The sequence below is a fragment of the Lontra canadensis genome, unplaced genomic scaffold (genome assembly GCF_010015895.1).
Source record: "Lontra canadensis isolate GAN:19392208 unplaced genomic scaffold, GSC_riverotter_1.0 scaffold48, whole genome shotgun sequence".
In the NCBI taxonomy this organism is placed as follows: Eukaryota; Metazoa; Chordata; class Mammalia; order Carnivora; family Mustelidae; genus Lontra; species Lontra canadensis.
In genome coordinates, this window is record NW_022631042.1 from 5,590,945 (window position 1) to 5,663,033 (window position 72,089).

Sequence of the window (72,089 nt, forward strand, 5' to 3'; positions counted from 1 at the left end):
TTTCCCTTCCTGTGAAAGCTTTTTAGGAGAACTAGTGCTCTGCATTAAGTGAACCCTTGATAAAGAAAGAAAATTTACCTAATAGTAGGTCTCCTAATAGGAAGGAAAAGTCCTTAAGCTCTAGATTGAAGTCCTACTGCTGTCAAGGATGAAATCAAGTATCTCTTTTGCTTTTCCTCATATGGGCTTAAAAACAGCCTAGGACAAAATGGTCATGGTTGAACTCAGAAAGCATAGTGCCAGAAGGAAATGGAGATTCAGACAGAATACTTCTTACAGAAAACTAGGGTAAATGTCTTGTGACAGAAGAACCATGCAAAGTACAGGAAGGAAGAACGAATTTTAATGGTTGAGACCATTCTGAGGTGACTATGAAAGCAAGAACTATTACAACAAATAACTGTTAATGCACATTCTATGCTTGGTAGTCTTCCATACAGTAATTCCTTTATTACCATTTACATCTCTTAACACCTAGCACAGTATTCTGAAGGTGCCAAGCGTAAATTGTATGTAACTGAGTTGAAAGAGCACATATTCATATTGCCAGAAGAGCTGCAGAGCGTGGAAGATGGCAAAGTCCTTAAACATGAAGAGCCAAAATGTGCTAAAAACAATGTCCATTTGCATAATCAGTGTCAAAATATAAGCCCATATTGTTATACAGTAAGAGAATGGTTACAATGCCAGCAGTTGCTGTACAGAGGATTCCATAGAGAGAGAATCTTGAGTAATATATAACTTTACTTTCCATTCTTAAATGTCTTTCAAAATAGTCGGTGCTCACGAACTGTGATGTACTGATAGTCCTGGGGTCAGTCTATTGCAAATGAACAGGGACACTGATGTTTTTCCCTTGATAATGAAGACAGGAGTTTGGGTCCAAGATTTGTTGAGAATGTCCACTGTGTTGAATTTGCCACCAGGGAACCAGTTAGTGAATCAGTACCAAATAAAAACAGTTGGTTCATTCTTGAGCCATGTCTATAAAAACTGAAATCAATTCGATTGTGCACATGATGAATTCTAAAAGGTTCCAGTTTTGTGTGCAAAGTGGATTTTACCAACATATTAAAATCCTTTAGAAATGTGCTGCTGCTTAGTGGAAAAAAAAATGCCACCATTTCTTTAACTAGAGGATAAGGTGTGTTTTGAAAAAATAAAGCATCTTAAGTCTTTGTTTTGTAGGCCAACAGTAACAAAGGTCCTGACGTAGCTGGTACAGAAAGGTGAAAATACTGCCTGAAAAATAGAAGAAATGTTACTTCTTCAAAGCAGTGGAAAAATAAAACAGGTAATATTTATGTTCCATATATGCAAGATATCATTCTTTCTATTATTTAGCCTAATTTTTCAAATGACAAAGAAAAGTTCTCAGATGGACATTATGGATAAGGCACTACATATTCCCAATCATGGAAGGCTACTTTCTGACTCTCAAGAATTAGCCAGATAAAGAGTGGTAGCTAATTAAACCACTTTTTGCCATCCCTTCAGGCCACCTTTCATTTAGAAGTGTATACACTATTGCTTTTGAAAGAACTATTGGCTTAATCTGTGATCCATTGAGTAAAACCATATGTTAACTCCACCATCTTTATTCCCTCTTGTATGTCCATCTTAGTTTTTCAACTGTTTACAAATCTATCCAAAGACATAACTTTTATAATATTCAAAACTGATGCTCATTAAAGGAAATTTCTATCTTCCATGATTTTTCTAGAACTAGTAATCTGCAAAGAAAATTTTTCTTCTCTTACGAAGAAATAGTTTTATAAAAAGCAGTAACTTTTTCTTGTAACAACATCATGTCAAAGCAAAACTAACATACTTGCTGATGAAGACACTCTGAAAGCTTTCACTTATTCACCTTAACTTAGGCATGTATGGACTGAAGAAATTTGACATTCAGGGCTCCTTAAACACTGATGAAATTTATCATGTAATTGTGCTAGAGAATACAGAAAACAAATTATAACTACCACCTTTTGAAAAGTATGCTTTCCCACTAGAACAAGTTTTTTGCAGTAATTTATTAGATAAATTGTCATATGAATATCTTTGTCTAATCATAACTTATTTTTTACAGTGTTAATGATAGGTCTTAAGGTGATGCAATATGTCCTCTATTCTAATGTGAATGTATGTAGGCAAAGTTATCGATTCTACTTCCTAGTGAATAAATAACGGCTAAAATGATCAGAACAAGATTCAGCTGCTTTCCTAGACACCGGCTGTGAATCTCACACAAAAATATTGGACAGAAAATTCCACTGTACTTTTTTTTTTTAGCAATCAATTTGACTGATTCACATATTAAAAATGAACAATTCTGCACTGTTATAATGTTCTGGAATGTCTCCAGAAGATAGAATAAATGCTAAATAGTCCCTGACTATTGGGAACTCATGAAATTTTATTAGGGATTAACTGTGATAATACATGAAAACTGCTTAGCAAGAATTAGCAAGAAATTTTTTCCAATATTATTCTTGGTACCAAGTAAAAAGCTCCAGAGTTATGGGTAGCAACTCCAGAATTTCTATATAAGACATATTGGGGTCAACAGTCTGATTTGAAGTTGTGGCTTTCCAAGTAAGCATATTGCTTTTACTGAGGTTGTATTTTGTTGTTCTGAAGAGCTTGGGAAGAGAGGCTGGTGGAAACATTTGGGGAAGTAGAAGAAACATTGGGGGAAATGGAAAATTCTCCCTTAGAGACCATACCAATGCCACCCATGATGATTAAAGGCTTCCATTAGGGGAGATAGGATCAGGCTTTCATTCCTGTTTATGAACAAGGGGGCATGGGCACTAATACCTAAAACACCGAGGTCTGAACTACTTCTACAATTTTTCTAAAACTCAAATCTTGCCCACATTTAAGAGATTTTTCCTTTGAACAGAATAATTTAGTTTTGTTGTGTTGAACACGGTTTTTTCATATTCTCTTGTACTGTTATATTCAAAGTCAAATCATACAATTTAATCATACATTGGGGCTTCCACAGTAAACATTTGGGGTATACACCCTAATTTTAGACCAACATGTCTATACGCAGCAATTTTGTTTTTATATTAACAAGTTTTGTTCATTTTACTTCAGTGTTCTTTTAACAGCCCATTTTTCTTCTAGCTCTATTGTTTTCTAATGAGTTTTTAGTTCTTTTACTAATTTCTAGCTGAAGTTTTTTTTCCCCCTTTCCCCTTGCATAACCTTCTCTAGGCAATGATATATTAATTACTTTTGATTTCTCTATACTTAGTGAGAATCAAGAAATGAAAAGTCAGAATAAAGCTATATTCATACTAACTTTTCAAAGGCGGTAATTTCATCTTTTATTTCATTCCTCCCAGAACTTAAGATGTAATGTAGTGATCTGCTTGCTATTCACAGGCCACATTTACTTGTCCAGTCTTCGTTTTTGTTCTAATTTAGACATCCCAAAACTTGGAGGGTATATTAAAAATGATAGTAGGCTAGACAAGTCTAGAAATGGTCGCAGCCTAATTTATAACTCCTCTTTAGTAAAATGAAAACAATATGAAAACTAATATTACTGAAGCACTATATAAATTTCTTGGTATACTTACTTATTTTACTCTCTTTGATCTGCATGCACAGTATGAAATCATAAAAGCAACAAACATCACCATACCAACACTGAGTAAGATAATTTCTACCAGGCCAAGGAGGTTTATTTTTCCAGTCACTTGTTTTCTGAACATTTCTGCCTTCTCATCACCAATGGTACCAGTCTGTAATCAGATTAATAATTAGCATTATAGGAGTAGATCAGTAGGTAGGAGCAAAATACTTGAAACCTTCCACTTACTTATTACTCTTTTCTCCAAACACTTGCATAGGTGTTAGTCATCTGTATCTTTAAGACAAGCCAATAGAATTCACCTTGCACGTCAAGGGCAGCAATAAATACCAAGGTAGAATACTTACAGAGTGAAATATAATCCCCTTCCCTTTGAATATGTTATATAGTGCTATTGAACATACTAAGCTTCATTGATCTTCAAAATGGCCTTACTAACATATTCCACAATTTTCCAATAGATGTTTCCTATTGACAGATAAAGTGGCAAAGGTCAACAGCTCTGATCCGTCTCAAGTTTTATGTTCTGCATTTCCTAATTTTAGGGCTAATTAATTCCATGGTTTACACTACACTACACTACAAATATCTCATCAGGCAATAGGATAGACGGCCTGTACCTACTCTAACCGGGTCTTTACAAGCTTGGTTGATTTTATTAACACTGTAATATTCACCGAGTCTTGAGTTGTTTGGAGTTACATGTACATATGACTTCTCCTAAAACAAGCATTATGACAAGAAAAAGTGCTTAAAAGATAAATTTTGAAAATGAGCAAAATGATAGAAAATGCTTTGACTTTCTAAAAGAAAAACACTGAAAACTAACACAAACTTGGTATTTCTGTGTGGTTGGGTTTTCTCAAACAGGTAGAATATATGTACTCATCTATATGGGTAAGAAAACATACACAATTTCAAATACTATACATACATTTTCAGTTTTGAGACACCAAAAACTTTTTTATATACATGGAAGTTTACTGCTTTTAATGACAGATTAAAAAAATACTAACCTCATTAAGCCAAAGAAGAGGCACAATGTAGTTTTGCTTAAGATTCTTTAATGCTCTGTAATACATATATAAAAAGTAATTATGAAAACACATATATGACAGAAATTTCAATAAGTACTAGTGTAAATATATGTTCAGAAATTAGCTGCTTTTGCAACTTGGTTAAGTTCCTTGATTTTTTTCCCCTGTAATAAATCATTTAAATGTTAATGTGACTGTTTCTCAGACAGCTTTCACTCTTAAAAAACTTTCTAATATCTATTTCTAATTAGACTGACTTTTTCTAAGCACAGATTTTCCCTTTCCTCAATGGGAAAGTGAAATAGGAATTCCAAAAACTGGTCATAGAAATATTTGGACAGCTCACAAAATGAGAGATGCCACCAAACACTCAAAACATTCCAAAATATGTATAGTTATCATTTCAATAAACACTGGATATAATTCTAAATTACAAATGAAAATCATCATATGCATTTAATAATGATTATTTAATGACCTTAAGCCAAAGAGAAGTTGAAAATTTGTATTCTTTCCACTTACTTTAATAGACTAACTCACATTCTTACAAGAAAATACTAAAAATCAGGTAACCATAAACTTGTTCAAGAGACTCACTCAATTTTTCTTGCTGGCTTGACCAATATGTTGACTTGCAGCCGTTTTGCAAATCGTAAAGTGAATCCAGTTATCTAAAAAGAGAACAAACTAGTTATTAACTTAAAAAATCCCAAATTTTTATTGTTATATGGAAATTAAGATGAAATTCTACTACTTGAAACTTGTGAAATTAATTTTGACATATTAAGTATATTACATATTACATTGCATATTATGAGAATCACAGGTGTACATGCAGGTAAGCATGGGTATGCCTGTGCAAGCACACACAATTTCCTCGCCCAAACAGTTGTCAAGGTTTTAGTTAGATGTGTGGTATCTACCAAAAATGGTTTTGGGTAATTAACAAAATACTGCAGTGCTGAGCTGATCATATAGATTCCTGAACTCTGCATCATCAAATGTATATTTACTCAGAATCAATGTATCATCAGTTTAATTTTAACACTACCTTTCTCATTATTTAAACTGACACATGACCACTAAAATTTTGATATTTAACTTTTTATTGATTTTTCTTCACATTAACTATAATAGATCTTGCCCCCAATTCACATATATCCATAAAAATCTCTTTTAATTCCTCATAATACACAGTATTTCCTCAGGCAAGCAATATTTACAGTTACAAATTATTTTTTTAAAGATTTATTTTAGAGAAAAAGAGAGAAGAGGGTATGAGTAGAGAGGGACAGGGGCAGAGAATCTTCAAGCAGACTCTCCACTGAGCATGGAGGCAGGTTTGATCTCAGGACCCATGAGATTATAACCTGAGCCAAAAGCAAGTCGGGGGGCGCCTGGGTGGCTCAGTGGGTTAAAGCCTCTGCCTTCAACTCAAGTCATGATCTTAGGGTCCTGGGATCGAGCCCTGCATCAGGCTCTCTGCTCGGCAGGGAGCCTGCTTCCTTCTTCTCTCTCTGCCTACTTGTGATCTCTGTCAAATAAAAAAAAAAAAAAAACAAGTCAGAGGCTTAACTGACTGAGCCACCGGGGTGTCCCATAAACTGCTGTCTTATGCTTATCTAATATTTACTGTTTTAAGCTAATTAGAAACTTTCTCATCGATATTCCTGACTTATGAACCACTGAATAGGCCTATAAAGTTCCATATGCTGAAAAACTACAGTTTAATGACTTTGACATTTTATAAGCAACAATAGAAAGAAATTAATGTAATTTTCACTGAAATGAAAATAGTAATTTATCAAGATTGTGATTCAATAAATGTGATTAAGAAGAAGGAGAGAATTTATTTTTTCTTTCAGTTTAATCAATAATATATTTGCTTACAGGTTCAACATCTAAGTATGTGCTATGTTCATCTTCATTTGGACTTAAGCCTTCAATAGGTTCTCCAATATCAGGACTCGCATGTAGAAAATGAGGAAGTGAAATGTATACAGGCTTTCCTGAAAACAAATTTTAAGAAATAATTGGGGATAAATCATTTCCCTCATTTCACATACCACTCAGAAAATATTTCCTTAAAAAGAAAACTTTTTAAATAAAAGAAGGCACAGCTGGGCTTAAACACTGACTGGGGAATAAAGGTGGGAGGAAATGATATGACCTGATCACTACTGTACAAAAACAAAATACAAATCTCTTCATCATCCTAGGCAGTTAATGTCTAATGTCTACCGTTCTTCCTTAGGGGTTAATTTTCAGTATGTTAAGTTTAGCTGCTGAGCACAAAATTTCAAGCATTATGTTCATGTTTCAGGCAGTGATATATCTGTGAACTGAGAATTAATTTAAGAGGTTTTCTTTCTTCATTCTCATTAATCCCAATATGAAGGAGGTAAGCTAAATAAGACAGACTCCAAATTGCACTTAAGTCGATTCTTGCTTCAAAGACATACTGAAAACATATTTTTATTAACCAATTTCTGGGGAAGAAAAAGCTAGAAAAATGGAAGATGGATAAGTTGGGATGCTCAGAGTAGTCTAGGAATTATTTTTATCTTATTACCTATCTGAAAAGACACAGGAATGGTTACAAACCAATATCCAATGAGTACTTAATATCAAAAATAGACAATGAATTTATCGGAAAAAAAAAAAAACCCACAAAAAAACACCATGTAACCCATTTTAAAAAATGGGCTAAGGACCAAAATAGGTATTTTCCAAAGCAGCAGAGAAAATAATAATACCACCTAATAATAACAAAGTGGGACCTGAAAAACAAAACTGGGACCTGAAAAAACAAAATCAAAACAACACTTTTCTACCACCACACTTACTTCCTGGCCTTATTGCTTTCTTGCGCTGATTTTAAATTTTTGGTGGAAAGGGATCTTGAGTAAAGGTTGCATTTTAAAGAATACTGCAAATTGTATCATGGACTGTGCTACTGAGAACATTTACTCACCTTCTTTGCATTTGCCAATGTCTAGCACACCATATGATGTACAATTTTTTGAGATAACTTTTTCTGTGCAGAAACAATGGTTATCTGGATTTTGAAGCGGAGATGCAAAGGCCATGGATGGAAGAACAAATCTATAGACAGGGATTCCTTTCAGATTAACGTCAGCTCCAAACACAGCATAGATTGACCTAAACACAGATAAGAAAGAGCTTTATTCGAGGAAACTGAACTACATTCTGGAGATTTTTTTTTCTTTTATTTTTAGATTTCTATTCTTGCTTTAATTTAGAGAAACTGCATTGGATACTCTTGTCAGAATTTTAAATTCTCACTTATTTCACAGGAAAAAAATTCTTGGGAAACTGCAAGGCATACCAAGACATACTACCTGAGTATGAACTATTTTTACCTTTATGCTCAAAAGTTTCCAAGAGCAATTTTTGCTGTGACCTACCATGGGAATTTATATGGAAGACTTTCCTCACAGTTAATTTCCTCTATAGATTAAATATTCATATGACTTCCTCAAATCTTTTATTTGTGCCCAGGTTAAATGAAATACAATGAAAATTTCTTTCTTTTACAACTCAGTCCTGGAGAGGAAGACCAAGTACACACTGCGGCGTGTGCATGTGAGTTCTTGATATACATTATCTCATTATTTACTAAGTGACCGCTTCAGGTACTGAGTACTCACCAACACCAAGGCAATGTGCTGGGACTCAATACATATTCGAATCCCCACATAACCCTACGTAAAGAAACACTGCTCTCTTCAGTGTCACAGGTAAGGAAAAATATTGAGATATTTCAAATGTTTGCCCATCATCTAGTCTTTAGGAACAGAGCTAGGACTCAACTGGCCTAGACTCCAGTGCTTTGGTGATATCTGCTGGGAGCCACCAATTTTAAGAGGCTGGAGTAGCAGAGCACATGACCATTATTCTGTGTTAATGGCATCCCCTTCTCTGGACATCATTAGAAAGATGGGCATGACCTTCTAGATGGGACTGTTATTGAATATAGTCTAGTGTAGTCAATAGATAAATAAGGAAAAATAGGGCTTAAACATTGAGAAAAAATAATTCGTATAATGTATATGGTCCATCTGCAACCGTCAATTTTTATAAAAGTTATTAAGCATATTATGAATATTTGTTTATTCTGAATAAAGCAGGAAAAAATTTCCCTATGTGTACTTTTTTCCCTCAGATAATATCATTATTAAGTGTGAGCTTGAGGTCTGTGTTTTGTCACTTGGGGAAAAACGTTCTGACTCCCAGAACTGCATCGTTGTCTTTGTCTTACCTGCAAATGTCAGAGGAAAAGAAACGCAATACTCGTGTCTTCTCAACAAAAGGTGGAAATGAGGCTGCATCTGTTTAAAAATTAAGCCAGTGAAAAGGGATTAGATGTAACGTGTATTCTAGAAAAATCCTGTGATCTCTATGCCAGTATGATCAATAGAAATATAAGGCAACCTGTATATGTAATTTTTAAATTCTTCAGTAGCCACATTTTTTTTTAGCAAGTAAAAAGAAACAGGTATATTTGATCTAACCCAGCATATCTCAAATGCCATCATTTCAGCATGTAATTGATACAAAAATTAACAAAATGCAATATGTATATTTACAGCACATTTCAATTCATAATTCCATTAAGCCCATTTCTTAATTTCTTTCCTTAATATCAACATGTGCCTAGCAGTTACCCTATTCAATATGTCTATATACTATATATATTCTTTGGTATTTAATTTCATGTTAAATCTTCCTACTCCTTAAAAATGAAAGTTTACAAAAATAATGGCAAAATCACATGTTAAAATTGTGATTGTGTTTGTTTTTGAAATCCCTCACCCTATCAGTAGGTGGTACTTTTATCACTTTGAAGTTCGCTTAGAACTTCTGTTAGATTTATGTTGTTTTTACTTTAGGGAGCGATACACTAGTCCTAATGGCTGATTAATATTTTCTAAAAATCATTTATTAAAATTCACTAACCAAAATTTCTTCCACATGCTTGGAAAACATACCTATCACACACATGATATATGAAGAAATAACTAGATAACTCCTGCATTTGCTTCTCTAGTTAGTTTCACTAAAATGAGCCATACCACTGAATGTGTTTGTTGAAAACAGGAAGACCCCTCCTTCAATTATGCATTCTGGGTTCTTTTTCTGGTTAAATGCCTCAGTCTTGTGATCTTGTTACATTTCACTTATACTCTTGTAATAAGTAAAATATAATAGAAGATCTCAGTGAACTTGATTCTGGCATTGAGAGAACTGGATCTTCAAGGATGGCTTGAACTCTCCAGATAGGTCACTCAACAGACATTGTCTACAACTGCCTTCTCAACACTGTGACCATTAAAGGAAAAGGAAAAAGCTCCAGGAAACAGAGGGTTTCAGATTGGGGGTGGACGGATGGGTTATCCTGGTGATGGATATTAAGGAGGGCACGTATAGCAAGGAGCACTGGGTATTATATGCAAACAATGAATCATGGAACACTATATCAAAAACTAATGATGTACTGTATGGTGACTAACAACAAAAAATAATTTAAAAAGCTCCAAGACTCATCATCTGAAATATCATTGGAGATTATGCCACAATTATTCTCAATTACCAGGGAAATAACTTACAAGATTGCTGACTTTTTTTTAAAGTTCAGATGTATATCAATATTTTCATTTTATGTCTCTTCTTACTGGAGAAGATAGAGGAGGCACTTTTAAATCATAACCTTTTCTGTTTTGTCAGTTTCTTTTCCCCAGTGCTATAAACCAAGAATCTCTCACAGAGATCACATCAGAGTTCCCTGCCCTGTCCAATCTACCTCTGATCCTAGTTTGTTTTCCTTCTATTTTCTTCTTAGATACCTTTAACTTTATGCTTGATGCTCATATATTTTTTTTTTTGTGATTAATGGATCCTTCACCTCTCCCATTAAAACTTACCATTGGACAGAATTTAATAGTGTTTTTTTTTTTTTTTCCCCCTTAAGCCCATAAAGAATCCTTTAGTATTTAGGAGCAGTACAATGTATTTCTCTGTATCTAAGGTCTGAAGTATTATGCTTCTGTAATTACGGAAGTGAGTAGCATTAGAACGCTTGACAATTTATTTGCAGAAATGCTTTACTTAGGGCTTTCTTGAAATTTGGTACAAAGCAAACTCAACTAGGTTTTTGCTGTTCTTTTTCTATAAGACAGTGGCAACAAAATTAAACAGATGTGCGAAACCCATCAGTACATTTGGAAAAGTAAATATTCCCTGTGTTTCCTTTTTATTCTGTACCCTTTACGTAACTTTGTATTTAACTATCTTCATCTTTATTATATTTTTTTCTACAGGGTACGGCCTCACCAACTTTGGAAAACCTCATGCTTCTGTCTTGGCATCTGCATTGCTGAGAGCTCTCCTCATCTCAGGTTTTAATTACCTCATGGTATTCGATTCCCATTTGCTTTTTAAAACCTTAATTCTTTAACTAATAGGTCTATCTGCACTTTGCCTTTGCTTTTCTTCACGGAGAGTAAGCAGCCAGATCTAACCCTGCTATAAAATCTAAGTTCATACTACTTTTCCCCACTTCTAATTTAGAATGTTCATTTTGCACATGTTTTTCATGGAGAGTAGACCTCTAACCTTAAGTTTTTGTTCTCCCCCCGCCCCCACTCTGACCACTTTATTCAAAAGAGATGGCTGTCTTGAGACTTCACGGATTCTACCTCAGCTTGAAATCCCATTTTGAAATATGTTTTACCTTTTGTAATTATCTTTATTTTAAAAATTCTGTCAATTTTAAATTATCTGTACACTACTTATAAAATATGTGAATAGTAACTCTTCTCTAAGTTTTGTGGTTTTTTTTTTTTTAACCCTTTACTTCTTTGCCAGGAAGGTGGTTCATGAAATTGAGCTTTTATATAACAAATGTTTCCCTAGTCATGCAGGAAAGGCTAGTCCTCAGAGATAATCCTCCAAAATCCCATCACATTAGACAGACATTTACTAAGCCTATGTAACAATAGAGACTGAATGTTGTTGCATGGCTCTAAAGATAGGTAAATGCATATCCTTAACTTTCAGAACACTGTAGGTACAGGGGTGGAATTTGTGCGATAGAGGGAGGCAGGTTCATTGTGAGTATTACCACGAAACAAATGCCCTTACCTGTACCATTAATCATGTCACAATAACTTGGCCAATAGGAGAGATTCCTGAGGAATAAAAAGAAAGGAAATCAACAAACATTCTCTCTTTAGAGCTCCTTTCTCACATTACTTTATCTATTATGATTCGGTACTTCTGCTAAAATAAAGATCTGTGACAAAAGCCAAGTTGAAGAATTGTTCTAAATCACTGAGCCCATGTTTTGTCTGAAGGATCCATTAAGTGGCCAGATTATAAATTAAAACGTTCATTCAAAAAAACTTAGAGAACATTTCTGAAGAAAGAAAATGGAGAAACACATCTGAAATTTAGACCTCTACCTAGGGGAGAATTTTTTTTTTTTTTCCCAATTGGGAGAAATGGACGAATTGGTAGTATTTTAAGTGTTCAAAATAAATAGGAGAAAAATAATAAGTGGTTAACTGATGTAAGCTCAGTCTGAGGGAGAAGAGGGGTGTGGGGAGAAGGAAAGAAAAGCAGATGTTGAAGAAAGAGAAGAGACTGGAAACCTGCAGATCATCGATTTATACTTTTCTCCCTTTTAATGCTTACAGAAGCTGGCATTCAAGTAGGACGGAGCTAATTCCTACCCTGGTGTCTATGCAAGATATATATATATATATATATATATATATATATATATATGCGCCATATATATATATATTATATATATATATATAAATATATATATATTTTTGGAAGCAATACAAACAACAGTAGTAATAGTTTCTCTGTATCTTCAGCCACTTTTTGGTGATGGAAAACCTTTTTCCCACTGTTAACGTATCATCCAGTGACATGTCAAGGCAAGCTGTTGCTTTTTTTTTTTAAAAACAGAATAAGTGGACAATCATGCTCAGTCTTTTCAGGATCAGTAAAATTGATCTTGTCATAATCTCAAAATGTTGTGGAATTCTCACTCCAATTAGAAGCACTTAGCAACTCTCCTCAAAATGTCTCTGTAATATTGAAATGGCAGAAATGCTCATTCCCCAATATACAGTGATGCTATTTCCCCCAAAATAAGCATTTAGAAGTGTTTTTCTTCCACTAGACTTTTCTAGAGAAAGATATACTACCTTAGTGAATATTTAATGGCTGGATGCAATTTTTAGATAGGCACTCAGTGTGAGGCAGTGGTTACTTATATTAATAAAAACATTTCATCTCTTTCAATTCTGACTACTGTATTCTTTACCAGGAAATAACTAAGCTAAAGCACATTTATTAACCTTGATTAGAAAAGGACTCTCTTCCCTGACACTTACTGAGAATCTTCCTATTTTTTACACATAGGATAAATTATGTATACTCCAGATGAATAGTCAGGAGCTAGGGGGAAAAAAGCAAATCATGACTATATGAATTTATCTCATTCTATTACTCCTTCAAAGGAGGCACGGTCTTTATTTTCAAGTTTAATATGCCCATTTTAGAACTGCATTTGAAATACTAATTCCATTTTTGCACTGATAAAGGCTTAAAAATGCTGATTTGCCAATACAGAAAATTATTTTAAGAAATTTTTGAAGGGAAAAGTCATGAAAACATTTGCATGGATTCATTAAGTTTTCATCTTTGTAGACCCATGCAGTCATGCCGTGACATGAACATTTTTTATTTGATAGGCTTCATAAAAGTGCAACACACCCGGCACGCTGTTTCTAGCTGCTAGTTGTTGGCTTATGTATTGATTTTCATCCCTTCCGTTGCGGTCACATAACTGTAGGCCCATCCTGCGGCAAAGATGGAAATAGTCCCTTTGGATTTCTTTACATAAGAGAACCTGTGCATGAAGGTAAACCAAATTCTCAACTGGGGCTGATTTTCAGCAGCTACACGTGGGTGTGACCAGCTATCATAACTAAAGGTTTAATACCAGGCAGAACAAACTTTCCAGGGCTGAGATACAGGCAGGTCTGGACCACAGTTTATGCCTGTGCCTTGTTGAACGAGTACCACACCTGCCTCCCAGTACACACACTTTACCTGGATACTTACTTACCTTTTACCTTTGTAAGTGTCAATTATGGCAACTTGGCTTATGTGGTCTTTCCCAGTGAAAACCGTATACACGCCATCTGCAGTGTTGTTGTACTGAAAAGATAGGCAAGAAGAAATCACTTCTAGGACAAGCCATATTTTCCAAGTTATAAAATATGTAACTCGCTTTTGTGTTTTTCCAGATTCTGGTGGTTTGTGATTACATGGCTGGAAATACATATGCAATGAAGGTTTAACATTATTGGTCTCGAACATTTAAAAAAGATAGCATATAAAAGGCACCTAGAAATAAGTGCTCGAGGTTGAGACAAAGGAAGGAAAACCTGTAGCAGAAGCTGACATGATCCAAACTGTAGTGCTCTTTGTCCTAGCTAAGCCGGTAAAGTAATTTTACCACTACTATTATACTGAGGTGAGGGGATATTAAAAAATACCTATGAGAACAAGGACAGACTTCTAGAGGTATTCCAAATATCATGGTCTTTTCTTTCTTTCTAAGTGCTATGATCTTTAATAAGCGGATACTAAAAATTAGGCCTACAAAATTAAAAACAGAATTAGCCAAGGAAAGAGTTATGAGTTTTTGAGTTTAAAAAAAAAAAAAGATACTAGCTGAATTTCTGATCCTTTTAAGGCTTTCTACATTCATATTTATTGACCTATAGCCTTGCAATCCTGAACACTAAAACTAAATAACAACAAATTGGAGAATATAACTAATACTACATATAGTGCCAAATAAGCTACAGTCAAAATTCCAATTTGATAGTTAGCTTGTCCTGTTTATAATTTAAAACCTTAAGCTATAAGTAAGTGCATTGCCGGGTTCGCTCTTTCTGTAATCTGCTGTTATTTCATGACAAACACATTAAAATAGGACATTGCTGATTCATCCATCTCATTGCGTGCAAACTTAAATTTATATTAACACAAATCTGTAAGAGGTCTGAAGGAGGAGGAATGATAAGATGAATCCATTTAACACAAATAAAAATATGATTATTAAACTTGATTTTTTGAGAAGGGAAATCAAAACCGAAAATAGAATTCAAAGCCTTATTGTGGATTTTACGACCTACTTTAGACAAATTGCGTATTTCTCCAAGAGTGGAAACCTAATTAAATCTCAGCTTCTTCATTTTAAATTTAATTGTTAAATTTAGATGAATTAAGTTTTCCAACCAGGAAAGCTGAAGCCATCTGAGACAGAGATGTTAAAAAATTAGGATATTTATTCCCAGATCAGAAATCATGTAAACACACTAAATTATAAAATTATAAATTACCAATGCCATCATATTTATCCAATTAATGTACAAAAACATCAACATTCATATTTGAGCACTCACGGGATAAAACACACCAACTGTCGTAGAAATAGGATATGGAACCAAACTCAAGAACGGATCCGTATAGCCCCACAAGAACTCTTTCACAGTTCTTCTTTGAAACATAGAAGATTTTGACTTTTTGATAAGTGAATTGAGTACCACTTGAACAAATGCATTTGGATAGAGATGGGGTGCAGCCTACAAAAAAAAAAAAAATCACTGCTTAAGACATCAATTTTAGTACCTATTTAATACCTAACAAATAGATGGATCCAATACTACAGTTAAGTTCAATGGGGAAAAAAAATCTGACTGTATCTTTAAAATTATTACCCAATCTTGCCAGGACAAAAAAATGTAATTTGTCTAATCCCTAGATAATCACATTTCTCTGCTTCGGTGCCAGTCACAAGGAGACATTTAAAGTTAGACCCTATTTTATTTTTTTTAATGATATACTACTTTAAGTGGTCTTCTAATTCAGTTGTTCTGATTTTGTCTTCTTTCCAAATGACCTACACTCCATTCAAAATAATGACATAGGAATATATTTTTATAAAAATGACAAGAATATTATCTGATGATAGTTCTAATCATGAGGCTAATAGTTCTAGTCATGAGGCTAATGATAGTTGGTTCTAGAGTATTTCAAAACAAACAATTTGGTTATTTGTCTAGTCTACTCACAGCTACAGCCAGATTGAGAACGGTGAAAGTGTCATTCTCTGTTCCAACGGAAAGCGAAGGTTCGAAGATGGCACCATTGGGCTGGACAAAAGAGACTGTGTGGCTCTCGGAGTCGTGGGTTATATTTTCTTTGGCTAGATAACGGACTCTGAAAAACACATCAACAAAATTCAGAATAAATGTCTCAAGTGAACAGGTCTCCACTGCCATCCATTCAGGTAACAAATAATTTTTGAGTATATAGAATATGTCAAAAATTATGCTAACCAATTTGTTTAAAATGATAAATAAGCTAATGCTGATACATGGGAAAGGTAATAGGTGTTTTATAAGGGTTTTCACAGAATCCATGGGAAACAGATACAAATCCAGGTTTATGATGGTTATGGTGGGAGTAAGGGTTAAGACACGATTTGGTAGCAATTCCATGTAAGTGGTCTGACTGACAAACAGAAGTTAAATGAGGAAGAACAGGGTAAAAGCCACGTCGTGTATTGTTAGAGATGCAAATTGTTGAATTTGGTTGGATTGCAGAGTGAGTAAGAATGGTGGGAAATAAAGCCATCAAAGTAAGTAAGATCTCAAGCATAAAAGGGTTGCATCCTATCCTCTATTATTCAGCCTTTATCCTGAGGGTATGTAGGAGACCACAGAAAGGTTCCCTTAGGGGAATAGTAAGTCCCTTTTCTTACATTAGAAAGAATGCTCAATGTATATAGCCTGTCCAGCACTGGTATCTCTATATTTTCCAGTACTTTAATAAGAATGAAAGATAACTAATGAAATAAATTTCCATTTTGCAGGCCAGTTCCCCTCCCCACTCCTGCCATATATTAAATACTCTTTAGTTCTAAGTTCCTGGCTGTAAAGAGTACCAACCACTTTTTAGGAACATGGGGAAGGCTGATTATTATGAGAAAAAAAAAAAAAAAAACCTTTTGCAACTACAGGATATTTACTGAGACAAAATAAGTTACACATCATTCACTGCATTACCATATATGTGAATGTCTATAAAGGAGATGAATAGATAGCTGAGGTAAAGACTGAAAACACATGGGACTAAAAACATGTAAAACTAAAAGCCACAACATTTCACTCAAGTATAATAAAAATGTAAATTGCTGGGTGGTACTTGGGTGGCTCAGTAAGTTGGGCACTGGACTCTTGATTTTGGCTGGGGTCATGGTCTCAGGGTAGTGTGATCTAGTCCCAGGTTGGGCTCCATGCTCAGCACAGAGTCCCCTCAAGATTCTTTCTCTTCCTCTCACCCTCTCCCTGTCCTTGCTCATGCACATGCATGTGCACTCTCTTAACTCTCTAAATAAATAAATAAATAGAATCTTTAAAAAAAAAAAAAAAAAAGTAAATTTCTGTAGGGTAGAAATTAGGAGTGTTTTATATCCCCAAGCACAGTGACTGGCACCTAGTGAGTTATGGATAAATAATTTTTGGATGAATACATTAAGGGATCACATTTCTTCAAAAGAGTTCACAGTGAGATGGAGAGATAATTTATTTTTAACATAATTTTGTCAAAGTTCTATTAATTATTCTTCTTGGAGTACTGTAGACATACCAGGAATATACAAATCTGAAATGGCAAACTGGACAGTCTATTACTAGTCAACTACTATCTTAAAATTAGACAACCTGCTATTAACATTCAAAACTGAAGCACTTTAATTTTCAGGAAGACTTATGTATGTGTAATAACTGAAACAATAGCAACATTATGTGACCCAGATTCTAGCTTACTTAAGTTGTACTAACAATATTACACCAGTAGATGGCACTAAGAGAAAAAGCCTTTACACTGATGCCTGTGTTTAGAATGTACATTTAGAAAGAACATAACTGCTCACTTCCTTTGTTTAAAAAATAGAACATACATAGGTTTTGCAAAGTGTTAGTTAGTAAGGTCAAAGGGAGAAATGTGCCTTAGATTTTGCTGCATATTGCTTTCCTTGTACTCCTGCCAGAGCAAAGTAACTTAAAAACAACAAAAAAAGCAGTAATGTTGGATCAGAGATTCTCAAGGAATTACTGAATCTTCAGAGACGATGGAATTGCAGTATACATAATAAAGATCTCAATCCAGGCAATTCTGCTTTGACCCATGTCAATCAAAGTTTCACTGAACTCACTTTAGCAGACATGAGTCAAATGAGCCTGTGGTTCTGAGGGAGGGAAATCCTACTTCTCTGCCAGTTTCAACTGCATTCAGTGTATAATTTATGTGGAGGCAAGTTCACTTCAACCTATTAGCTATTAGGAAGACTCTGAAATTATTAACTTTTTCTGAAAGGTAACTGTTTTCCTATTATTAAGGCATCTAAACAGACACTAATGGCTTCATTTTGGTGACATCATAAGACAGGATGATCCCTAGTTAATTAGAAATCCCTTTAACGTTGTTATACAAATGGGAATTTATTGTTTATAAACTTTAGCTGCACCCAACTTCTCTAATTCAACCTTCCCCTCACTGCCTCTCCAAGTAAATCAAGTGTATCTAACCCTTCTGTTCCTTGGAGAGGTAGGCTAAAGTCTCTAAAAAGGAAATATCAGAGCATGACTTGGGCTGGATTCTGTATTATGTTTATATTTCTCCATATCTCAAGCAATATCCTTAAAAATAGGAAACGTGACCCTCCCCAAAACAAAAATAAAACAGAAAAGGAGTTCTCAAATTCTAACAACTATCTGCTTTCCTCACATGTATTCAGTTCACTCGGGTTGTAATTTTCTTAATAATTTTTCTTAGATTCTCATTAGTTCACATTGAATTCTAGATTTTCATAGGTATACATCATTGCTAAACATTTTTTTTGGGGGGGGGACAAAATACTCATATTAGGCTTTTGATAATGACATGAGAACTCTAAGACCATGAAAAAAATGAAAACATTTTGCAAGGGATTTTTTTTTTGCAACAATGAAAACCAAGTGTTCTTCAAGAGCACTGTGAATAGTCACAGAGGTGTGCACAGAAACAAGAGGCTTGGGGACAATCGCTAGGACAGAAGGGTCACCAAGGCCTCAACAGCGTATGTATCATACACTAGGGCAACAGGCACTACCTTCAAAATGGCTGTTATATTACATTTTGAGTGGAAGTTGTCAATCTAAAAACATATAAATGTATAAAGAAATAAATTATGTAATTATAGACTATCTAAAACATATTAAAACTATCAATTATAAGAAATCATTGTAAATATGAAATTTTGTAATAATAATGGATCGTGCTATATAACAAGTTATAATTATCTTTGAGGGGAAAAAAAAATCACACATTGGTATAACGAATAATACAGTAGGACTTACCTAACTTCCCACATGGATATCATAAATGTATTCCCTATCCTTGGTGATGGTTAGTGCCTTTAGCACCTCAGTCCTCCCACCCCTTTCCTTCCTTATAGTTGGAAAAACTACATAGTCTGTAATTTCAATAAGAAAAAAAAAATACAAAAATCTAGGAGTCACCAGTTCCTAGGTCTGTGAGAACACGGACACATCACTTCACTTCCTCTGGTGTCAGTTTTTTTTTAGTTTACAAAATGAAAACTTCTGGCTAATCATTCCCCTCTAGTACCAATACCTGAATATTCTATTCAAAAGTGTGTTAAACTCTTAGGGAATATAAGATATAGGCGTAGCATCTTCAGTCTCAGTCCTGGAGAAAACAGAAGGATGAAACCACTGAATCAAAACAAACACCTGTCTGACTTGGAAATTAGTTTCGATAGAAATCCTTAGCAGATCCTGCAGTTACATAAAATCAGTTTAATGCTGTGATTTGCAAAAAGTGGAACTGAAATCACCCGGAGAATCTGCAAAACTCACTCCTGGGCTCCAACCCAAGAGTCTGCCTCATTTGACCAGGGGTGCGATCTGAGAGTTTGCATTTCTAGCAAGTTCCCAGGGGAGACTGATGCCGCCAGGGTGCGAAACACACTTCGAGAACCACTGGTATAATGTATACAGTCAATTTTCGGATTTTAAAATACTCTGGTTTTAAGAATTCTCATAGATTTTTTGCTATTAAGCATGCATATTTCAGAGTTGCCAAGAGGATGTGTCACAAGTGTGAAACGCCTGTAACTTCTTAAAAGTAAGGCAGTTATTTGATGCCGCCAAATTTTTTTTTAAAGATTTTATTTATTTATTTGACAGAGATTACAAGTAGGCAGAGAGAGACAGGAGGAAGCAGACTCCCTGCTGAGCAGTGAGCCCGATGTGGGGCTCGAACTCAGGACTCCGGGATCATGACCTGAGCCGAAGGCAGAGGCTTTAACCCACTGAGCCACCCAGGCGCCCCGATGCCGCCAAATTTCTAATAAAATTTGTATTTCCTATAATCATTAAATCTCTTAGATTAGGATTCTCTATAGGCAGGAATAAAATACTTCAATATATATTACTGGAAAAAATAGTAAGTGCATCTGAAAACGTCATTTTGCAAGCGAAAATCTCTTCAGAAATACAAATGGTCAAGGAAAGAATGCCACTTACTTGTGGGGACTCACCTGTATGTGTAAGGACCCCTTTGTTTGACCTTGATTTTGCTGCTGTTTGCAACCACTTCTTGTGGGTTTTGCACGTCAAAGATCCAAAACTGTCTGTAAACTTCTGTGCCTGTTTTAACCCAATTTTGAAAGGCAATTGTACCTTCTTCCAGTACAACTTGCTACAAAAAGGAAAACAAGTTTGTGTTATTTCTTTGTAATAAATATGGGCGCTTCTGGGAATTTAGAACTTTTGGTAAGCCACTGCAAGGACCAAGCTCAAGGACCTTATTCAAGAGAACTCTTGCAAACCTGTCATACGATTGCAACAGAAATGTTTTCAATAAATTATTATAGCAAACTCTTTTAGTCAACCTTTTATAAAGGCAATCAGTATGTGATACTGCAGACATGGCTGGTGAATTAAGGCCAACAGTTGGCAAGGTTTACAGTGACCCTCTGGTAATATTGCAACAGTTAAACACAATTTATTAAGCAAACTTTATTAAACCTCTTCCAAAAAGTTCCTATCAGCTTGAGCATTAACTTCTCTTCTGCCCTCAGACTGAGGAGACAAAACAGAAGAACGGAGAAAAATCTGGCAGTATTGAAAGCTTTGATTTTTCCTCAAAAGTTGTATACTTCAGAGGATGATCACTTAACATTAATTAAATTAAGGGGAAAAAAAAGGCTTCTCGATGAAAAACACAAATCTGACTTCTCTTCAAAATCTTCAATCCTGGGGCAACTGGGTGGCTTAGTCAATTAAGCATCCAACTCTGGTTCAGGTCATGATTTCAGAGTAGTCAGATGGAGCCCTGAGCAGGGGTCTATGCCGGGTGTGGAGCCTGCTTAAGATTCTCTCCCTCCCCACCCCCCCCATGCCTGCTCCCACATTTTCTCTCTCTCAAAATCCTTCTCAATCCCTAACTCAATATGTTTGTGGTAACTGTAAAGGACATGTTTCCAAAAGCTGCAATAGTCTAACATTATTAAATTACCACTTTTAGAATAAAAGGATGAAATAAGGAAGTTGTCTTATTATTCTTTTGTGGAATTCATTACAAATCATCAATGCCCCATGTAGTGAGGCTAAACAAGTAGAAAAAGTACCAATGATGGAACCACAAAACGCTGTATTAGAAACCTGTTCCCTTGTTTTAAATGTCGTGGGACTGAGTAGAAAGTCACCAGACCCCTCAGGGTCAATTTCATTACCTATTAATTGAGGGAGTAATGGATGCTCTCCCAGTTTCTGTCCGTGGCTTCCACTCTCTGAGTAAGTCTATAAAGCTATGGTAACCAGTGCAAACAAATGTGATTTGATATTTTCAGTTAAGTACCTTGGGAAAAATGCCCAGAATGGAGCTCCATCTTTGTGCTTGAGGAAGAGGAAGAAAAGAATTTCACAGAAAATGTGCCCAAACAAACCCATGGATACAGAACAATGTGACCTGTTCATTTCCCTCACCAGGAAGCATCAATTCATAGAATGATGAATTGGGAAAGGACACCAAACATTATCACATTTTTTAGGCGAGGTCTCTGAGGCTCTGAGGAACTATGTGGCTGGCCCACGGGCACTCTAAGAGCAGCAGAACCATCATGAAAATCCTGGTCTCTGACTCTTAGACTAGTCCTCTTTTACACCATGCTATTACTATCTCCCCCCAAACCCCCTCTTACCTCTGCACTTAGTTGGAAGAAGTCAAACTAAGTTTCATATCTTCAGGACAGATTACTTATTGCTTAATGCAGAAAATAAGGAAATTCCTTAGAGAAGAACAGGGCACCAAGCTAAAATGCTATTACAAAACCCCACGCTGTTGCAATGCGTTTTCACTGGGCTCACTGGAGCTGCTAAAATGATGTGAGACCATTATTTTTGCAACCACTGGTCCTTGAAAAACTTTTTATTAGCTCCCCAAAAGTCTTCTTTCCAATACAAACAAGCTCAATATTAAGACAGAGTTATAAGCAGAGGAAGTCTTACGGCTATTCTAAATGTAAAGGTATTTGATGATGGTTTTGAAACTGACCCTAGGATAATGTACCAATTTCACAAGCCTGTATGAGGGAAAGAACACGTGAACATGGGCACTACTACCCTTGAACTCTAAGAATCTCCAGGACTAATGCAATAGCAATTATTTATCATATAACTCTTAAGGCACACATTTTACTTTAGTTCTTAATGAAAGAAACTCAGTAAATGTTATTTTAGGAACTGTGATGGAAAGTACTTGGGAGGACAGAAAACCTCCCTAACCCTAAGGTGTGTGCATTTAAAATCAAAAGACTGTCAGTGTTATCATGCTTTTCTTCTAAAGGCCAGGAATCATTCTGCCTTATTTGTTGATCGGGAGGTATTTTTCTTAAATGGGCAAGTTGAAACACAGAAATTGAAATGAACATATTGAATTATCAGCTGTTAGAAGTGGGGTCATCTAACCCCATCTCTGGTTTTTTTCAGTGGTAGAAATGAGTTCTGGAGAGATGAGTTCTGGAGAAAGTCTCATTTCTAGATTTCCCCATCTAGAAATGAGTTCTGAGTCAATGTTATGTGACAGTTTAGTAGCAGATAATAGAGAAATCAGTTCTTACTCCAAACTTGTGTAGTTTCCATAATGCATGGTTTGATCAGAGACAATGAGAAAAAATATTGAAACTGTCAAAATAGGAATGCATTTCTTCCAGTCCTAAGACTACTGTAAGTATTAGAAAATAGTACAGCCACTCCTTGAGTACCAAGACCAAATAGGCCATAAGTTCCTCTAATTTTAAAAGGAACAAAGAATTTTATGCCTGACTTTTAAGTTGGATTTGGGCTATCTAGCCAATTTTGCAAATCTTTCACTATATTCAAAGTATGGAGTCAATAATGATGCACATGAAAAAATAATATAATTTAAGGTCCTCTCACTTGGCTGATGTGTCCATCAGTATCTGTTCCTGACCTTAAGCACACAGTCTACCATCCCCAGTCCTGACTGGACTCCAACCTGATGTCTCTCCTATGGCAAGGACTCCAGCTGGGTTGAAAGCTATTGACATTGTAACTTCTATTTTGCTACATTAATTTGAAAGCAGATGTTTGGAACAGCGGTGTTTTCCACCTAGTTACATACCCATCGGATCACTGCTATTGCAGGAAAACTGCTCATTACCACCGAGGGCAACTTTGGTGTCATTATTAAAATGCCCTTGATATCCTCCTATGCGTGGAGTAGGTAGGGTACCAGTGTACCCAATGTTGTCCCATTTCTCAAGGATCTCATAAAGTGCTAAGAGAATTATGTGTAGCAGAATTTAGTCTATGACTTAGATTCCCTTTTCCTCACCCTGAACAAGCATAGTGGCTTCTTCCAACAAAACAGAGTGAAATATTTAAGAATGACACTAGATCCTATGGGGTTCGTCCCCAGTTTGGTCCTGTGCAAACCACTCAAACTGAGGCAGGTTATTTAAAGTCTTTATACTGTCAAGTTTATCATGTCAGTTTATCTGTAAAATAGGGATAAAAAATAGTATTAGGTTGAACCACATGAAATTAGTATTTTTGAAACTCAACGTAAGTTGAGTATGGTTTAATTGAATATTTAGCCTCCTAGTTGTAGAGATAATGAATGTGAGCACTTCGAATAGTGTTTGCACAAAGCTAGCAACATTCAGTAAATCTTAGCTATTATTCTCATACAAATCCTATCCACCCTTTGGGGGGAGAATTCTAACATCATTTAGTCTCTAGACTGCTTGAATTGTTTCATTCATAGCATTTTCTGTCTCAACCAGTCATGTGGCGATAACTCACATAGTATTCTCTGGCACTTTTTTTCCTGCTATTTAGTCATTTTAAAATTTATTCTCACCGCAGTGACATTAAAACTTCCTTAAAATGCAGAAACATACTGAAAATAGTCTTCACCATCCCCATTCACTGCCACAATTTGTTCCATTTAGAACTAGTTACAAGCCATTTCCTCACATGCAAAAAAATTTGGGCATTATGCACGCAAGTGAGTGTACACATGTGCATGTGTGCACGTGCACACCAACCACACTGAATTATGGTATTAGTGGCAGTTGTGCTGACAGTCAAAGAAGAGCTTCAGCCTCAAGTCTTCATTTAAAACCCAGCATAACATTTGTTGAAACCCAGGAAATTAGCCTCCAAAAACTGATGTGAGAACTTATATGGGAGGCTGTGCATTCAGCGTGAGTACCAAATTATGCTGATACATTGATACAACTTGGAGGGGAGGATGAAACTCATATATACATACCTGCTGTTTCTTCAAACACTGGTGTTAAGTAATTTTATTATTGCAGTTCAAATGAAAATATATGTAGTGTTTAATCCATTTTTACACCTCTAATTTAAAATTTATTTTATACTGTTTCATGTTCATGTTTATGTTCTCATATATTGTCGTTAACATAAGACAATTTCTACAAATCATTTTTTCATACCTGGAAACACTATAAGATGGTATTATAGAAGTAATATAAATATTATACTATTTAAAATATGGACTGTCAAGTCAAATCTGGGCTATTTTAATAAATTATCATTTCAATTTATTTTATCTGAAGGCATGTCTTATAAGCTACCAAAGGGTTGTTCTTTTCAAGAATAGGGTGTAATTGACTGATGGTATAATTTAACATTAGTCTTTTAGGAGGAAAGAAAGGAAGCTTTAATTTCCTTCTTGGTGTTCTATACTTACTATGATAGGGAAATTAAGATTTATTTAAAATTACCAATGTTACACAAATATTTATCAAGTGGTATAAACAACATCAAGTAATCAATTATCTTTTGTAAGTGGTGGCAGAACTTTGACCTTTTTCCAAAGTGCTGTGGTAGTTTCCACATTTGTGACAGCTAGTGCCAATGATTTGTCTAGGTATGTAAGACTGCATAAACCTGATGACTCCACAGAACTTTCTTAGCAATCAGAGTCAGAAGTACTGGTAGGAAAGTATTCAGCTGTAATCCATAAAAAGCATGATGTCCCTAGAAAACATCCCTTAGAAAGTAAGTAAAATGAATGTTTTGTATATACATACATGCACACACACATATATATAAAAGAGGTAAAATTTCTGGACTATTTTAGACTATTTCAAGTGCTGACTGGGTGTGGTCTTCTGTGATATCATTTAAATCTAAATGATATCACAGAAGACAGCACCTAGTTCCAACTCCACTTTATAAATGAGATACCAGCATAGGATGATTTTCTGACCTTTTTCAAGTAAACACTTCATTTTTTTTTTAAGGGTGCTTGTTTGCAGGTAACAACTTGCCCAATTTGTTATTAGTCAATTAAATGAAGAAAGTAATCTTCAGTGAGTTTCAGTAGCAAACAATAACCAGAACTAAAACATTTATATGTTTGCAAAATAATAGCATTAACCTAAGTGCTCCTGAGGCAGCGGGTCTTAAAGTCACTGGGCTCCGTGGGTTTACACATAATTCAGAGATTTGACTCCTACTCAGAGTCAAGCAGATACATGTTGCAATCTTATTTTATTTATTTATTTATTTTTAAAAGATTTTATTTATTTATTTGACAGAGATCACAAGTAGGCAGAGAGGCAGGCGGGGGGATGGTGGCGGGGAACAGGCTCTCCACCTAGCAGAAAGCCGGACGCGGGCTCGATCCCAGGACCCCGGGGATCATGACCAGAGCCAAAGGCAGAGGCTTCACCCACTGAGCCACCCAGGCGCCCCTGCAATCTTATTTTTAGAACAGTTTTTGTAAACTGAAGAAAAAAGAAACAGCCTAGTATAATGAAAGAAAAATCCCGGCATCTTTATAGGACTAAAATTGACAAGATCAACGTGGCTATATGGAAATCTGGGAGAAAATCAGGCTTAGTCTTAAATATATCAGAGATTCTGACCCCTGAAGGGATTCTAATGGTTCGTCTTAGTCTACGGACATGTGGCAGGCATATGATATAAACTATCAGGAGTTTTTTGGAACTCATTCTTCCTCAATCTGTTTTGTGCCTCCTTCTCCTTCTAGGTTCTAGATCCGTACTCTCCCACCTTGTCTTGTAAAAGGTTGCACAGACAACCCTTACTTCAACAACAAGAAGATAAAGTCCTCCATCTCTATGCTGCATTTCCCCGCTAAATTTGTTATCCTATCCTACTGAATTTATAGATTCAGTAACATTAGTGACATGTTCTAACCATTATTTCCTGAATTTTCATCGACCTGAGAGCATATGATTTTCTCTTTCCTTGAGTGCTGGCCCCCCACTAACTTCCAAATTAATTACACTCTTTTGTTTTTATTTCTTCACATAAAATTGTTTTTGTCTTCTTACCTCTGAATTATGCATAAAACTTGTAGTGATCTCTCTGCTTTTTTGTCTCTATACTCAAGTTCTTGAGAAAGCACATCGACTGTTTAGTTTTATCTGTAATCTCTACAGCAATGATCAATCTGAGTTCTGACCTTTGAAATATACACTGATATTCTCATCAAAACACTCATAAGACCTCAGTCTTTTTTTTTTTTTTTTTTTTTTTCCCTCCCTCCTATAGCACATCTTTCCCAATAGCTCAGTGGGACATCTTGAAGTATTTTTACCCTCTATCCTAATTTAGTTCCATATCCAAACTGCACCACACTCCATCACTTTTTTTTTTTTCCTATGTACTCTACCATGTGAGCCCAGAGCACCTTTGTGGTATCATGTGCAGACTATGCAGAGATCTTGCTAAATGGGACTCTTAAGGTTCTCCCTGAAAGTAGCTATGTCCTACATAGGCTTTCCTTGTTCTCCTGTTTTTGGCCTCCTCACTCTTCAACCCTTTCTATGGCAGGATCACAGTGCACAAGACTGTGTGTGATCTAGTCTCTGCCTACACACTGTCTAGGTTCGGCAATGGACTCTTCTGGCCACATGAGTTGGCAAGTCGATTTAAGGTCTTGTGACTAAAATGGATAAAATAACAGCTTCTCATAAAGATCTGCAAAGATTAAATGAATTGGCATATTTAAAGTTCTTCACAGCTCTGAATAAATGCTGGCCATATGATACCAATCTCTACATGCAGGTTTTGTTACCTCTTACGCCTACAAGAAAACAGCCACCAACTACTATTGCCTGTCATACAGTCAATTAAATATTCTTCTGCCTAATCTTCGAAGCTTCCTAAATTTTACCCATGCTGTTTTTCTAATCATCTCTTTTGTTGATCCTGTATTTGGGCACATTTTCTGGATTCTTCCCTCCCTCTTCATAGCTGTTAGTTGCATTTTCATAACTTTTTCCATAATATTAATCAGTCCTCTGATGCCTTTATTGCAGCCCTCTTTGGACTTTCAAAATCCTGTGCTTGATCAAAATCCAACAGGTTCATGTTTCTGAAGTTACTATTCTAAGAAAGAACTCCAAATAGCATTTTCCCATATGATACATGAGGCTCACAGTTCTCTGTATGTTGGTATGATATACTTTCTCCAGTTAAATCTTAAACTTGTTGAGGTAAAAAAAATATATATTTTCCTCTCTGTCACTATATAAAAGCACATTTTTGGCATCTCAAAACCCTTACTTTTCTCATGATTAATCATTCAATTATTAGTTAATCATTCAATATTATGAATGTAGAGATAAACGTTAAACACTTAAAATGATTTAGCACTTCACACGCCGTTGAACAGAGAGGCTATCTGTACTACTGTTGTTGAATGAAGAAGAAAAAGATAAATGATCAATATTTAGCTACTGAACATTAATTATGTGTCAGAAAAAAAAAAAAGCCTAAAATTTAGGTGCACAGTGGGAGATTATGGTGACTTTCCATTCTGGAAACTTTCCCAAAAGATACATTGTAGCCTTTACATCAGCAGAGAAACTGATTCTGTGCTCTAGCCACAGAAGTTCCAGAAGGGAAGCTCAGTTTATAAAGCAGGAAGAGGACCATGCAGTGGAATTCTATCTCACAGGGTCACGTGAGCCCCACCTCACCAGCATCTGCTTGTCTCTCTTGAAGTGGATCATAAATAATAGCAAGAAAACTGGGAATTCCAAGGAGGGAGGGATTACATTCCATTTACAATATATTTTTACTTTTTATTATTTTTTTTTACAATATATTTTCAAAGTTGAAGTTAAATGCATGGAGTTTCAGCTTTGCAATGTGTTAGTAATAGCAATGCTAGAAATGCCTAGATTATTATTGAGAAAATACAGCACTCATATATAGGAGCCATTATCTCAAAAATGGCCTACTGTCCTATCTTCTATACTAAGACAATGGCTATAGTGAGACAATTCATTTTTTAAAAATTTTATTTATTTGACAGACAGAGAAAGAGTGCACAAGTAAGGGGAGCAGCAGGCAGAGGGGGAAGCAGGCTCTCCGCTGAGCAAGGAGCCCAATGTGGGACTCGATCCCAGGACCCAGAGATCATGAGCTGAGCTGAAGGCAGGTGCTTAACTAACTGAGCCACCCAGTGGCCCCGAGACATTTTCTTTTAATTTTAAAACTATTTATTATCTGGGGCGCCTGGGTGGCTCAGTGGGTTAAAGCCTCTGCCTTTGGCTTGGGTCATGATCTCAGGGTCGTAGGATCGAGCCCCATGTCAGGCTCTCTGCTCAGCGGGGAGCCTGCTTCCCTTCCTCTCTCTCAGCCTGCCTCTCTGCCTACTTGTGATCTCTGTCAAATAAATAAATAAAAATCTTTAAAACTATTTATTATTTATACTCATAGTAAGAACAAGAGGTCAACAGGAATGAATGGATGAGGGAAGTAAAGGTTTGGGGACTAACAGAAATTTCAGTATAAATTGGTAGGTCTAGCCCATTTTATGGATTTTTGTTGTTCTCCATTGTGTACCATGCTCCTTAACCCTCTGCCTGGGCCACTGACAGCTAGACAGGCTGCGAACTGAGGCCAGCACTCAGATAGTTTTTTTACATGTAATACTTGCCAAATAAAACCCAAGTATACATGCCCTGGGGCAGGACACATGCTCTCAAGATGTTCCTGTTCTTATGTTATTTTGTTCTTGGAATCTTTTTTTTAAATCCTGTCTCAGAACCCCTGAAGCCATTTGAATTTGCCACCCATGGTTTAGGACTCCAGCCAACCTGCTTCTTACTCTCATGCTCCCCCCCCCCTCAGTCAAAGTTTGGTAGATGTGAAGCTCATTAGAAAGAATGAGGGTCAGAGATGAATTCTAGTTTGTCTAATTTTTGTTAAAACTACAGGCAACTCATTGCATATATGTTGGCTTATGTCCTACAAAACTTTCTGAAAGTATTTTCGCAGAATCAGTATAAACCTTTATAAATAGGAAATGTTTATAAGACAATCATATGTCATTACATATTATAAAAAGCAGCAGTTTGCAAAATAAAAAAGTTTATACCAGTTTTACCAAAGATTCCTGCTTCATTATGAAATATAATCCATTTTAAATGTGTATGTATGTGTGTGTGTATGTATCTACCTACATATAAATATATTAACTTCTATCAAGATGAACCAAAGTACAACTAATTTTATAAATGTACCCTCACAAAGCACACTTATTTCTCATTCAAAAGCATATCAATATAGTCTTGAGACATAATGAAAAGCAATCACTTCTACTAACCTGCATACCTCTACACAGGTTTTGTCAGAATTGGAATATTATGCTTAAGACAATGATGCATTCATGTTCCATGTACATTATACTTTTAACATTTCTCTACCAGGTGAAGTTGCAATGGCTCATTACCCCCTTTTTATTAAAGACACAACGTTGCCTGTGAACATGAAATAGAAAACAGGTACAGCCGCAAAACAGGGACAGAAGACAGACTGAATCCCAATGACAAGAAATACCCTTTAGACTACTTGTACCTTCTTAATGGTCTTTTCAATAAGCATGTCTCCAACCGGCATCAGAATACCTCCAAACACAGCCAGCACTGCGCCGATGACTGCACCGGCGATAAGCCCACAGTTTCGATCACAGCCCATTTTCTTTATCGGGGAAACAGGACTGTTCAGCACCTGCTTCTTTCAAACTCCTGGCTTTGATTAGGTGGTTTCAAGAGGTCTGGGTTTAGCCTTAGAAACAGATCATAAAACAGAAGCTTAAATAATCAGTATGAGAAGATCAAAGTACAAAGACAACTCAACTGAAAAGTCATTTTGCCAGTTATAAACAAACAGATGCTTTTCCTTTTTGTTTTAGAGATGGACTTTCTAGGTTAGGTCCTCCCCTTCTCAATGTTAACTGTCTACTGGTGGAAGATCTAAAAGATTTCGTCTGAGAGTATTTCCTCAAAATTCTCATCTTTTCAATTTTCTACCGTTGGATGATAAGCACTGACATCTTATCTCAGGAGAACATGCTTGCTGTACTTCTGGCCTCATCTGCTTTCCTGGGACACTTGGATGCCAAGTAGTCCTTTATCTGGCTTCACTTCCCAAACACAGCCAGCCACAGCCTGCCTGGAGCTCTCCTGCTCATGAAGATGTATTGACTGAGGTCTTCTCTGCCAAATGCTAAGTATGATAACACACGCGGTCGCTACTATACCTTATTCACGAGTATCCAGCAAGATACTGATTTTAGAGGGAATGTTCTGAGCAGTCTCAGAAAGAATAAATTCTTCTAATCATTTGTAAGCTCTCTGTTAAAACAAAAATGCATGGTTAAGTTGGGAAAATAAACTGGGAATTAATACTAGAATCTCTCTCATGTCACCAAAATTATAACCACTACTAAAAGGAAAATCTCATTTTCATGAATACTGAGCTCATGCCTGATTTTTATAAACAATGTTGAAACCTGAACTATTTGAAAGAAGTGTACTTCACTTTCAATTTCATTGTTAATAACTGAATTTTGGATAGACCATAGATGTGAAGAATTTAAATACATGAGGTAGAGGATATGTAGTTTTAATGACAGGCACTGCTTTGTTACGAGTCTCAGTTTTTTGCTTTTGTTGTTTTTATTTTTTGCGTATTCAACTGCAATATTATTTTGTCATCATGGGCAATTTGCTTCACACCAATTGTGCTAAAATCAACTAATTTGTGCTTGTATGTATTGCACCTAGTCTATCTTATTTTTGGGTATCTTTATACACTATGTGGTTATTTCACAAAGACTGAAAGGAAATTATTTCTGATATGAGTGGATTCTATTGTAAGAAATAAGAATTTGTTCCTTCTAATATTTGAAAGCACATTCCTATTTTTGGTTACAACTCTATTTTTTTTTAAGTGGGGATGTCCTGGCATTGATGAACAGTTAAAATGTGCCTTGTAGCTTAGAAACAAATATTCCCTGCTTCATTGCCCAAGGCCATGGAAAACATAAATGCCAAAAGAATGGAGACTGCAGATTAAAAAAAAAAAAATCACACAAAATATTTTTTGCCAACACTTTTAATAATAAAAATTTGGGGCACCTGGGTGGCTCAGTGGGTTGAAGCCTCTGCCTTCGGCTCAGGTCATGATCCCAGGGTCCTGGGATCAAGCCCCGCATCGGGCTCTCTGCTCAGCAGGGAGCCTGCTTCCTTCTCTCTCTCTGCCTGCCTCTCTGCCTACTTGTGATCTCTGTCAAATAAATAAATAAATAAATCTTAAAAAAAAAAATTCTACTTTTCTTATGGTCTCAGATTTTCCCTCTACAGTGTTGTTGCAACAGAAGTGCCACTCTTATGACATCATGAGCACTTATTTCCGTGGGAGGAACCATTTCTTTTTTAAAGAATATTACTTGTATAGCTAAGAAAATAAGAAAAATTAGACTTGTCCTCAAAATGGAGAAAGATAAGTGGTACGGTTTTCCCAGGGCAATTTTATTTACTTAACTCTACTCATTCTTATCTTTGTCATATCTCTTTACCCATGCCTTATACCCTGGATACTTCCACTGTAAATCAGGGTGCACTGAACTCATTCACATGGAGGTTCTGATGGTTAAGCAGCCTGAATCCTATTAGTGCCAAACGTTTTTTCCAATGTAAAAAGTAAATATATAAGCCTAAACAAGTGACTTAGGTTTCCTGGGGTCTGGATTTGGCTTTTTATCAATTGCTTGGGGGTGAAGTGTGAAGAAAAGCTTTCCCTACTCTCTGAAATCATGCAACATGCACTGCTATCCTGGTGTTCTCTACACTATGAACAAATAATCATAATCAGGGTAGTTTATTGAGTAATATCTTACTGAATGCTCATTTCAAAGACCATCCTCCAATCCCATTTGCACGTTTTACCTCAAGTAGCAATCCGAATACAGAGATCTAACCTAGTGTAGTTGAGACTTAGTATACTGACTAGAGATTAAGCCAAAAAACTGATCTGCAACTGTCTTGCCAGATGACAGTGGGCAAACCACTTAATCTCTTACATTTCAGTTTCCTCATGTGTAAAGTAAGATGCTACGACGAGATCTGCAGTTTTCAAGTGGCTGAACTGGTTCTTCAGATTCTTACCTGGATGACAAATGGGCAGAGTAACTATGGAGTACAACCGTGGTGGGAACCCTGGGTCTAGATTCCCAGCTTTGTACCCCTCTCCCACCTGATGCTCTCCTTTCCTCCACACTGAAGAAGCTCTAGGAGAATATCTATAGAAATCAATGGCTTTGCAAACCCATTTAAAAATTAGCACAGGAAATCCCCAAGGTTAAATTGCAGTTCTCTTTATTAAATAACATGAATCTATTTAAAAAAAAACTCAAATATTAAGTCATACCTTTTAGAAAGTTATTTTATGCTCCATATAAACTTCACTAAAAATCTTCACTAATAGTCATGTCATTTGCAATGCTGACAGAAGGAACATAAAATGATTTAAAAATTAAATTCTATTGTTGTTAAAATAGATCCATGTGCATATATTTGCCCTTTTCCAGATTCTGTACCGTAATCAAATCATAAATCTATCTCACTGTTTCCAGAATTATTTTCTTTTATTCAAGTAGCCCATGTACTAGAGGGAAGGGTTTCTGCAAAGGGCAGAGTCCCAGGAACGTCTACCGAAAGACCCAGGGGACAGCACATGTTGTCCAATGCCTCCCTCTCTGAACCAGGAAATCCATTATTGTGACTACTAAGGATCCAGGGCCCCAAAGATGTCAAGTAAGGAGGAAACCTGGGTCCTGCCCAGGCTCTGTCTGCTTTAAACTTAAAACTGAAATGAGATCGTGTATCCATCCCACGCTTGTGAGTTTTAAGTTCATCAGAAAACAGAAGTATCAAGTAATTTATCAAGTAATTTATCCTGTTGAATCTCATGGTTAGACAGTTACTGGGATAACACTGGTTTGGATGTTATGTAAGGAAAGCTACAAGTAGTAATCCGACATTACTTCACATGTGTATTAATATTTTTGAGAGAGAAACACTGAGTTTGTGTCTTTTTTTTTTTTTTTCCTCCACATTTTCAACTGATTCATTTTTGGTACACTGTTGTAACTTTCCAACTTTTCCCCCTAATAATAGGCAAGATATTTGACATTACTTGGGTTCATTTATTTTCCTTCAGTGCCTTAATACCAGGAGTAATTAGGTATTGTTATTCAACTCATACTTTAACCTTATGCTTCATATTATAATCAGTTTTATTCACTTGAGGCAAAGGAAGGCCAAACATTACATAAGACACACTGCATACATAAGAGAAAAGCTCAGGTTACAGCACATTCTATTGAATAGTTTTTCCACCCATGTTTATCTTCACGAAAAAAAAAAAAAGTGTAGTTCCTCCCCATTCTTCTCTCACATTTAGCTAGGGCATGTAAAATGTGTGTCTTGCACATTTGGTTTTCTTCAAAACATAGTTCCTTACATATTAAAATAGTAATTTATTTCACTTGCTAATTTTGGATTACATTTATTATTATTTCTCCTTCATAAGAATAGACAAGACATTGATATCTGCAATAATTTACTTCTTGCTTGAGATACTTAAATCTGGAAAGCAAAGAACAATCACAGGTACAGGACAGAAAAGTAATGGCTGAACGTTTTCTAAAGAAGAGAAAAGAAAAAGGCATATTTAAAAATATCACTTATCACATACCTTTCTTGAATCTATAGGGAGACCAGCTGTATCTTATCAATTTACAGATTATAAATCCTATTCTTTTTGTAGAATTTGTAAGTGTATCTTATTCCCTTGGGTTATTTTTGAAAGAAGAAAGAAGAATACAATTTTTCTTTCTCCTTTTTTTTCCCTTGTCAAATCAAAGGAGTGTTTCCAGAATGAATTTAGGAGCATTGTGCATTTCCACTATGTTGAAAACCTGGTGGTAGAAACTGAGAGACTGAGTTCTAAGAAGCCTCTCCAATAAATAGATCAGAAAATCAGAGAAAATTCCCAGAGAATCTGTAATTCTTCCCATGTGTGGATAAAGTTGTGTTCCTTGGGAAACTCCTCCCAGGGAAGGCATAGCCTAAAATTTCCTGGGATGTGAACTGCAAAACTTGAAAAAGCTCAGATTACAAGAGTATTTGTACCATAAATGAATGCTAGGACCTTCATGACATTTTCTTACTCATGAGTGAGTAGCTCAGAATTCCTATTCTATCCATAAACCTTCCTTGCACGTTTCCTTAGAACAGAAAATCAGATCATACTCTTCTGTTTTCAACCACACACACATACACTGTTCTTTTGGTACACAGGCCTTCCCCACCTAATAAATATGGTGCCCACAAAACCCATTTTTGGTGTTATTGATTCAACAGTTTGGATACGGATGATGAAAGTTAGTTTTCAAAATTAGATTCCTTTTCACACTCTGACCCTACACCATACCTAGGTGTGTTTACATGCCATGATTTCCTAGACATAAATATGATGCAGGTTCCAACCCAAGCTAGTTGCAATGGGTGTAAACCAATAATTTAAATCTGCTTGCATTTCATCATGTGGAAACAGAAGTCATTAGATCCATACCTTATAATCTTCTATTCAGAGACAGAATTCTTTACATGCAATTCCAGTGTATAAACATAGCTAAAAGAAAAGCTATTCTGGTTAAAGGGGGCAAGAAGTGTGGCCCTTTCCCCTTCCTGTCCTACTTCGCTTGGGCTCTGAGTCATCCTCACAGAACCCTAGGGCTCTGTAGAAAAATACTTCAATAACTAGATGAGAAGTTATCCAATATCTTTTCTTAAGAAAGTTGCCACATGTAACTTTTTACATGTGCATTTCTATCCTATTAGAATATGTGGGGGTAGGGACACCTAAGCGGCTGACTCTTGGTTTCAGCTCAGGTCATGATCTCAGGGTCCTGGGTATCAAGTCCAGGGCTTCACACTCAGCAGGGAGTCTCCCTGGGATTCTCTCTGTCCCTGCCTCCTCTAAAATAAATAAAATTTAAAAAAATAAGTGGATGTAAAAATATACAACAGAAAAAAATTTTAAACATCTATAATATGAAACAAAAATACATATCACTAAATTATACTTTCAAATACTATAATTTAAAACTTGTTTCGGTGGTAGTCTTAAAACAGTAAGTACACTGGACTTCATTACTAAGTCCATCTAGAAACAAGGCTACTTTTTGGAGTACTTGGAGGAATTACTATAGGTTTGAAATGATTTTCTTAAGATCTTATCAGTTTAAATAGGACTGTCTAGAGCTTTTCTTAATCTTTGAACCTCAGACAGGAATTCTATTTTTTCCCACCTCAAATTATACTATAAACAGTAAGATATCATGTGCTTTGCAATGGTTCAGATTCTGGACTTTGAAGTCAAGTGATTTAGGTTTAATTTGGGTCTTGATAGGATAGTTTCTCTGTGGCTAAATTTTCTCTAAAATGGCTGTATCACTAATCAAATAAGGTTATAAATTTCAAAAGTAAATGAGATTATGTATAAAATTTCCTTTCATAAAAAATGTTATTTTGGGGTGCCTGGGTGGCTCAGTGGGTTAAAGCCTCTGCCTTCAGCTCGGGTCGTGATCCCTGCGTCCTGGGATCGAGCCCCTCATTGGGTTCTCTGCTTAGCAGGGAGCCTACTTCCCTTCTTCTCTCTGCCTGCCTCTCTGCCTGCTTGTCATCTCTGTCAAATAAATAAATAAAATCTTAAAAAAAAAACGTTATTTTGACATGTTATCATGAAATATTATTTTGAACAACCATACAATTAAACAGTAAAATGTTATTTCATACTGGCCAATTTTTTAATCTAATAAATGTATATAGTGTATACAAGTAGGAACAATTGTTTGCAAAACACTTAGATGATAAAATCTGATTAAATTTGTATATTTAATATATACAAATTTGATTAAATTTGTATATATACACAAATTTAATCAGATTTCTCTCTCTCTCTCTCTCTCTATATATATATATATATATATATGAACATAAAGTATCACACAAATGGGAGGTAGCTGCTAGTTTAGGAGATGCTGCTTAAAGCTTTTAACCATAACTTGGGCCAGTGAATGAAAACACCTTGTGATTAAATCAAAAGACGGTTACAGAATTTCCTCCTTCAGAAACAGAAAACCCTCAAGATTCAAGTGTGCTTGAGTAAAAAGGACCAAACATTTTCATAAAAAATAAGGGAGGCAACTATAAATTCCAAACTTTCCAGTACATCCTGTGCAAGTACTCTCTAATTGTAAGGTCAGTGTACCTCCCAGACTAAGCTGTTATCTGATGATGGTGGACTGGATTCATTGTTCTGCTATAATAATGATTCTGGTAAATAAAGATTTTCTACATATTTTTCTCTCATAAAATCCAATGGACCACTGGACCCTACATAACAAAACCCTTTTAGAATTTCATTTTGGTTTTTTTCTGAACTAATATTGGAAGTAATGCTTCTTTTAGGTTCAAAAGACATTACTAACTCAAAACCACATAGGAGAGGACTGAAAAGTGCACGCAAACATTTTAAAAACGTCTTTCACTATGTTTCTTGATAATTCCAGAAACTGTGTGAGATTTACTCCAGAGAATTTATACCATTTCCAGTATGAATTAACTTGCTGTAATTAAATTGAAACTTTTAATTTTCCTAGGATGATTTATCCTTAATTTAAACTTAGGGGATCCTGGGCAGCTCAGTCTTTAAGTGTCTGCCTTTAGCTCAGATCATGATCTCAGAGTCCTGGGATCAAGCCCCTTACTGAGCATTCTGCTTGGTGGGAAGTCTGCTTCTCCCTCTTCCATTCCCCCTGCTTATGTTCCCTCTCTCACTCTCTGTCAAATAAATAAATAAAATCTTAAAAAAAAATCTTTAAAAAATAAATAAATTTGGTGTCATCATTCAAGGAAATAATTTGTATTTGTAATAATACAAATTTATTTATTTAATTAATTTATTTATTTTATTATTTATAATATTTATTTGTAATAAGTTTTCTACAGAGCCCAAAATATTAATTTTGATTTTTTTATTCTCCTACCTACCAAGTTTTACATAATTTATACTAATTAATTAAATCTAGAATCATTATTTGGAATATAATTTACCATTCCAAGTAGCAATTAGTGTTTCTTTGTTCATTAAGGAAAAAAATGTTTAACAAGAACATATCCAAAATACACATTGCATTTAACCATAGTGACAAAGTTCACCAACAATTAATACTATTCAGATAGAAAATTAAACACACTAATGACTCTGTCAAGTAATAAGTAGTTAATTGCAAACTAGAAATGTTGTGGACATAAGAATAGCAAGTCATTTATAATAATTAACGCACTATATTAATCTTACCATGAATTTTTATTCCCAAAATTAAAAATCAGGTATAAATAGCTTAAGTGTACAATGAAAGTTTCACTGTAATCAAACTGGATCATAAATCATTTTAAATGTTAATAAATAAATGTTTACAGATGTAAAATTTTGCACATCAAAAAATAAAATGCCACTGACTATTGGACAAGGTTTTAATATTTTTTAAACATAAAATGTTGAAAGACTTGTAACTTGGAAAACAACACAAATCTAATTTTTAAAAAAAGCCTAATGACTTTGAAAAAACAGCTACAGCTTTTTGTTGTTATTGTGATACAACTTCTTAAGAGTGTTATTATACTACAGTCATCTCCTATCATTTAGGAGATAGAAATCCTTTTTGTTAGAAACAAATCATATGACTTACCTTTAAATAGGCTAAGCAAGATTTTTCAATCAAAGGCTCAAACATTTGAACAGACAGTTCTTGGTAGGACCAAATGGTACTCTGCAGAAAAACTCTACACTAAAATCCTCATTACATAAAGCCTGTGAGTTTAAATATGCTTAAAAAAAAAAAAGTACGATATCAAATCCCAGTGAGTGGTTTGTTGCCAGAGGAATTAGGGGAAAAAAAAAAAAAAAGGAAAAGAAACCCACCCACATCACACTACTGGTATGGCTCTTACGGGTCTATTTTTATGGTCTGGTGAGGACCCATTACCTATATCTGAGATACTCAGCAGACTTTTTTTTTTTTTTATTTTTGGCCATTTTCCCATCCAAGTAAGTCAGAAGCCAGAGAAACAAAAGGTACTGACCTGCTGATCTGCCTCTAATATATGCTATCTTCCTGCATAATCATTATTCCAGATGATGAACTGGGTCCGGGGGGTGGAAAGTGTAAATTAGGAAGAACTGGCAATCTTACTTCCTTGTCATGATTTAGCTTGCAAAACTCCACAAAATTGAAAGAAAATGCACTTCTCTAGATAGCATTAATCTAAAGTTCATGAAGACTAAGGATTTTGAAAACAATTGGAGACGCTGTCAATCAACAAGGATGATAAACTGACTTTAAAAAAGGAAACAGCATATTGTTCTAACTGGAAATTCTTAACTAATGTTTATCATTTTCTGTTAGTTTTCCACAACTATCATGAGTACAGCAAAATATCCATATGAAAACAAAAAATGAAACTCCCCTTAGGTTTCTTCAGCCAAAAGACAACTATTCAATAACATTTAAATAGAATTACAGGGGCGCCTGGGTGGCTCAGCGGGTTAAAGCCTCTGCCTTTGGCTCAGGTCATGATCCCAGGGTCCTGGGATCGAGCCCCACATCAGGCTTTCTGCTGAGCGGGGAGCCGGTTTCCTCCTCTCTCTCTGCCTGCCTCTCTGCCTACTTGTGATCTGTCAAATAAATAAATAAAATCTTTAAAAAAAAATGAATAGAATTACATTTAAGATGACCTTTTAATGTAGAAAGTTATATACTTAAGGTACTTTAAAGGAAAGGCAAGATTTTAAAATGAAATCAGATGGTCTTGCTGGAGAGAGAGCATCAATACTAAGAATACAAAGAAATTCCCAAAATCACGTAAGGAAGATCAACATCTTTACAAAATTAAACTGCCATCCTTCAGACAGGCCGCTGCATAAATGCCTCCAAGTCAACCTTGAAATAAAGCGAGCTGACAATAACAGGCAGGATATATTTAGTTCATTAGATCATATTTAAAGTAGTCCTTCTCACTGGACTGCCTGTGTTCTCCCTTCTGAGTATGGCGGGACTCTCTTCATTTGTAAGCACTGCAGTGCAACTGGACAGGAATCTCAACTGCCCTTTTTCCCTCAAGCTTTCTTTTTCCCAGGTATTTTCACGGATGCTTATATTTAAAAATGAATGCTTAGATATTAGTACTTATTAGGTATTAGGTATTATTAGGCTTTTTCTTTCTAAATCTTGAGATCACTCCATTAGGATAAAGTAGAAATGAACTTGTACAATCCCCATGTGATTTATGCTTTTCATTTCAACAGAAGAGCTTAGAGATTTCAGGTAACTTAAAAAGAGGAGTCCTTGGAAGGACTGTGACCTTTGCTGTATTAGTAAAAAGGTAATAAAGGGCTATTTCAATAACTACCTTAAGAGTATCTATTTTATTGTTTTTGAACTGCTTTGATATATTTTCTTCTCAACTTGAATTCTCACACACTTCCCCCGCCCCCAACATGACGATTCAAAAATAGCTCATAGAAACAGGAGTTCAGACAGCTCCTATTTTAAAGAGCAAATTTTAAACTTATTGCAAGGATAGTTAAATGACAATGGAAACATGAACACCATCACAGAAAGATACTTCAGAAAAAAATACAAGCAAAATAGATGCTTTGACACTGAACTTACTTGGAACACTCATCAGTAGGCTAATGCCATCCAAACCCTCTGACTGTCTCTGGAGAGAGAAATGTCACACACTCCCAAGCAGTCCAAAGAATCAAATTCACATTCCCAGAGGGCAGCTGTGTTCAATCCCATAGACAGCAGTTCCTGAGTAGCTTCCTGACTTTTGTGTGCTAAGACCCGGAAAGAGCACAGCTAGGTAAAATCTGTAACCATACATTTAGATTTTGAGCAAAATCTATACCTGGGACAATAAAGCAGGAAAACGCTGCACCCATTTCTGAGTAAACAATGTTGAGGTTTTCATTTTGGGAAAAGAATATGTACCCACAGTATTTTGAAGGGATGTATTTTATATGAGAGCACACCTTGCCGTGTGTACATCCACTAGAGCACTAGACAGATCTAGTAAAATGAAGGATGAAACTTGCAACAGAATAAAGTCTGTTTAGGTGCAGCTCTCTAGGAACCCTTTTTGGTGACCACATAGGGTTTGAAATCAGACAGACAAGTGAATCCTGAGGTTACTGGGCACTGACTGAGTCGAGTGGAGGTTAGTAGTTAAAGGACCTCTTACTCTTATTTTTTAATCAAAAAATGGACAAAACTAAGTAAGAGGATGGTAAGAACTAAGTGAGGGACTTCTTTGCAACACATGACAGGAGCCTGATCACTAGCACTCGAATTCAAACCCCTTCCACTGGGCCCCTGCCCCTTTTCTCCCTTCTGTTCTATTATCTGATGATTATACAGCACTATTCTACATAGATTTGGCTTATTTTTTTGGTCCTGTTTTTGCATCTGCTAGAATACTGGCTCCAAGAGGAGGGAGCCATTTGTCCAGTTAGTTCACTGCTCAATCCCCAGAGTGAACACCAGACTCAAAGCTGGTAACCAATTAAATAAATGGATATACACAGTAATTGCCATAACCATAATATTTTAAAAGGAGTCAGAATGGGGGCCCCTGGGTGGCTCAGTAGGTTGTTTCTGACTATTGATTTAGGCTCAGGTCATGATCTCAGGATCATGACATCGAGCCCCACATCAGCCTTCATACTGGGCTTGGAGCCTGCTTAAAATTCTCTCTCCCCTCTCCCTCCCTCCCTCCCCCTTAAAAAAAAATAGCAAGGATGGTCAGAAATCAGAAGTTACTACGCTGTCTATTCATACCACAAATATTTAATGGTTTGAGATACAGAGCATCTACTTTGACAGTCACTGGACCAGAGTTTGAATTTGGAGTTCATCACTTCCTAAAGCATGTGCCCTATTGCTAACTACTTTGCCTCTCTTGGTTACAGTGGAAATACTGCCTTTTCGGAACTGTTGTAAAGATGAACAGTGATAATACTAAGGATTTAGCACAGAGCCTGACATATAGTGTTTAATCAGCTATGGTGATCATTGGCTATTCATCAGATGTTTATGTTGGGGAATTTATTAAAGTAATATGGACAAATAAGAAATATTGAAAATTATAAAAATGTATAAAATGAGAAGTTTCAATGCCCAATTTAGTTATGTTCTCCTCAACTGCCTATAGCTTTATGAATTTTAAGTTTACATACATACGTATATGGAATACTATACATACCAAATCATACTTTCTGCAACGGACTCTTCTCAAACTATATGCCTTGGAAATATCCTATTTTGGATAGAGTTAATGTTCTCTTTTTCCATTATTGAAAAATACCCCATAGTAAAGGATGTATTGTCTTTGAAGTAACTGATCTCTTTTTTAATGACACTTTCATTGGCAGTTCTATGATCTTAACAAAAAATGCTAAGCATTCATATACAGTTAAAGAAAGTTTTTTTTAAATTTATTTATTTGACAGACAGATCACAAGTAGGCACTCAGGCAGGCAGAGAGAGAGAGAGAGAGAGAGAGAGGAGGAAGCAGGCTCCCTGCTGAGCAGAGAGCCTGATGCAGGGCTCGATCCCAGGACCCTGGGATCCTGACCTGAGCCAAAGGCAGAGGCTTTAACCCACTGAGCCACCCAGGCGCCCCCAGTTTTAAAATTTTTTGAGTGCATAAACAATGAATTCTGGAACACTGAAAAGAAAATAAAATGAAAAAAAATTTTTTTTTGAGTACAGCTGACACACAATGTTAGTTTCAGGTGTACAACATGGTGATTCAACAGCTCTGTGTTGTGCCATGCTTCCAGGTGTCGCTCTCACCTGTCACCTACAACATTATTATAATATCATTGTATGCATATAGTTTTGTTTCTGTGTTCTAGGACACCTGTAAACAGCAGTGAGTGAAATTTCTAGGTCAAAAGTGTGTACTTTTTTGCGGGAGTGGGGAGTAGAGTTTTACCAGATTTCTGTTTATACATCTACACCACAATGTGTGAGACTACCTGTCTGCAAACACACTCATACTAGTTTATACTGAATTTTGAGTTTTTAACAAGTACTTTTTTATTGGTAAATATTCAAATGAATGAAGTTGAACCTATTTTCTTAGGTATATTAGCCATTTCTATTCTAAAATAATTGTGAGGGGTGCCTGGGTGGCTTAGCCAGTTGAGTGTCTGATTCTTGGTGTCTGCTCAGGTCCTGATGTCTCAGGGTCGTGAGACTGAGCCCTGCGTGGGTTCCATGCTCAGGAGCGAGTCTGCTTAGGATTCTCTCTCTCCCTCTCTCCGTCCCTCCTATGCTCGTGCACACACGCTGTCTCTAAAACCAATAAATCTTTAAAGTATTTGTGATTATATTCTTGTCCATTTTTCTTCTATGAATTTGTTTGTCCTTTCCTTGTTAATTACTAAGGAACTGGCCAGTCTTCTGACATTTGACAGTTTTTTAAAAATTTTGATAATATTTAACTTCATTTTTTGTCCAATTTTATACTACTAAAGTTTAAAATTTTTCTGCCATTAACTTTCACAGTAATTTCCTTTAACATATTGTATCATACTTTGAAAGACTCTCTTCATTTCAAAAATATTAAAAGTAATAATTCTTTTAGTATATGTATGGTTTAAATAAAATCATTTGTAACAATATTTTTGGATAAGCTGATTCATGGAATTTAACACTTATGAAGTAAAAGAGGAAGAGGAAAGTGAATTGAGTAACAAATATTGCAACATATTTGAGAAGCAGATGATGTACGCAGTGTAAGGACTCTAAAAGAGGGGTCACATGGCCTGAGTTCTGATCACTGCTTATTAACAACAATAAGATTTGTGGACTCAGTAACACATAGTCATTGTAATTCTGATTTCCTTTCATCACAAAAGGGATAGTCATACAGAATTCACCTACATCCTAAGGCAGAAAGATCAAATCAGATATTAGGTTTAAACCTAATGTAAATCTGTATGCAGCTTCTACTAGGAGATGGAATTTTTTAGGTGTTTGGCTTGTTTGTTTTTGTTTTTTTACAGGCCAGGAAATGAAAAATCATCTTAGTATGATAGAAGAATCTTAGTATAATATACAATGCAATTTTAGATTGCATGGGTATGCAAAGACCTACTAATTATGATGATGACATGAGGGAGCTCAGACACACTGGAGGCTTGTTGAACTAAGTCTTTCACCTGTGTTACCTCAATGACCTGCCATACCACCTCCCTGCGCCTTTAGATAACTGAGGTCACAAAGCTGGTGTGCGTCAAAGCATGGATTAAAACCTAGATAGACTGAATGAAGAGCCTATACTCTTTTCTGAAAGAAAACAAGAATGAAAAGTTCTTGATCAATACCTAAATTTGCATATACTCTGATACATTTGTACACATTGAACAACAATTTTAAAAAACCTGATATTACCTTTAGAAGAAAATGATTTCTAACCACAACAGAGAATGAACAGTGAATGTGTAGTCTGTAAGTGGTTACTAACTGAATTATTTTGAAATTAAATAAAATCCTCCTAAAGGCCTGTAACTATTTTAGAACATTAGCTACCAATGTCAAACCATAAGTAAAATTTATCACTTTAATCTTTGGGGATAACTAATCATAACATACACACATATGTACATATTTATGCATATGTATATACACATAATTATGTGTATGTGTATAAATATACATCTATTATTTTCAATTGCTACCTTGCTTATTTGTGAAAGCATCAAACCAATGGCATGTTTTGCCTGCTTTCTATGGTGAGAAAGCACTTCACATGCAGGAATAAAAATAAATGAATATAGATGGACATAATTAAGACAAAACAGTATAATGTCATGCCACTCAAAGCTTGAGAAACTAAAACAGAGGCTTCTAAGATGGCCTTAGAAGAGAATTTCAAGGACACCATTAAAATGCAGAATGTCAGGGTAATTAAAGTTTAGATTTAAACCATGTAATCTAATGACTGGAAACACAGGATAAAAGCAAAGACACTACTCTTAAAATGAGAAAGTAAACTTACCCATGTATTCAATAGAAGCCATGGTAGGAGCTGTGTGGAAAAGAGACTGAAGAGAGAACACCTCTGTATATGTGGCCAGTGCTCATGTGGGCAGGGCCAAATCAATATGTAAATTTCACAGGCCACCTAAAAATGTTGACAGACCTAGTCTTTACTTCAACAGTTTGCTAAGCTGACTCAGCTCAGGAAGGGGGAAGAATATAAGGCAATATTTAAGTGATACTAGGAAACATAAGGAAAAGGTATGATCAGCATAGTTGTCAGAGTAATTTGTGCTCATACACTAAATGGAAAATTATTAGGGGTAAAAATAAAAATATTCAGGTGAAAGGATAACTAGGTCTGAAAACACGGCATGGTGAAATAGTAGGAAAGAAAGCACAATAATCAATAAGGAAAACAAGCCGTTAACAAATGCCAAATTAGAAAAGGTTGAGAAAAATATATATACAGCCTATTATTTTGAAATTTCACAGGACAAATATTTTTAAAAAATGACTGAGCTGAGGGGGAAGCACATTTGATTCTTAAGAAATGTAATCTGACTATACAGATAGCCCCTGAAGTGGGGTCTTAAAAATGAAATAAAATAAAGAAGGGTTAGCGAAATCCGGTTACATTCGTGTTAGCTCATGGCTTGATCAAAATGAGGTACTTTTAAATGCTAAAGATATCAGGGTTTTTTTTTTTATTACTGTTTAATCATCAGGGAAAATTGAAGAGTGTGGCAAAGGTATAACAAAAAAATTTACACAAAGAAATCAGCTGAATAATGAGAATCAAAGTGATTTTGTTCCATTTCATAGACATACTAACCACATCAATTGTATGGACATCCATGCCACTGGACAATCTGTTACCTTAATTTCAAAGATACACAACACTTGGACATCAGATTCCTGTAAGAGTTAAATGTACATGCATGTGCACACCCACGCATGCATGCACGCACATGTATGCGCACACTTTTCCAGGGACATAGAAGCATACCTAATTAGGTCTCTTTAAAGATGAAAAGAAGTTTCTAAGATGCAGGTTATACAACAATGATTTATTTATTTATTTATTTATTTTAAAATTTTTTTGAAGATTTTATTTATTTGACAGACAGAGATCACAAGTAGGCAGAGAGGCAGGCAGGGGGGGGGCAGGGAAGGAGGCTCCCTGCTGAGCAGAGAGCCCGATGCGGGGCTCGATCCCAGGACCCTGGGATCATGACCAGAGCCGAAGGCAGAGGCTTTAACCCCCTGAGCCACCCAGGTACCCCACAACAACAATTTATTTTAAAAAATCACCACACAGGAAAAAATACACTCCTGTTGCCTTTCTTTTTCTGTTTCTCTGAAGTGGAAGAGTTTTACACTACAAAGAAGCACTTGGCACAAAGCCTACATTTGAGTGACACAGCCGCCTCTGCTAGAAGGTTTAAGGGAACATAAAACAGTCTATCAATCTTAGAGTGAAATCAAATCATCACCATCATTCAGGCTGGTTCTCAGGGGGCTTAAAGGAAGGGTTTGCTCTTGGACAAGCCCGAGTTTTTGGCCTTCAAAGAGACCCACAAGTTTAGTTTAGAGTGCTACTTTTCCAATGAGCTCCTTGGAAGAACTTGAAATATATTCTTAAGATTTCCAAGATCTACTGGATTCAAGGTGGGAACATTCTACACTAGTTGTAGTTTTCAGTTTGAATAAAGCCTCGTACAATAGTTTGTAAGAAAACAACAAAACACTGAAAATATACACATGCACACACAGACTGTTTATATAAATATATATGATAAAGTTTCCAGAAGCAAATATTGACCTGGAAATGTTATGAATAATTTAGCTCCCGTCTTTTAAATATTTCAACAGGCATATTCCAGATACCATAAACATAAGAACCTAGATGGAATAAAAAGTGATACACTACCACTCTGTGACACAGTAGACAGATAGGTGAATTCAGAATAATTCAAAATATCAAAACCCTGAAATTGGCCTCCATGTGTCTCTGCGATCTCAAGGTTATCTGCTCGTGGCTCATCAGAGGTAGAGTAAAACCTTCCCTCTGTAATCTCTACACTTCGATTCTGAATCATAAAGAAGTTTGACTTGCCTATGAAACTGAATTTTGGCTGTGACATTTCAGTAGCAGCATTAAAGCCTGCACTGTGGGGCACCTGGGTTGCTCAGTCGGTTAAGCATCTGCCTTCTGCAAGGCTCATGATCCCAGGGGCCTGGGATGGAGCCCCGCATTGGGCTCCTTCTCCCTCTCCTCCCACTCCTGCTCTATCTGTCTCTCTCTCTCTCTAATAAAATCTTAAAAAAAAAAAAAAAAAAAGCTTGCATTGCACTTTGGGGCATTGAGAGTAAAACTGATAAAGGAAATCACCTGTAGGTAACTGTACTAGGGAGGTTTAGGTGGGTTTAGGCAGCATCCACCCTGTCTCTGCACATCTGTCATCGTCCTAGCTCTGCAACAAGCAACCCAGGACCCAAAACATGTTTCTCATGACCATCCCTTTCAGATTCCTGAAGGTCACTCTTCTCTTTTGTTCTGAGGGTGTGATTCAAGTAAACAGCAGCGGCTTATAGAGTATGAATTGCTACGGAACGTCAGCCTTGCCTGACTCTCTCAGTCCTGCTGGTTTTGTTCTGCTTCATGACCTCCTCTCTCCTCAAGGACTGCTGGGACCCAACTGTTTTCCTGGCCGTGGGGGCCTGAGGTCTCTCCGTTGTGGTATGCAGGTAGGCAAACTGTCCCCCTCCACCATGCCTCCAGCTCATGGGTAAGGAGACAATTGTGAACTGGAGTGCTTCTGTTCTCTGAGGGAGTTTCACTGGACTCTGTGAGGCTCTTCTGTTAACAGCACAGTGCTTTCCTGTTCCGAGTGAATGCTGAGAATCTGACTGTTTTCCCAAGCCACAGATACAAGGCTCGGAGCAGCATCCTCTATGTATTCCAAGGGCTAAAAACCATTTCCTGGATATGATCCAAGAATGAGGCTAGGCCTGTTTTTCCTCTCATTTCCTACAACTCCTCAGGGAAAACTGGGTCATCATGGTAGGCTGGAGGAAAGGCGGCTACCTCGGGTAATACTGGGAGCTGAAGTTGAGTCCATGAAAGCATGGAAACCATACCATTTCATGAACTAACTCATTTCGAAAACAGAAACCATGAAAATATTTCCTACGTTATAAAGAGGCATGTCCCCAAATATTGTTTTTATAATAAATCTCAGCATAGATTTCTAAATTTCATAAGCTTCTCTTTTAATTTTTCCTTCTTTTCCTTGGTCACCCTACATGTATTTGTCCTGGTTGGTTTCTATGCACCTATTGGATACTTCATTTTTATTTTTCTAGTATTTTGTCAAAAGGGTCCATGAGTTATATTTTTGGTTATATAAATTTGGAGTTGCATCCAAATTACTTCACGCAGTTGCATTTACAGAAGCATGGCTATCCCTAAATCAGCAGAAATCATGAATTCATTTGACCCTTCACTCCTTTTTACAAACAGGCTCACATTATCCACTTAACAGATATTTCTGTTTTGAAAGGCATCCAGCCTCCAAATGGGAATTCAATATACCAAATGTTATCAGAAAATACTTTTGCCTAAACTTTGCCTTATTTTGTCACTTGTTCTTTTAACCTCATATTTACCACCCTGTGAAGTATAAAATATTTAAATTCTTCAAACCATGAAACTCAAAAAATGAAGATTAAATTATATTTGTACTATTTACTAGTAAATCTTTCTCTGGCTCATGTCAGCTAGGTTAGGGGAAAAATACTGTCTGATTTTCTTTTTAAGTCTTTTGGTGCTAATTTATTACTTGGAAAACTTTTCTTTCTAGAATAGTCTACCATTGTATAGGTCACTCTTTCAATCTTCCTCTGATCCTAGGAGAATAAAATTAAAACTGAGAATTTTTTTTTTTTTTTTAAAGTCCAGTACCTAAGTGTTAAGACATGTTTTGGGAAACTGGCTTTGATTTTTAAAGATGAAACATAATGAATAAGTCTGACTAAATTCAGCCATTTTAACGGACTAAATCATGATCTGTAAGGGATATTTCATTATGCTTGAGAACTTCCCAGAGGAAAGACAGATAATAACATTTCTTCAGGAGCTTCACACCCTCAGATCCTTAGTGACTCCCATGTAGGGAAGAGCAGCTTGTGACATGGAAGCCATGAGTGGCTGACTCAGCTTTTAGAGATGCCTTTAAATATTAAGTTCAGAAGGAAAATTAAAAAACCGCTCTCTGTTTTCATTTATAAAGGTTTTGATTCTAGAGACTCTCCTCTAAAAATACAAATGTTCCATTTAATACTTTCCTTTAATTAAATGGAGAGTGTTACCAGAACATACATTTTCCCTCAGGACTCACAAAGACATTGGTCAACATTGCACAACATTGGTGGGAATCACTCTTTCTGCTATTATCTCTTCCCCATCCCCATCCTCAATGTAGAAGAATAAGGAAACATATATGCATGCTGCTGGAGAACTTTTCAATATCTCACGGAAAGTCAGTCTAAGTCAAAGACAACACCCCAAGAAAGGGAAGAACGGAAAAAGTTAAGGAGAAAGAACTAGCAAGTTTGATCCAACTATGCCTAAAGAGTACTAACTGGAGTTTTCAGTTATGTGGACAGCCAAAAATCCCTGTGTTGATTCAGCTAGCTTGAGTTAAAAGTACCCAAACTGATACCTTGAGATTCTATGTAAAATGTGGACCTCAGGTCACATATATTTCAAGCAACTAAAATATCTAACCAAAGTTCTGGTTCATTAAGTGTGGTCAAGAAATAGGACTTAACCAGGAGGCCTTAAAAAAAAAAAAAAGCAAGAAATATGGTTTTCTACACTACATGCAACAGAGATATTAATATTAAGCACATATAAAATACCATGTGACTATATTTTCTTCTATGTATGTCCAGAACTCTTTAGTGTTATACTCATAAAAGGTGTTATAAAAAGCTCAATTCATCATTTGTTTGTTTATTCATGACTTGCAAGGGAGCCCGTCACAATGGAGCTCCCTATAATGTACTCACTGGGAACTGTGTCAGTAGTGTTTATCATTATATCCCAGATTTTAAAACAGTGCCTGCCACATAATAGGTACTCAAATACACATTGAATAGATACTGAAAAACCTATAGGAGAGGTACCACAGCACAGATAAAAAAGAGACATGGGTATGTTTAATACTTTGATAGAATAGGAGTTACCAGGTTATCTGACATCAAGTTTAAAAGGACTGCTTATCTTTTGCACAGCAAAGGAAACAGTCAACAAAACCAAAAGACAACTGACAGAATAGGAGAAGATATTCACAAATGACATATCAGATAAAGGGCTAGTATACAAAATCTATAAAGAGCTTATCAAACTCAACACTCAAAGAACAAATAATCCAATCAAGAAACAGGCAGAAGACATGAACAGACATTTCTGCAAAGAAGACATCCAAAGGCCAATAGACACATGAAAAACTGTTCAATATCACTTGGCATCAGGGAAATACGAATCAAAACCACAGTGAGATACCACCTCACACCAGTCAGAATGACTCAAATAAACCATTCAGGAAACAACAGATGTTGGCAAGGATGCGGAGAAAGGGGAACCCTCCCACACTGTTGGTTGGAATGCAAGCTGGTACAGCCACTCTGGAAAACGGTATGGAAGTTCCTCCAAAAGTTGAAAATAGAGCTACCCTATAACCCAGCAATCGCACTACGGGGTATTTACACTAAAGGTACAAATGTAGTGATCTGAAGGGGCACATGCACCCCAATGTTTATAGCAGCAATGTCCACAATAGCCAAACTATGGAAAGAACCTAGATGTCCATCAACAGATGAACGGATAAAGAAGATGTGGTATATATGTACAATGGAATACTATGCAGCCAGTAAAAACCCCCGAAATCTTGCCATTTGCAATGACATGGATGAAACTAGAGGGTATGATGCTAAGCCAAAGCCAAATAAGTCAATCAGAGAAAGACAATTATCATATGATATCTCTGATTAGAGGAATCTGAGAGGAAGGGTGAGGTGGTTGTAGGGGTTAGAGAGGGAAAAAATGAAACAAGATGGGACTAGGGAGGGAGACAAACTATAAGAGACTCTTAATCTCAGGAAACAAACTGAGAGTTGCTGGAGGGTGGGGGGTTAGGGATAGGGTGGCTGGGTGATGGACACTGGGGAAGGTATGTGCTATGGTGAGTGCTGTGAATTGTTGATTCAAGACTGTTGATTCACAGACCTGTACCCCTGAAGCAAATAATACATTACACGTTAATTTAAAAAAAAAAAGACTTATTATTTTCCAGGTGTGTGTGTGTGTGTGTGTGTGTGTGTGTGTGTATATACATATATATATACATATATATATATGTATATATATATATTCAGTAGACACCAGACATGAAATCAAACAAAGTACAGTTGGGATCTGCATTCAGCAAAAATCTGCACATATTAAACCAACAGACTGATTCTTCCACATGAGACAATGTCCTTATGAAGGGCTTTACTTCTATCAATTCACAGACATTTACTGAGAACTGCAATGTAAGGATGAAGGACATGGTCCTATAAGATCTTTGCAAGTGTTTTAAATGAATCTAATATACCAATTGCGTTTATCAATCTACAGCAAGGAAGAGACATTTATTTATTAAAGTGAAGATCTCTACAGTCGCCTGAGAGGTTCACTTGTTTGGGTATCCAACTCTTGATTGGGCTTAGGTCATGATCTCAGGGTCAAGGGACTGAGCCCTGTGATGAGCTCTGCACTTCGTGGGAAGTCTGCTTTTCTCCCCCTTCTCTCCACCTTTGTTCCTCCCCCACTTGTGTGTGCACGTATGCACTCTCTAAAATAAATCTTTAAAAAAAATGAATATTTCCAAAATTTTTTTTAAAGATATATTTATTTATTTATTTGACAGACAGAGATCGCAAGTAGGCAGAGAGGCAGGCAGAGAGAGAGGAAGGGAAGCAGGCTCCCTGCTGAGCAGAGAGCCCGACACGGGGCTCGATCCCAGGACCCTGGGATCATGACCTGAGCCGAAGGCAGAGGCTTTAACCCACTGAGCCACCCAGGCGCCCCTGATTTCCAAATTTGTTAAAAAACATGATTCAATATTAGATGTAGACCATAATAAGTGTTTTTTTTTTAATATTTTATTTATTTATTTGACTTACAGAGATCACAAGTAAGCAGAGAGGCAAGCGGGGGTGGGGGGGGAAGCAGGCTCCCTGATGAGCAGAGAGCCTGATGTGGGGCTCGATTCCAGGACCCTGGGATCATGACCTGAGCCAAAGGCAGAGGCTTAACCCACTGAGACACCCCGTTGCCCCAGTGTGTTATATTATTTTGCCATTAGAATTTTTTCCAAGTTTTCCAAATATTATACTCTACCATCTAACTTTTTACATGCCAATCTATCTTTTTACAAACTAATTTAGGTAATCCCTTGCTAATAGTTTGACTCCTCTGGGTTGTCTAGAAGACTTGTTCTGGACTGCTCACTTATTTTGTTACAAAAACACTGGGCCTTTATCTGACTTCAAAATGCACCTTTGTCAAGAGGGTTAGTATGGTATAGTCATTGGAGCCTTAAACAGGCACCCCTGGGAAGTGGCTTTTCTGTTCTGATAGCAGTTGGTTCAAGAAAAATGACCCAAGTTCCGTCTTTGTACTTCTTTCCATCCATGAGATGAGACACATTATCAGTAAGTTGGGCATCAGCCAGCTGAAAAGACATGCTGGAGGATCCAACACACTGATCAGTTTCAGAATTCTGTCCAAATGAACAAAGTACAAAGAACAAACTGGAAATATCACCAAATGTATCCTTCCTTGTCCCATGAAAACCTGAGCCACACTGATTTTTTTGTTGTTGTTGCTCTCAGGAGAACCTTTAATACAATGAACTCTTAAATATCAAAACAAAATGCATAAATGCCAAAACCCAGGAGAGAAGGACAGCAGGTAGAACCTGGTAGCATTCTTTCCTCAGGAGAGGCTGAGGGTTCCAGCTCTGCTAGGGACTGGAATAAACACGGGGAAGGTAGGATCAACAGGGAGAGGAGAGCGATATGACACCCACCTACAGAGAGGTGCAGAGATTACAGTCAAATAGAGCATGAATATACAAAAAGTATGAAAAGATGTCATTAAAATCTGAAACCATGTCTAAAAGCAGAAAGGACAAAATAGTTGTAAAGGTACTACAGAGAGCAAATATTTAAACTGAGGATGAGAGTAGGTCTCTAAAGTCTTTTCCATTATTGCAAAAATGTGCTTTCCAAATAAATTATCTAATACATTTGTGTGTCAGATGACATGGTATATCACTTAAAGCATAAGATTTAAAAAGAAAAAATTTGTGTAAAATGCATTTATTATATGCAAATAAAGAGTTAATATAAAATGAAAATACTGCTAAAATGTTTAACATAACATACATAGATATATTTACAGATCATTTGCATGAAACGATTAATCTAAGTCAAATTTACAGAACCTTTTTATTATCACATAGATTAAATACTTTACTAGTCCTGCTTTCTCATGCTTTTAATTTAATGAAAATCATTTGTATAAAAGCAAGGTAGGCAATGGAATAATAACACACATAATATGCTGGAAATAACTAAAATTACACTGTAAATGTAAGCTTAATTTTCATGTAGTTTCTACCCATTATAAGCTATAGGTCGCTATTTTGAAATCTGGTAGTCTGTGATTTTATTTTTAGTTTGACTGTATAAATAATAGAAAGTACGGTTATAACAGAGGACCTGATCTGAATATTCTTACCAGCGAAGTACGGAGATGTGGCACCGCGCCAGCTATGTTGGCTCTGCATTCACTGATAAATTGGGTTACCATAGCAAGCCCATAGTCGCTCAGTCTCTAAGCAACCTAAGACTCTGCAGACTTCAGATACTTAGGAATTCACTGATCTTTTATCATCCTTAAGGGAGAAATACGAAAACCCGTGGTATCAAATTCAGTGTGGGATTCCCCGATGACCCAGTAGACCTCCTATAAAATGCTCCTGTGTTGATACCCATTTAACTTATTAAATAATAGTATTTGATTATATATATACGTGTGTGTGTATATATATACACACACACATATATGAAATATATATAATATGTATGTATATGGAATTGATGATCAGAGTGTTAAGTGGATGATATCAGGTACAGAAAATGATCAGTACCAAGTATGGGTTGGGCAAATATTCTTTCAACAGATATTTGTCTGCTCAACCCATACTTGGTACTAATCATTTTCTGTACCTGATATCATCCATTTAACACTCTGATCATATATATATGTATATATACATATACGTATATATATATTCATATTCCAACTGTCTAAAGACAAAGTCATCTGCATAATGCTGGCATTCACAAAATCCTGACCCTTTAGTAGAAAAACTATATCTGTTTAGTCGCATTACCTCACAGCACATCATTTCAATTTTTGTTTGTTTTCTAATGGCTTACATTTAGGTAACATATGTAATGGCCTGTAATCTGGTACTGAAATGTTTAATTACAGCATGTCCAGAATGCTGAAGTAATATTAGCCACCCAGATGTCAAACAGAATTGTATAGGTCTGAGGTACAAGCAAAGTCACGAATGATTCTTTGAATGAGGTTCTATTAGCATTTCCTGTCCCTATCTCTGTCAAACACTCTCTCTCCTTGGTCCCCTTGTCTTCACACAATACCCACAGATGTGAACTGAAAGCTGTCTTATAATTCACAAGGTTTACTTTCCAACTATTTAAGATAATTTAAGTTAAGGGATACAGATCTCGTTTGTTCCTGCAGAACACTGTTATCACAATGCAGGTCAAAATAAAATGCCATGACTAGAAGTGGTTGTATGTGACCAGTAAAATGGCTATGTCTGAAATCTGTAAAAATGATACCAAATTCTAGTATCTGGTCTTCGATGCCTCCTATCATCATTCCATGTGGCTGGTTCTTACCATCAGAAACAGTGTAGGAATGATGTGCAACTTGAAAACTGCCTTTAATGGAATGGCTAATTTTTTAATGTTAATTCCTATATCTTTTTAGCCTTTGAATCAAAGATTTGGTAATCACAATATGATGACCAAGTTCTCTCACCTGAGTATAAAAAAATAAAGTTGCAAAGTCACCTCTCAAACAAGTCACAGGAGCCAGCTGTCCACTCCAGCCACACCAGGAATGTCTGCAAGACAAACTCCGCCTGTGACCTCTAGGGATTACTGCTGACTCTAAGTGTGGAAGAGAGCTGCTGCTTTCTCCAAGACTGGGAAGAGAACACTCTGCCTTCCTTACAATCTTAATACTGGCGAGTTCAAAACTTGCGTAATGATATTGTTAACTGCCTCTTCAGGTAAGAAATGACCCTCTACAACAGTCTTCCTGGGCATAGGTATTCTTCAGAGTAAAAGACAACAGAGCATGAATTTGCCCTTTTGGTATGTTGTTGCTCTATTAAGATATTCCTCCGTTGCTGTGTGTGTATAAGCACTTGTACATTGGAGGCTCTGGAGACTTTCAAATATCTTTGAATAACCTCTTATCACTTAGTATTGTACTTCTCACTGACAAGATCACAGCAAAGTTACTACACCTGACCAACTCTTTCCATTTTCTTTTACATTTAACTTCTTATCTAAAAGCTTCTGTTAGGCTGCCTGTAGGGGCAGGTCTCAAACACTCACTGAGAGAAGAGAAAAAAGACAAGTAGAGCTTACAGTGGACAAGAAGAAAGCAACGATCAGATCAATGTAGAGATCTGAGTGTTGCAGGCACCGGTCTTGAGTCCTACGTTGTTAAGCTAGAAAACTTCACAGTTATTACGTAAGTGTAGTTACCAGTTCGAAGTCCGGTGAAAAGACCCAGGGCCGCCAATATTAACTCACTTGCGAGATGCTGGTTGGAAGACAACGGAATTAACACTGATAACTGTGGTTGAGTCTGGCCCAAGTTCTGGGTCAAGTCCCTGCTGTACATCAGTCAGCCCCACCTCCAAGTATCCAAGAATGGCTGTGGAATTTTGAGTGACACTCCACTGAGGCAGTGGGATTCCTAAGCCACAGTAAACCCTGCCGCCAGTGTTTACCAACCTCCCCAGCAAGAAAGTGAGCTGCTCCTCACTCTGGTTCTTTCCCTTAAAAAAAAAAAAAGAGAGAGAGAGAGAGAGAGAGAAAGAAACAATTACTCTGTGACGTTTAAAAGAACACAGAAGCAGGTCCCTCTCCAGGGATCTCCCTACTTATTTTCTCAAGGCAACTCCCTAGACTCTTTTCATCCTGTGTCTTTGTTACAGGACTCTGCAGTCCTCCTAGGAACCATATAACAACATGCATGCTTGTCTTTAGTATAAGAAACAAAGCATCGATGACTATTCTAGTTTGTGAAAGCTGGAGAGAAGAGGTTTCTGGTGCAGGGCCTCACAAAATGAGCAAATTCAGGTCTACAAGAATCATCACATTCTTTGGCTATAGAAGAGAACCAGGATAGCAATATCTGGTGGGCATATTATTATATATGCAACTCATCAGAATAAAAAATTGAAACAAAGACACTCCAAAACCAAATCAAGCCAATATGGTATATGCTAAATTGGACAAAATGAAAGCTGATTTCCCCCACATCATTTAGGCAATAGTTCCCTGGAGACGACTGTTGATGACATGAGTCCTTATCCATACACATGCTCCATAAAGATTTATCATGTGGCCACGAGGTGCCCAGAAGTCCATCACAAAAAGGAAGAAAGCAGGACTCCTATTGTGAGGTTTTCTGTAAAGTACTTCAAATACTTCCATAGAAAAACAGCCTGCGAGCACTAAGCATTTTTAAGCTACCTTCTCAGAATGGGCTGCTATCCTGGCCATGAATGCTCGTTGTCGAGCTATTTAGCATGTAACCGAAGTCTATAATATTGTTATCTTTATCTCCTAAAATTGGAAAATGTCCCTAAAAAAATGTCCACTGAAAATCGTAAGGTTTTCAGTGGTGAAATGAAAGATTTATGAATTGGCTAGACATATGGCTAACTCCCTCCTCTTACATTGTAGGCTCTTTATACCCACCAAGCCTGGTTGCGTAAGGCTCAGCTGAGAAATGACCCATTGTCTAGCTTTTGATTTGGGGGCATTCCTGGTTATCTGCCTGGGACTGGGTGGTTAGCGGAATTCCATTGTGAGCATGTTAAGCATATACCTCTGACTCATCCATGTAAGACGTACTGGGCCTACTACGGAGCGTGAGGGCTTCCAGGTTGACCTCCTGCTTGCCACTCATCTGTTTCAGTCAGAAGTCGATCTGAGAGAGCTTTCCCTTTGTCTCTTGTGTGCAGGAGATCTGTAGCTCTCCCTGCTGTTAGTTATTGAAGGCTCCACTATTTACTAAAATAACCTGGTAATAGTGGATGCTCAAATTGGCTTGGATCCTTGAGCAACACCTACCTGCAAGGAGCTCTCATTCTAAGGATATAGCTCACACACAAAGGGCAATTCTACATAAATATTCTAGGGTAGAAGACCACAGAGTTTCCTGGGTTCCCAGAACATCCACACGTATTCAGATATAAATAGCTGTGACTCTTCGTTCGAAGACCTTTTGCCCACTTCTGTGTATGACACATTTCTTCTCTTTGTTCATGACCTTTACACTGCCGAAATTGAAGGAATCTTAAGAATCATCTGGTCCCGATCATTTAACAGAAGAGGTTACAAAGACCCAGAGAGCCGGAAATGCTTGTTCTACATTGTCCTAACCGTTTTCAAAAAACAAAACCAAAAAACCCCAAAACAAAACGAAATAGAACAAAACAAAAACCTCAACCAGAATACTGCCTTTTCTTCTTATGTGTCTATTTTCTCCAATTTTTACCTCTTTTTCACATATCTTCTTCCAGGTTCTACCTTGGTAATTTGCTAAGGCAATGCTTTAATTTTGTGTGTATTCTGTTATTCTTTGTTCTTCTTTAGCAATGTTAATTTAATATTCAGTTTCTGGATAATTAGAATAATTTACCCCTCTTTTTGATTCCCATATGCTAGCCCCTGTTACTAAAGTTTTGAAAACTATTCTGGTTCTTGCTTTTTTGACTTTTCAAATTTGATTTTAATTCTTCAAACATTTTAAAGGTTCCTTAAATAACTAAGTATGAAAAGAAAACATTTCTATTTGGTTAATATATTCTACTTCTTCCCTTTCACATGGAACAATGAAAATTCTAGGAAAGGGCAAGAGAGAAGACAAATATTTGTTAACACTATACTATGGGCCAGGCATCATGCTAAATGCTTCCATGTGTCATTATTCAAGTCCACAAGAAATTCTGTAATTAGGTGTTATTAGCTACATTTTTACAGAGAAGATAAGTAACTCAGGGAAAACTAGGAAAATTAGATAAATGCTAAGATTTTCAGTATTAGTATGAAATGTATGACCTTGAGTTTATGCATCTAAGTGACAAGTAATATCAAAGATTGGTAGAAAAACGTATATATGGTTACATATAACCATTTCCTTGCCAAGATCTAAATCTTTACCTTTTGTCAAAATAAAGCTCTCAGCATATGCATTTTGCTAGGCTACTTTGAGGTTTTAGAATTATTTTCATTACTTTTATGTAGAGATTATAGTTAAATAAAAGTGAATAAATTTGTGGTCTTAAAAATCTATTCCTCTTGGCACTGGGTATTTCTGGGTGCAGACATTATGAAAGTAAATAAAACCTTAACTTCATGGAGTGAGACAGACATACAGAAAAATTACTATACTAGGACAACAGATGGTCTGATGGAAAGTTTATGGTGTAGTGGGTGACTTGCAGAGGGGGGAGGTTTCAGAAGGGGAAATGCCAAGCTTCACAGAGGAACTATTTCCAGTTCCTTCCACAGGCACATGAATCACACACCAATCACCATGTATTGGCCAACTCAGAGAAGGGTGAAAGACAGACGATATTTCTCCATCTTCAGAAAGATATAGCAATTTCTACCAGAAAGCTAGTGACTTCAAGGAAGAATATGTAAAAAACTGTTGTGGCAATATCAAAATGAACAAGATTAGAGGAAATTAATTTCCAACCGAGTGTCTGCTAAGTTTAGGCACTGTTAGGTTAAAATGTGGTTTCATCTTAAAATTCAAAAGCAATTTGTATTAAGTTGCTGTGAGTTATAACTTTGCATAAGTCAGTCCAGGAAAGAACTAAAAATTCTACTTCGAAGCACAAAAGAAGTTTACTTAGGGCTGAGAAAAGAAAAGAAAAGAAAAGAAAAACAACAAAACAGAAAATACTGGATGCATTTTATGAACATCATTGGTTGTTTGGTACTTTCACAGATAATGAAAGGTCATTTAAATTTAGAAAATGAGTACAAATATATAGACTGCTATAAAAACATACCAATTTTTTCTTTTCTTTTTTTTTTTTTTAAAGATTTTATTTATTTATTTGACAGATAGAGATCACAAGTAGGCAGAGAGGCAGAGAGAGTGAGAGAGAGGAGGAAGCAGGAGGAGAGAGGAGGAAGCAGGCTCCTCGCTGAGCAGAGAGAGGTCTGGGACCCTGAGATCATGACCTGAGCTAAAGGCAGAGGCTTTAACCCACTGAGCCAGCCAGGCACCCCAAAACATACCAATTTAATTTGAAAATAATGAAGATGAAAAGTAAAGGTGTACCTATAACTTTCAAAGCACTTTAATGATTTTTAAATCTAAAACTAGTCAGGCTAAACATATCAAAATGTACATGCTTATGACTGTTATAGATTTCCTTTTGTATTAAGTAAATTTTAAGATCTTCGTATATTTATATATCTCTTGTTATGGCTAAAACTTATCATCTTACTGTGAATGTTAGAGAAAGCAAACATTCATATGCCTCAGGAAACAAGAAACCTGAGGTTGTACAAATACGAATTCACAAAAGATAGAAACTTAAGCAATGTATTCTTGTTTAAAGAAATTAAATGCAGGAGTGAGGGGTGAAATTTATTTCCATTTGGAAGCACAGAGGAAAAATTCTTAAAGAAAAATTTATTAGTTCCCCTATTTTTCACCGTAAAACATTCTTAAAAGATGGATAGCCTGCACTGCAGCCTTAGGTCAGAAAGTTGGCTTTCTAGAGGTGCTGACTGACCCCTAATCGCCTCTATTTCCCTCACTTTAAAAGTCTTTTCCCAATTCCAGATCACTCATTTTAAAATCTACTCCTACAGGTACCATCCAAATATAATGCTCTCAGGTCATAATCATTTACTTCGAGGCTTTCCTAACAAGACAAAGAGGCAATGAGGACACAACACTCTCTCAGCACGCAATCCTCCCTGTGACCTCTGTCAGGCACTTTATCCTGGAGTCTCTCCCTCTTTATTGCTCAACTGGATTAGGTAATAAAAAGTCAAGTCTTGCTTTGTCCTCTATCAAAGAGCTAACTCCCAAAGTCCCCGGAGGCAGGGACTGGATTCCTCTTCTCTCCAAACATCACTGAGCTTCCAAGTTTAAACTCAAGGATAAATGTACAGATATATGGGCAAGCTTCTAGAATGAGACAACCGGGTAAATAATTATTTTAGTCTAGTTGTCAATACCAGCTCAATGGAACCTCCTGCCCCTTCAGCCTTAAGATTAAGTAAAACCAAAATTTTGCCTCATGAGTAATTTCAAAAGTCACTGCAGTTATCTCCAGAATCTGATTGCAGGCCGGGTTGACAGAATCTTACCGTGCGTCAGCTGACTTTTTTAACTAATCACATCACCATTTTTATTTCTTGTAGAATCACATTGTATTTCATTTGTGAAAGGGTGGTCATCTTATCAGAAGCACATTTTCTTTTTGAAAAACCCAAACTGTGTCATGTTAACCCTGAGGGTGTTCATTACAGACCAGACACCATTCCATGAACTTGATAGGGGTCTTACTACATCTCACAACCATCTGAAGGATTACTGTTTCCCCAGTATTAGAAATGGCCAAAGTACCCAAGTACTGAGGGGCAAAAGGACTGACACAGATTAAGTCTCTGGCTCAAGGTCTAAGAGGGCGGAGCCCCGGCCGCACCGATGGGGGTGCTTCCGTCTACAAAGAAAAGACTGCTCCAAGAAAAGTAGGCCAAAGTATGGAGGAACACTGACGCACTTGTCAAATAATACTTATTAGGAAATAATGATCAGCTTCCGAAATGCTACTTTTTCTTGTAAGCAGCCACTAGAACACTGTGCTGTTTTACCATCTTGAAACCAGTTATTTGACCAAATTGCTTATGCATGTGTGTGTGCATGCCATCAACTTGAACTAGAGACCACAGAAATGCCACAGGATCACCCGTCACCTAGAAGGGTGTGTATTGCTTTAAAGGGAGAAAATGTTCCATGTTAAGGTTTCAAAATAAAATCAAAGTTTAAAATAAAAATACAGGGTGCCTGGGTGGCTCAGTGGGTTAAAGCCTCTGCCTTCAGTTCAAGTCATGATCCCAGGGTCCTGGGATTGAGCCCCGCATCGGGCTCTCTGCTCGGCAGGGAGCCTGCTTCCCTTCCTCTCTCTCTGTCTCTGCCTGCCTCTGTGCCTACTTGTGATCTCCGTCTGTCAAATAAATAAATAAAATCTTTAAAAAATTAAAAAATAAAATAAAATAAAAATCCAGTAGAAGTTTCCATTCCTCCAGGAAAGAGAACAGTCTATCCTGACAAAGGGAATGTGGAATAGAAAATTCACTTCTACACAACAAAGGGAAGCAGGCCTGGTAAACTTCAAAGACTTTTCCATTTGTTTTGGTAAGAGTGAGCTGTCACAGTTGGTGACTTTGGGAATAGCTGTTTATTACTGAAATGGAAATGAGCTTCAGAATCACTGACTCAGGTGTGCAGAAAGGAAATTCTTCTTTTCTACATTTTATTTTTTATTTCAAGTCTTCGTTCTATCTGGTCCAGCATATTTCATATTGGCACTTTCAAGAACCACCCCCCCTTTTTTTGAACATTTCTCAGTCATTTCAGGTTTAAACTCTCAACAATAGGTTTCTCAGTAGGGGTTAGATTCAGAGGAAGAGATGGGAACACAGAACCCGCTCTGAATGGTGGCTATGGCTTTCCCTGGCCATGAGCACTTAGCAGATGATGGTTGTTCTTCTGCTTAGTTACACAAGCTTCTAGAACCCTGAGCACATTGTTAGGGTCTCAGGGTCTTCATGAATGTGCTTCTAAACACAGCTGCCTATACATGACACAGAGCCCAGGATACACCACGGATACACCACGGCTCTGGTGCCATGAAGGACACAGTGTTTTCTAAGGCTGTAGTCTCTGAGCCACACCTCAGCTCTAAGAGTGTCATACTCACCTGAGGGGAGGAAGGGAGAAAGCTTGCCTTAGTCAATGAGTCTATGGCAAGGCAGACCACAGTAACTTTCTGGGATTCCTTCACATCTAAGCTGCTGTTTTCCCACTCCAGTCCAAGCTTAATGATCTTTTATCTACCTTAGGATAATATTGAGAATGAAAAATGTTTCAGGCTGATCATGACTGCTTTCCAGATCTTTATTAAAACTGAAGAGTTGGGGTGACTGGGTGGCTCGGTCCCTTAAGCATCTGACTCTTGGTTTTGGCTCAGCTCATGATCTCAGGGTCATGAGATCAAGCCCCATGTGGGGCTCCTTGGGGCTCCATGCTCAGTGTGGAGTCTGCTTCAGATTCTCCCTCTCCTTCTCCCTCTGTCCCTCTCCTCACTCATGCTCTTTCTCTCTCTCTTGAATTAAAAAAAGAAACAGGGGCACCTGGGAGGCTCAATTGGTTGAGTTTCTGCCTTTGACTCAGGTCATGATCCCAGGGTCCAGGGATCCAGCCCCCACATCAGGCTCCCTGCTCAACAGGGAGCTTGCTTCTCACTCCCCCACTCCCCCTGCTTGTACACTCTCTTTCTGTCATATAAATACATCCTCAAAAAACAAAAACAAAAACAAAAACTGAAGAGTCACATAAAGTCCATTTCTTGCCTCCACTTAAGGCCCTTCCCCGATTTGCAGCTTCCTATTTTGCAGTTCAAATGACAAGCATGGGAGGGACAAAACTAGCTGGATTAACACGTCCCAACAACAGTATATCCTATTAAAAAAACTGTAAGTTGTAGGAAACAATCACATGGAGTTCTAAGAATGTATTTGCAGAACTCTGAGATCCAAGTAGAAAGAAGTAGGATTCTCAGAAAATAAAACTAGGTCATTACACAAAGCATTTAGCACTGTAACTGGCATGATTGAAAAAAAGCGTATGAACAAACTGTGCCTGGTTTGATATATCTACAGGTAGAAGTAAATATATTTAGACCAGGTTATAGGAAACTTAAATGCCTGAGCACAACCTGACAGAAAAGAATGAAGGCAGGAAAGATAAAGTACTTCTAAGACTTTTGGTTCAACGTGGCAAATCACATGCATTTTCACTTGCACTTGAAATTTCACTAAAATGAAAGTAACAGAGCTTACAAAAACATGAATGCATGTGTTCAGCCCAAGTATTTAGATGAGAGAGGCCAGAGACAACTCAATTATTAGAAAGCAAATGGACCAATGGTAATTGCTCAGCAGACCCTAGAGCATCAGATTCTCAGCATCTATGCCTAGAACTCAAAGCCAGTGAGAAGCAAAAGGAGTAATCTGTTTTCTAGAGTCACAGAGATGGGGCCATGGATTAGCAGGATGGAGGGCCATGGGAAACAGGGAATAACTTGGCTGAATATCTTTGTTAAGTCCTATACCCGAGATCCTCTCTTTACACACTCTACTCAACCCACTCGCTCTCCCTCCTCGCCTGCTGAGAGGTGGGGTCTTTTATCTTTGGCGGTACTGAGCCAGAGAATTCTGGGCTTAAGAGCAGGAGGCCCAGTTATGGGCACGAGGGAGATCCACGCTGCGATAAGTTTAAGTGAAATTCTACATACTGATTCCTTATCTATTGCCAGAAGTGACAGAACTCTAGCAAGCCAGAAGTGACAGGATTCTTTCTGGGGGAGCTGACTGGTGTAAGAGAAAATGTGTTGCTAGGACGTCCTAGTGGAGATGGGCTGTGGAGGAGGACAACGACATGGCTGTGACCTTACCTGATTCCTCTAGAGTGATACTGTCCAACAGAAGTATACCATGAGCCTCATGTTATACTTACTTTTGAAATGTCCAGGTGCCCATTAAAAGCATAAATGGGTGACATTAATTTTCTTATTAATATATAATTTAGCCCAACATCACAAATACTATCATTTTAATCAATTATAATCATCTGTATATATAAATAATATAATATATATTATATTATAGTGTTACAGTGCATTATTTTTTAATAACCTAAATAAAAATTACTGTATTTTTTATTAATGAGATATTTTGCCTTTTTTATACAAAGTCTTAGAAGTCCAAGTTTAGTTTACGATCAGAGCACATCTCAATAACCACAGGAAACAAACTGAGGGTTGCTGGGTGGGGGGATAGTGTAACTGAGTAATGGACATGAGGTTATGAGAACTGGGTGTTATATACAACTGATGAGTCACTGACCTCTACCTCTGAAACTAATGTAAATAAAATAAAATATGTAAATAATGTAAATAAAATAAAATAAAATTTAAAAAAATAGCACACCTCATTTTGGACTAAGTGAATTCTTAAGAACCATCTATAGCTAGTGGCTACCCTATTGGGTAAGAGAAAACCCATATGAATGAGATTTTTATTTATCTGCCACCATTTTAAACATAAATGGACCATCATCAGACATTTGAGGAACACCTGACATGCAAGACAAAATTTAAAACAGACAAGCAAACAATAAGGATAAATAAAAGGAAAGGGAATAAAGAAAACACTAAATATTTTTGTGATTAATGTCTTTCGACTGAGAGAAGAGATACCATCCTGAGACTAGTGAAATAGAAAATCGTAAAATCATAGAGATGGAAATAAAAGGTAGCAATCTGGAAAATGTAAGGGATACAGAAATGACAGAGTCAGCAGAGCAGTTGGAGTATCTGAGTCAGAGTGTTGGCTGCACAGAGAAGTCATGAGAGCACCATCACTGGAGTAGAGCAGAGGCAACATCCACATGAAGCCATTTCCAGGGAAAGCAAAATAAAACCAGAAACAAAATGAAGGAATAAGGGTAGAATTCATGAGTATTTTCCAGAATTGAGGGACAGAAATGTCTGGAGCACAAGAAGTCACCCAGCCATAGCACAGTGGATTCATAGGGCCCCTGCGGTGTCCTAGCTGTCTGTACTCATGAGCCTTGAGACTATCAAGAATAAACAAAAGGTCTTAAAAGCCTCTAGTGGGCTTGGGAGTAACGTCATACACAAGTCTGAAAGACAACAACGTTCAATAGCAACACTGGGAATTTAGAAGTCACATGAACAATCTCTTCAACCATCTGAGGGAAAATGATCTCTGTCATTCTATATGCAAACAGGTTTTCAAGAATGAGGGTAAAGACATTTTAATGTCTACATGTTCCCAAATTTGTCTTTTACCCTTTCCTAAGGAGCTCAAGGATCTCCCAGAACAGAAACTCCATCAAAGCAAGGAAGTAAACTAAGAAACCTGAAGACGGAGGATTGAAGAAATAGCTAGTCTGACAACTGAGAGACAAAAAGGGAATTTCCATGAGGAAATTTAAAGGCAGTTTCAGGGTAAGAATTATGTCATAGGCTTGGGGGGGTGGAAAGGTAATATTGGATCAGGAGGATGAAAGAAGATTGAAGGAGGCAACTAGCATCACCAGGAAAAGGTAAATTTGACCAGAAAGAAAGCACTCATTCTCAACTTGTGGCTCTGCTTTTCAGAAAGTATATAATATGAATGCAAACAGTCAGTAGTATCAAGAAGGAACCATGCTGATTGGGTTGGAAAAGGTGTATACGTGGGAGTAGTGGGTGACTGGGGGGAGGGGTCTGTGTGTATATACAATAAAAGGGAGGTCCTCCTTCTCCACAGGAGCCAATCAAAGGCTAATGTGTAAAAGACAACATTTTTTTTTTTTAAATCAAGCATTAACACTATAGGTATGTTATCTAGAAAAAGTCCAAGGTATTCTTCTCCTAGGAGGAGACATGGGGAATGGGAGAAGACAGGGAAACCAGGGCAATTGAATTTTTTTTTTTTTTTTTTGTCAGAGAGAGAGAGAGAGAGAGAGAGCACAGGCAGGCAGAGGCAGAAGCAGGCTCCCTGTCGAGAAAGGAGCCCTATGTGGGACTTGATCCCAGGACACTAGGATCATGACCTGAGCTGAAGGCAGCCACTTAACCGGCTGAGCCACCCTGGCATCCCTGAATTGTTTTTCTTTAGGTGCTAAAATACTATTTGACTTTTGCTCAATCACATTCATTTGGTAATCAAATACATTTATTTATTTATTCAAGATTTTATGTATTTATTTGAGAGAGAGTCAGCAAATGAGTGAGCACTAGTGGGGTGAAGGGCAGAGAGAGAAGCAGGCTCCTCGATGAACAGGAGCTGCATCTCCTGTCGCTGAACCTCGGGGCTGGATCCCAGGACCCCAGGGTCACGACTTGAGCTGAAGGCAGACACTTAACCAACTGAGCCACCCAGGTGCCCCAATCAAATACATTTTGAAACAATATTATATCTGAACTGAGCTGTCCACTGTAAGGACTTTCAGTCCTTTAGTTTTTCTTCTAACCTTGTGTCTCTTAACATCACTCTCTCGTTTCTTCTGTGTCTTGATTTTCTCAAGAATTTCCCAGGAAATTTATCTTCTCAGAAAACTGCTTTATTTTTTACTTCACTGAAAATATTGAGGTCATCTGATACAGTCTCAACATCTTTATAAAAATAGAGTAACTGCTTCATGCAGGTACAATAATTCCTCACCTGGAATTCTTAGCTCTCATGAAGGTATTTTCATGTGTAGGTAGTTGTTCAGATTGATGTGTCTGGGACAGAATGGGTGCTAGAAATTTCTAAAACTGCTCTCTTGCTGACATCATTCCTATTTAGTCTAAAAATTTTATTGGGGTCTTTATAAATAGTTGCTATACAAGCCTATAGATCAGAAAATCAACACACCAAAATTTACTTCTTCTGTGTTTGGAATTTGACCAAGATATTGTAGCCTGTTGCTTACCAGCTCCCAGACACCTATTCTGTAAATTTAGAACACTTTCCCCTGCTGAAATTATCTTCATTTGTTAATGATTTTAAAAACACACTTGGGAAAACTAAAAAAAAAAAAAAATTTCAAACAATTTTAATTAAAACAAAAAAACTAAAAAAACATACTTGGGAAACTATAGTGTAATCATATATACATAAGAAAGGAAATAGATTCAGATGACGGATGATCAAGTAAACTTAGACTGGGTGATTCTTTATAGATCATCTGGTACAACTGCCTCATTTTAGCTAAAAAGCAGAGAGGGGCCCTTAAAATTTATTTTCTCAATATCACAGAGAGTAAGAGAACAGGAAACAAAGTTCATGTCTTCTAATTCTGAACCTGAGAGGAATATTAAAAATCATTTAGAGTTCCAACTTTTTTGGTATAGTTTGGATTTTAAAATAATAACCATATAATAATTTTGCACCCATTTTACAGATGGGAACTGAGACACTGAGAGCTGCCCAATTTGTCCAAGGGCATGAAACTGTAACTAAGACTTGAATTCAGATCTACTTAATGCCATATAAATTGTACACTTAGGAATTGCTATTGGGGAAAACGCCAAGAGTTTTCATAAAGCTTTTCTCCTAAGCTTTTCTGGGATAAATTAGAAAGAACAGAAGTAAAGAAAGTTCCAAGCTTTGGATTAAAAGGGAGGAAAGGTGTTAGGAAACTCCTTTACTCATATATTCATTTAAACACTTGTTGGCCACTGATTTTATTCAGACACTGAGGTTGGCACTGGGATACAAGAGGAGTAAAAACAGGGTGTTTAGTAGACTGTGGTTCTGTTGAGAGGGGATACACTATACATTAAAGGAAGGGCTTCAATGGATAAATAGATATTTGCTAATCATGCGAGAGGAAGAAAAGGCAGGACAAGCAAAGCGAACAGTATGAATAAATTCAAAGTCAGAAGGGAATGATGTATTTGGAAGACCACAAAATCACTTTTAAGGAAGTAGCAAAAAGTGAAGAAGATGGGTGGAAACAAGATTTTGAGGCCCCCTGCATATTTCTAAGAAACTCGAATTTTATTCTGTAAGCAGAAGAGACTCATTAAGCGACTGTAAGTAGAGGAAGTGACAAGATAACAGTTTTCCCTTTTAAAGGGTAGTATTAAAAGCAGTAAATTGGGATGGAAGTCCACAGAAGACTAATGAACACTGGCACAACACGAGGCTCTGAACTATAACTTCTATCCGGTCTAACGAGGAGGAGATAGAGTCATTCTAGACAGAACGGGGCGCTGTGGGAATATTTGCAGTTACGGCCCAGCTGCGGCAAGGGGGTCGTCAAACTGAGAAGCCCGCCCCTGGAGTCCTCCTCCTAACTGGGAGGAATAATCCTGCAAAGCCTGTTTGACGGGGCTCTGGAGCCAAACAGCAAGGGGTAGGAAGAGGAGAAGTAGTGAAAACGGAGTAAGAGCTGAACCAATAGCCCCAGTAAAGGCAGAGACAAAAACACTAACACCCAAAGGAACCTAGGACGGAGCATTTCTCTTACACCGGCTGAAGTGCCAACTACAATATAATGCGAATAAATAGTAAAGCAGATAACCAGGGCACTCACGGCCTTCAGCTGCTATTAAGAAGCATTTAAACTCCTAATTTCTCATTTTTCCCAGGCTGCAGTATGGTTCACAAGGTCGAGCAGAATTGGGGGAGCCCTGCAGCATCGTGAGGGGTCGGGGAGAGACGTAGGGGCTAAGGTTGGGGAACAAAGGTCAAGAGACAGAGGGCTCTAGTACGAAGACCATGGACCAATGAGTAGGAGACAGTGGTCAGTTGCCTTCCTCAGTCTAGTGTGCGTAACTTTGAGAAGGACCTTAACAACTTATGTTGTTAAGCAATAAGTAAAAAGATTGTATGAACCTGCTTGTTGGTGCACATATGTACAGTGTCTTGTTTGGCCAGTGGGTGCACAAAACGTAAATGCATTAGGACAGTTTAAAGAGGTACAGGATAAAGAACAGAAGAGGATTTAAGCCGGTGGAAAACACGAAGACTTTCCAAGAAATAATCTGGTTAGTTTTTGCAATTAAAAACAATCACCTGTTTGGCCCTAAGCCTGATATGCTCTGGAGAAACAAGGATTAGATGTAGGCAGAAGGAGAAAGTTGCCATTTTATTCTGACCTAAGTCATAACAACAGTTTTAACAGTATCTGTGATGTGTGAGGAGTTTACGGAAACACACCAAGTGCAGGAATGTTTCAGGTAAGGAAAGTGATTGGCCCTAATCCTCTTTAATTTCCATTTAAAATAGGTATCTCTTGCTAAACTGAGCACACAAAAATACGTTGACCGTTACAAAAAGCAGTAATTAATTACTTTGACCATTACAAAAATCAGTAATGATTATCTGTAGCAAACTTCCAGCAGTATTAAAGAAAATGCATATCCACAAGTACATTTATGCAAATTTGACCCTGCATAAAATAAAGAACACTGTCCAAGAATACTAAGTTCCCAAGTAACAAATGGATATTTTTATATTTATTGGTATTATTTCCCTGTTATTACTATAAACAAGGAATCAAGTCAGTTATCAGGATCTTGCTATAACCACTCAACTATCAGGATTTGAGGATCCTAAGTGCTTGTACAAGACTTGAATAAACCCACATCACCTAGGCTCCTAACAGATATCTGTAATATTTAAAAAGACTTAAGTCTTGTTGCTTAATTAACAGTTGAAATGTTTAACTGGAGTTTTAACTTCTCAATTTCAGTTTCCCATTTGGTAAATTATTATTCCTGGCTTCCATAAAACAAAGCTACATGTTTCACTTGAAAACAGGAAAGATGAAATAGGATCATGCAAAAGGGTAAATCTTACAGGGAAAATAAAAAATGCACATCTTTCTTTGTTTAGATCCTATCTTCAGGGCAACTAAAGGGCAAATTCTGTAAAGTTCAATGAAAATAACTCCTATTTATTAAGAAGATAATACGATAAAAAAAAAGCAGAGGTGAAAAACAAATCTCTATTTTGTACTGCCTTTATTCTATTTTAAGACTAATCGGAAAAACACCCAAAGATGGAGAAATTTAATCTTACACATGAGACTGAAATCTTGGATTTATGATGCGTCTCATGTTTAAAAAGTAAGTACATATAAAACGAGTGGTATATTTAACAATATTCCAAGTGTCTTAAATATTACATTGTGAAAAGTATTTTTTCCATATGTGACTTATGGAATCAAGCTTAATTTGTATTTTATCTCATCTTTTCCCCACCGCCCCCACAACCTGTCCCATCCCAACCCACACCTCCTCTACAGAAGCCAGCAAGTTCTAAAGCAAATTATAAGCATTGGGTATTTGTCAATGTTTCTAATGATTTTAAATCCACACATTACTAAAATATTGAACATTATTCAATCATGAACTTGAATCACTTCCTAGATGTTTTTTAAAGCAAAACTTACAATGATAGTCTGTTATGTAAAAGAAAAAGTAAGATTATGCCATTTATTTCGAGAGGCATCTAGAATATCTAAGTAGAAGTTTGGCATATTTATTTTTAACCACATTTATTTAAGTTCAACTTAGATCTATTTCCAGAAATACTTTGATTTATAGTAATTCTCAACTCCAAGATTCTGCAATCTCTGATTAAGTAAGCTCTTCTCCTATGCACTAAGTGGGAAGACCTTCTAATTTCTCCACAAGTAGCTTTCACAAGATTTCATTCCATTTATTTCACATCGGTCAATGGTATATTTTTTTCATTTACATAACAAATTCATTTTTATGGTACAAGTGCAAAGAAATGAATCAATTCCCGAAACTGGTACGCATTATGGTTACACGCAGATCAATCTCTTGTGGTTCTTAGTAATCATCAAAATGCTAGCATGGGGTGCCTGGGTGGCTCAGTTGTTAAGCGTCTGCCTTTGGCTCAGGTCATGATCCCACAGTTCTGGGATCCAGCCCCGAAGGGAGCCTGCTTCTCCCTCTGCCCCTGCTTGTGTTTTTTCTCTCGCAGTCTCTCTCTGTCAAATACATAAATAAAATCATAAAAAAAAAGGCTAGCATAAAATAAATAAAATTTGGTATTAAAATATTCAGTGTATTGACCATACCTTAGGGCTTAGGAAGAAAATTACAAAGAAGCTCTATTGGAATCTTATCACCAATATAGAGGAAAGTGGACTTCATAGAAGTAGGTTTCATTAGTGAAATAACAAAGAATTTTGTCACGAGAAAGAGAAAACTGCCCCTGATGTCAGAACCTCATCCACTGCTATGTGACAGGTAGGTCTTGCTGTCTCTGGACACTGGCCTGGTACTCACAGCCAGGATTTGGTATCTGCTTGTCAAACAGGAACAATTTCACAAATATCAGCTTTAGACATGGCCACTCTATGATCACGGTGGGTCATGACAAAAACAAAACACTCTGTAATTGTGTCTAAATATAGACCAATCATCGGGGCCACTGGGTGGCTGAGTTGGTTAAGTGTCTGCCTTCTGCTCAGGTCATGATCCCAGGGTCCTGGGATCCAACCCCTGCATGGGGCTCCCGGCTCAGCGGGAAGTCTACTTTTCCCTCCCCTCCTGCCCCTCTTTCCTGCTTGTGTCCTCTCTCTCTCTCTCTCTCTCTCTCGCTCTCTCTCCAATAAATATAATCTTTTAAAAATAAACAAACATAGACTAGTTATGAACACAAGATAAGACGCAACCCCTTTCCCAGCTAATAAAGGTTATCGCTGTTTCTGTGCCAACTACCGCCTCTGCCAGTCTCATCTTGCCTCCTACTAGATTAGCTGTATTAGACACCCAGTTGTAAAATTATCCTGCTTCCCAATAATATACTATTTAGGGCAAAGCTGTTTCCTTGCCACCGCTCCCTCTCCCCGCCCCCTGCCACCCAATCACCCAATCAAAGTCCAAATTCTATAAGAATCTTTTAAACACCTATCTGAGTCACCCTTGGTTCCCTGTGGTACACTCTGCCCTCTTTGCAATGAGTAATCAACTCAACTTGTTCAACTGCAGGTGTGT

At 36.9% G+C, this 72,089-nt stretch overlaps 1 protein-coding gene across 1 annotated transcript; it reads right to left on the reverse strand.

Moving 5' to 3' along the window:
- Positions 1 to 324: 324 nt before the first annotated feature.
- Positions 325 to 38,648, reverse strand: CD36 (CD36 molecule). The gene is made up of 15 exons (XM_032873256.1): positions 38,473 to 38,648; positions 30,910 to 31,003; positions 30,225 to 30,434; positions 20,366 to 20,526; positions 15,831 to 15,978; positions 15,162 to 15,341; positions 13,814 to 13,905; positions 11,809 to 11,855; positions 8,927 to 8,996; positions 7,619 to 7,806; positions 6,535 to 6,653; positions 5,242 to 5,315; positions 4,624 to 4,678; positions 3,594 to 3,758; positions 325 to 1,242 (listed from the first exon to the last, which is right to left on the reverse strand). The coding sequence occupies exons 3-14, from the start codon at positions 30,342 to 30,344 to the stop codon at positions 3,594 to 3,596; spliced, it is 1,419 nt and encodes a 472-aa protein (XP_032729147.1). The 5' UTR covers positions 30,345 to 30,434; positions 30,910 to 31,003; positions 38,473 to 38,648; the 3' UTR covers positions 325 to 1,242.
- Between the last annotated feature and the right edge of the window lie 33,441 nt (positions 38,649 to 72,089).

What these genes read in the sequence shown, in the direction of transcription:
- CD36 (XM_032873256.1), bottom strand. Translation starts at nt 30,344, where the DNA reads ATGGGCTGTGATCGAAACTGTGGGCTTATCGCCGGTGCAGTCATCGGC. An exon ending in CAGTTGGTGTGTTTTATCCC is followed by an intron (nt 13,906 to 15,161) that starts GTGAGTGCTCAA and finishes CTATCTTTTCAG; the next exon opens with TACAACAACACTGCAGATGG. An exon ending in CATTGGCAAATGCAAAGAAG is followed by an intron (nt 6,654 to 7,618) that starts GTGAGTAAATGT and finishes ATTTGTTTTCAG; the next exon opens with GAAAGCCTGTATACATTTCA.